The 72,089-nt window shown below is 45.4% G+C and overlaps 3 protein-coding genes across 3 annotated transcripts; all 3 read right to left on the reverse strand.

Moving 5' to 3' along the window:
• Positions 1–32,060: 32,060 nt before the first annotated feature.
• LOC119367975 lies at positions 32,061–33,946 on the reverse strand. The gene is made up of 4 exons (XM_037633345.1): positions 33,614–33,946; positions 32,840–33,515; positions 32,699–32,751; positions 32,061–32,221 (listed from the first exon to the last, which is right to left on the reverse strand). The coding sequence occupies exons 1-3, from the start codon at positions 33,923–33,925 to the stop codon at positions 32,705–32,707; spliced, it is 1,035 nt and encodes a 344-aa protein (XP_037489242.1). The 5' UTR covers positions 33,926–33,946; the 3' UTR covers positions 32,061–32,221; positions 32,699–32,704.
• Positions 33,947–34,145: 199 nt separating this feature from the next.
• Positions 34,146–35,412, reverse strand: LOC119367976 (putative nuclease HARBI1). The gene is made up of 2 exons (XM_037633346.1): positions 35,063–35,412; positions 34,146–34,975 (listed from the first exon to the last, which is right to left on the reverse strand). The coding sequence occupies exons 1-2, from the start codon at positions 35,357–35,359 to the stop codon at positions 34,247–34,249; spliced, it is 1,026 nt and encodes a 341-aa protein (XP_037489243.1). The 5' UTR covers positions 35,360–35,412; the 3' UTR covers positions 34,146–34,246.
• Positions 35,413–37,914: 2,502 nt separating this feature from the next.
• LOC119364743 (probable E3 ubiquitin-protein ligase ARI8) lies at positions 37,915–47,823 on the reverse strand. Its single transcript, XM_037630257.1, has 15 exons — positions 47,426–47,823; positions 45,446–45,570; positions 44,409–44,511; positions 43,768–43,858; positions 41,813–41,985; positions 41,394–41,498; positions 41,232–41,320; positions 40,498–40,605; positions 40,319–40,409; positions 40,149–40,238; positions 39,472–39,519; positions 39,295–39,366; positions 39,113–39,212; positions 38,908–39,034; positions 37,915–38,616 (listed from the first exon to the last, which is right to left on the reverse strand). The coding sequence occupies exons 1-15, from the start codon at positions 47,588–47,590 to the stop codon at positions 38,334–38,336; spliced, it is 1,770 nt and encodes a 589-aa protein (XP_037486154.1). The 5' UTR covers positions 47,591–47,823; the 3' UTR covers positions 37,915–38,333.
• Between the last annotated feature and the right edge of the window lie 24,266 nt (positions 47,824–72,089).

Genomic DNA, 72,089 nt, shown 5'->3' on the forward strand with positions numbered 1-72,089 from the left:
GCTGTGGAATGGTGCATAAAACAGATTTAATGCTTGTAATGGAGACCACCTGGATATTCGTTGTAGCCTTTCTCCTTCCCTGGCTGTTGCATCGTGAGTTTGGCGGGTCTGTTGCCGGACAGGGCCTCTGACGAACGGAGTCCTGTGGGTAAAAATAAAAAGGAAAAAGAAAAAAAGAACGACACACTTGAGAGCCCTTGGTGTGGTTGAGCCGCAGTCTGGGCCTATCGTTGTCGTGCCCCTCTCCCCATGCCCATGGTATCTTCAGAGCATAATGGTGTACGCGAAGGACCTGTCTTGACGTTTTACAGGGGCTGGGGTTGGGGACGCACTACTACGCATGCTCGGAACGTGCCAGGTGGTCTTGTTGTAGGTTACTCCGGGCGCGTTTAGCCGTGTCCGGTCGCTTAACGGCCGGACTCGAGAATTGCCTTAAGAGGCTGCACTGTACTTCTGCCACGAGAGCCGCTGTGTGTTCCTCCGTTCGGAGAGAGCGTTTAGTGTTTCCGTTGACCGTGATGACTCCTCGAGGGCCTGGCATCTTGAGCTTGAGGTATGCGTAGTGCGGCACCGCGTTGAACTTTGCGAACGTGGTACGTCCGAGCAGAGCATGATAGCCGCTGTGGAACGGAACTATGTCGAAGATTAACTCCTCGCTTCGGAAGTTATCCGGGGATCCGAAGACCACTTCCAGTGTAACTGAGCCTATACAATTGGCTTCTACACCTGGTATGACGCCTTTAAAGGTCGTCTTGGTAGGTTTAATCCTTGAGGGGTCTATGCCCATTTTGTGCACTGTATCCTGATAAAGCAGGTTCAGGCTGCTGCCGCCGTCCATCAGGACTCTGGTGAGGTGAAATCCATCGATGATTGGGTCTAAAACCAATGCGGCGAATCCGCCGTGGCGGATGCTGGTGGGGTGGTCCCTTCGGTCAAAAGTGATCGGGCAGGAGGACCATGGATTGAACTCCGGGGCAACTGGCTCCATCGCGTATACATCCCTGAGTGCATGCTTCCGCTCCCTTTTGGGTATGTGCGTTGCGTATATCATGTTCACCGTCCGCACCTGTGGGGGGAAACCCTTCTGTCCTCTATTGTTTGGCGGTCGGGTCTCTTCCTCGTCATCGCTATGCAGCCCCTTGTCATTGTTTTCGGCAATTAACTTGCCTGCCTGCTTGAATACCCAACAGTCCCTGTTGGTGTGGTTGGCTGGCTTTTCGGGGGTGCCATGTATCTGGCACGAGCGGTCGAGTATTCAGTCCAAATTGGACGGACCTGGAGTAGTTCTTTTGAATGGCTTTTTCCGCTGACCGGGTTTAGAGCCTCTGAATCCGGCATTGACTGTCGTATCTTCACTATTATCGCCGTTAATGCGGCGTTTGTTTTTGTTGCGACGCGACCTGCCATTATGGTCCTTGATATCCGGACTGCCAGAATTTTTGCTGAGGTTGTTGCTACGTGCTAGCTAGCTGTCCTCACCCGCGCAGAAGCAGGTCATGAGTGATGTGAGGGCTGCCATGGATTTCGGCTTTTCCTGTCCTAGGTGCCGGGCAAGCCACTCGTCGCGGATGTTATGCTTGAAGGCCGCGAGGGCCTCCGCATCCGGACAGTCGACGATTTGGTTTTTCTTGGTTAAGAACCGTGTCCAGAATTGTCTGGCCAATTCGTCTGGCTGCTGAATTATGTGGCTTAGGTCATCAGCGTCTGGTGGTTGCACATACGTGCCTTGGAAGTTATCGAGGAATGCGGCTTCCAGGTCTTCCCAACTCCCGATTGACTCTGCTGGCAAGCTGTTAAGCCAATGCCGGGCTGGTCCTTTAAGTTTGAGTGGGAGATATTTGATGGTGTGAAGATCGTCACCGCGGGCCATGTGGATGTGGAGGAGATAGTCTTCGATCCAAACCGTGGGGTCTGTTGTGCCATCGTAAGATTCAATATTCAAGGGTTTAAACCCTTCAGGGATTTGATGATCCATTACTTCATCTGTGAAGCATAGTGGGTGTGCGGCGCCTCTGTACTGGGCGATATCACGACGGAGCTCAAAAGAGCTTTGTCTATTTTGTTCGGCCCGGCCGGACTTACTGTGTCCGGCGCGACAGTTGTCGTCACGTGTCACGAGGCGCCCACGCGATCCATAGATCTATATTGATTGTCTTGCCTTATCCTCCAATATATCTCGCAAGTCCGGAGCGTTCCCCTGTGGCCTTGTGATTTTCGAGCGATGCCGGGGTACGGTTCTAGTGAAGGGCCTAGGGGCCTCTCTGTCGCGACCACGGGGTGGTCGGTCAGCCGTATTGTCTGCTGGTGATGCAGGTTCATATGCCTCCTCCTCTAATCGGGGGAGCAGCTTGCGTTTAGGTCAGCTTTTGGAGGGGCGTTCGAGCTCATGCTCTTCGGCCGCGAGGACTTCAGTCCATCTAGCGGCTAGCAGATCTTGATCAGCTCTAAGCTGTTGCTGCTTTTCATTAAGGCTGTTTGCCATGGCCATAAGCCTGCGTTTAAAACGCTCTTGCTCGACGGGATCCTCAAGCACGACGAATTCGTCATCGTCGAGGCTTGCCTCGTCTCCGGAGGGAGGCATATAATCCTCTACCTCTTCTTCTGCCGCTCTCTCATGAGGGCTGGCGTCTCCGTCCTCCTGCACTGAATCTTGCTGGAGTGGGTTTTCTTCGGCACTGTCTGGTGCGTTATTATCTCCGGTGCCGGAATCTTCATTCTTGCTGTGGCGGGATTTAGAGCGGCGCCGCTGACGCCGGTGCTTGGGCTGTTTCTTGGAGGGGTCATCCTCCGCTGTTCCTTCGTCATTCCCATCCTTTGGGATATCCACCATGTATATGTCATATGATGAGGTGGCTTTCCAGTGCCCGGTAGGTGCTGGTTCTTGGTCGTCTCCGGCATCGTCGTCCATACCGTCGATGTCTTCGGAGTCGTAGTCTAGCATGTCGGTTAGATCGTCGACAGTGGCTACTAAGTGGGTGGTGGGTGGGCGTTGAATTTCTTCGTCGTCCGCATCCCAACCGTCCTGACCGCAGTCCGGTCGGGGCTCTCCTGATAACGAGAGACACTTTAGTGAACTCAAGATGTCGCCGAAAGGTGAGTGTTGAAAGATGTCCGCTGCGATGAACAGCAAGGAGTCCGGCAAGGAGTCCGGCACCTCGGAGTCATGAGCTTCATGAGGGACAAGGTCGGTGTTCGGCTCTATCGTCGTAGAGGTTGCAGCCACCGAGGCGGTGTCTAGCCATCCGTCCTCGATCTGCGCAGCTAACTCCGAATTGAAGATCGGAGCGGGCTCGAGTGCGGCCTACAGGGTACTATCCGGCTGCAGAGCTAGATCATGCCCGTCGTGACAGTGCGGCGCGCTTGGCTGTGGCTCGAATCCATCGAAGATCAAGTCCCCGCGGATGTCAGCCGTGAAGTTCAAACTTCCAAATCTGACCTGACGGCCAGGGGCGTAGCTTTCGATCTGCTCCAGATGGCCAAGCAAATTGGCCCGCAGTGCAAAGCCGCCGAATACGAAGATCTGTCCGGGGAGGAAGGTCTCACCCTGGACTGCATCATTGATGATGATCGAAGAAGCCATCGAGCCTATCGGTGACGACACAGAGGAACTCTCAATGAAAGCACCAATGTCGGTGTCAAAACCGGCCGATCTCGGGTAGGGGGTCCCGAACTGTGCGTCTAGGCGGATGGTAACAGGAGACAAGGGACACGATGTTTTACCCAGGTTCGGGCCCTCTTGATAGAGGTAAAACCCTATGTCCTGCTTGATTAATATTGATGATGTGTGTTACAAGAGTAGATCTACCACGAGATCAAGGAGGCTAAACCCTAGAAGCTAGCCTATGGTATGATTGTTGTTCGTCCTATGGACTAAAGCCATCCGGTTTATATAGATACCGGAGAGGGCTAGGGTTACACAGAGTCGGTTACAATGGTAGGAGATCTACATATCCGTATCGCCAAGCTTGCCTTCCACGCCAAGGAAAGTCCCATCCGGACACGGGACGAAGTCTTCAATCTTGTATCTTCATAGTCTTGGAGTCCGGCCAATGATGATAGTTCGGCTATCCGGACACCCCCTAGTCCAAGACTCCCTCACCCACAATTCACCGGATCTCGACAAACACATCGCAAAAAGAGATTACATCAAATAGATCTTCGCAAGAGAGGGGGAGAACATTGTATTGAGATCCAAAAAGAGAGAAGAAGCCATCTAGATAATAAGTATGGACCCTAGGTCTGTGGTAAACTACTCGCAACTCATCGGAAGGGCTATGGTGTTGATGTAGAAGCCCTCCATGGTCGATTCCCCCTCCGGCAGAGTGTCGGCAAAGGCTCCAAGATGGGATCTCGCGGATACAGAAGGTTACGGCGGTGGAAATTGTGTTTCATGGTGCTCCTGGATGTTTTCGGGGTACGTAGGTATATATAGGAGGAAGAAGTACGTCGGTGGCCGCCAGAGGGGCCCACGAGACAAGGGGCGTGCCCTACAAGGGGGGCGCGCCCTCCTATCTCGTGGCCGCCTCGGCTGCTTCTTGGCTTGCACTCCAAGTCCTCCGGATCACGTTCGTTCCAAAAATCACGCTCTCGAAGGTTTCATTCTGTTTGGACTCCGTTTGATATTCCTTTTCTTTGAAATACTGAAATAGGCAAAAAAACAGCAATACGGGCTGGGCCTTCGGTTAGTAGGTTAGTCCCAAAAATGATATAAATGTGTGAAATAAAGCCCATAAACATCCAAAAGGGGTAATATAGTAGCATGGAACAATCAAAAATTATAGATACGTTGGAGACGTGTCAGCGGGCAGTCGTTGCACCGTTCCACTACTCTTGGGCGGTCATCGGGGTCGCACTCGATCGAGATGTGCGTGCGACAACTGTGGCTTGCAGCCGGCTCCGGGTTGCCTCGGCCGCCTGTCGGGGACCGAGAGGTCACGCCGTCCTCTCGGCGATGAAGGCGGGTCTCATCCGGCACGCCGAGTTCCACCGCGCGGCAGGCGGTTTCCTGCTGGAAGGCGGCCTCATCGAGGAGCCGCTGAAGGCGCTCCTTCATGTGGCATCTCTCGTCGCCCTCTAGGTTGTCCAACTCTTCTCCTGCTGCCTGGGCGGCGCACAGGTTCTCGATGGGGGTGGCGTAGACGGGGCGGTCAGCCCCGAAGATGCTGGCGACGGTGGCACCGCGTTGCCGGACCGCGCCCAGCCGGCTAGGCTCTCTAGCAGCCGGAGTGCCGCCTATGGTGCAGTCGACCTCGTGCTGGTAGGCGTCAGCGAGGCGCGCCGCATCGGCCAGCTGCTTGGCGCTGTCGAGGAGCGAAAGGCGGTGTGCGTCCAGGGTTGCGTTGTCCGTGACGTCCTCGACGGGAGTGGCGAGGGCTCGCAGGGTCGAACGGGTCGGATCCTGGTCTGCTCCGGCCGAAGCTCCGTCCTGACTGATGACCAGCACCTCCGTGATGGTGCTGGCACTGGTGATGCTATCCGTGCGAGGGAGCGGGTTGTCCATGATCTCTACATGGTCGGGGTAGGCATCAACATCAATCGATTCGGAGTCGATGACCATCTCCACAGGCGGATCGGTTGAGCCAATGGACTCCAGGTAGGAGGCGGGCTCCTCGGCAAGGTGAAGCTTGCCGAGGAGGTCGATGAGGCAGCTCTTGGAGCTGGCCAAACCCACGTCGGGGGCAGGCTCGTCCATGAGGTGCACGCCGCCGAGGAGATCGGCGAGGGAGCTCGCAGCGCAGGCGGCCTCCACGCTGCGCAGATCATTGGTGCAAGCGCCGTCGGGCGAGCTGGGTTGGCTGTGCTCTCAAGGAAGAAAACGGGTTCCTGTCCAGAACGTGTCTCTGAACAACGGTGCGCCTTGCCCCAAGGTGGGCGCCAAATGTCGTGGTATTTCCTCGACATATGCCAACGGGTGGCTAATCATGTAGGGGGTCAATAGAATGTTGTCGGGCTCTAGAAGCAGGAGTAGGCAAGACCTCAAACGACATCGAGTCTTACCCAGGTTCGGGGCTCTCCGAGGAGATAACACCCCTAATCCTGCTCTGCGGGGTCTCCGCATCACTATGATCAATAGCAAATACAAGGTTGCTCCTTGAGCTGTTCGGGCTAGAGGAGGAAGAAGGAAGCTAGCTCTACTTCTCCTTACTATGGGTGTGTGTGATCTAAATGGGCTGAACCCTTTGCATGGGGGTCCCTGGGGGGTTTATATAGGCCTACCCCCCCCCAGGGGTACAATGGTAATCCGGCAGGTCCTGGGACCCGGCCGTCAGTGCCTCTAAGCTCTGGCTTCTCTGCCGACAGCTAGGGCCTGACGCCTGGTGGGTCCCGCCGACTGTTGTGAACTCGAACGACATGTAGGGCCCACCGCCTGCGGGCCAAGGGGATCAGGCTGCACTATAGCCTTGCCCCTAATGACGATGGCTTGGTCGGGGGGCGCATGGCTACAGTGTCGCCGCCTGGTGGGCGATCACTATAGCCACACCCCGTCACCTCTAGTTAATTGTGCATAGACTCCTAGGGGAGGGGCGGTCGCTTGCTAGGAGTCGGTCTCCTCTTGAGGCCGCATGCTCAGGCCCTGCCATCTTCTGGGATACACAGGCTAGTGGGGCCCGCCGCCTACGGGCCATACTAACCGCCCGTCGTGGGGGCATAGTCCCGCCTGACGTAGGCATCATCATGGGTTGCGTGGCTACAGTGACGTGCCAAGCGAGGGGTGTCTGCCTGGTACGTCCGCACTATGGCCACGTTTCTTCCGGGATTCGGGGGTGGCAGGTGGTATTATTGCCACGCTCTGTCTTGTCATAGCAGGTGGGTGCAGACTTTGAGGTGGCGATGGGCCGCCTGCCAGGAGTCGGCCCAAACCCTCACCGTCTTCTGAGGCGCGTCGCCTTCTAGGAGGTAGCCTGTTGGCTCCAGCCGGCCATGGAGGCCGGCCTTGCGACCAGTCGGACTGAGGGGCTAGGCTAGCCCCGATTTCTTGAAATCTTGATAAGGTATGGATGAGGCTACCCAGGGTCTATCCCCCATCACAATACTACTCTAGCATCAACAAACATTAAGCATGCGACCCTGCGGGTTCGGGAATCATGTAGTGATAACCCACAAGTGTAGGGGATCAATTGTAGCCTCTTTTGATAAGTAAGAGTGTCGAACCCAACGAGGAGCTAAAGGTAGAACAAATATTCCCTCAAGTTCTATCAACCACTGATACAACTCTACGCACGCTTAGCGTTCGCTTTACCTAGAACAAGTATGAAACTAGAAGTAATTTGTAGGTGTTGTTGGATAGGTTTGAAAGATAACAAAAAAACATGTAAAAAATTAGGGGCTGTTTAGATAGGTTTGCAAGTTTTAATAGAGAGATTTTTGTCACGAGAAAGTTATTTGTCCCTAGGCAATCGATAACTAAACTGTATTGCAATTTTATTTGAGGGAGAGGCATAAGCTAACATACTTTATATTCTTGGATCATATGCACTTATGATTGGAACTCTATCAAGCATCCGCAACTACTAAATATCATTAAGGTAAAACCCAACCATAGCATTAAAGCATCAAGTCCCCTTAATCCCATACGCCACAACCCCCTTACTCGGGTTTATGCTTATGTCACTCAAGCTACCCATTATAAGCGAATCATGAACATATTGCTACACCCTACAGCGGCAATCCCTCACGCTTGCGCGACACGGAGGGCACAATAGGACAGCACCAATAATAAAACATGCAACTCAAACCAATCACGATCATCAATTAACCCATAGGACAAAACGAATCTACTCAAACATCATAAGATAGCCATACATCATTGGGAAATAATATATAGTGTTGAGCACCATGTTTAAGTAGAGATTACAATGGGTAAAAGAGAGGTTACACCGCTGCATAGTGGAGAGAAGAGTTGGTGATGAAGGCGATGAAATTGTTGGTGTAGATCCCGGTGATGATGAAGGCCCCGCCGGCGTTCCGGCGCCACCAGAAGCGAGGGGGAGAGGCCCCCCCTTCTTCTTCTTCTTCCTTGACCTTCTCCCTAGATGGGAGAAGGGTTTCCCCTCTGGTGCTTGGCTCCCATGGCATGGGAGGGGCGAGAGCCCCTCCGAGATTGGATCTGTTTCTCTGTCTCTCTCTATTTATGTGCTCTCAGATTCTGCCCTTTCACCGTTTCTTATATATCCGGAGATCCATAACATCGATTGGATTGAAACTTTTGCCTAGATTTTTCTCCGAAAATTAGCTTTCTTGCAAAAAAGAAGAGCGTCAATCGCCTTACGGGGTGCCCACGAGGATCAGGGGCACGCCCCCTGCCTCGTGGCCCCCTCGGGCACCGTCTCGCGTTGGTTTTTCTTCCCAAAAATCATAAATATTCTAAAAAATGATCTCCGTCCATTTTTATCCCGTTTGGACTCCATTTGATATTGGGTTTCTGCGAAACATAAAACATGCAGCAAATAGGAACTGGCACTGGGCACTGGATCAATATGTTAGTCCCAAAAATAGTATAAAAAGTTGCCAAAAGTATATGAAAGTTGAATAATATTGGCATGGAACAATCAGAAATTATAGATACAAGGAGACGTATCAGCATCCCCAAGCTTAATTCCTGCTCATCCTCGAGTAGGTAAATGATAAAAAGATAATTTTTGATGTGGAATGCTACCTAGCATAATCTTGATCATATGTCTAATCATGGCATGAATATTAAGACACGGGTGATTCAAAGCAATAGTCTATCATTTGACATAAAAACGATAATACTTCGAGCATACTAATAAAGCAATCATGTCTTTTCAAAACAACATGGCCAAAGAAAGTTATCCCTACAAAATCATATAGTCTGGCTATGCTCCATCTTCATCACACAAAATATTCAAATCATGCACAACCCCGATGACAAGCCAAGCAATTGTTTCATACTTTTGATGTTCTCAAACCTTTTCAACTTTCACGCAATACATGAGCGTGAGCCATGGATATAGCACTATAGGTGGAATAGAATATGATGGTGGAGGTTATGTGGAGAAGACAAAAAGGGAGAAAGTCTCACATCGACGCGGCTAATCAACGGGCTATGGAGATGCCCATCAATTGATGTCAATGTGAGGAGTAGGGATTGCCATGCAACGGATGCACTAGAGCTATAAGTGTATGAAAGATCAAACTGAAACTAAGTGGGTGTGCATCCAACTTGCTTGCTCATGAAGACCTCGGGCATTTGAGGAAGCCCATCATCGGAATATACAAGCCAAGTTCTATAATGAAAATTCCCACTAGTATATGAAAGTGATAACTCAATAGACTCTCTATATGAAGAACATGCTGCTACTTTGAAGCACAAGTGTGGTAAAAGGATAGTAACATTGACCCTTTTTTTCTTTCTTTTTTCTTTTTCTTTTTTTGCGGGCTTCTTTGGCCCCTTTTTTTATTTAGGCTTCTTTGGCCTCTCTTTTTTTTTATGGGGCAATGCTCTATAAGGATGATCATCACACTTTTTATTTACTTACAATTCGGTATTACAACTCGATACTAGAACAAATATATGACCCTATATGAATGCCTCCGGTGGTGTACCGGGATGTGCAAGGATCTAGCATATCAAAGATATCAAAAAACGGACAAGCCATGAAAACATCATGCTAGCTATCTTACGATCATGCAAGGCAATATGACAATGAATGCTCAAGTCATGTATATGATGATGGTGGTTGCATGGCAATATATCTCGGAATGGCTATGGAAATGCCATGATAGGTAGGTATGGTGGCTGTTTTGAGGAAGATATAAGGAGGCTTATGTGTGATAGAGTGTATCGTATCACGGGGTTTGGATGCACCGGCGATGTCGTGGAATTAACACGTCAGATGTCCTCAGGAAAGGACTTAGTCGTGGAGCCATCGCTACGGGTTAGCTTGAAGGGGTTAAACCGGACAAGGGACATGGGAGTTTTATACTAGTTCGGCCCCTTCGATGAAGGTAAAAGCCTACGTCTAGTTGTGATGGGATTGATTGGGTTTCGATGACCAGGAAGCAAATATGCTTTGCCTGAGTCTCGAGTTGTTGTCTGTTGTCCCTGAACCGCCGTCGGGTCGTCCCTTTATATACACAGGTTGATGCCCGGCCGGTCTACAGAGTGCCAAGGCCGACTTATACAAGAGTCCGGCTCGGTCTCTCCTGTCCTAACTTACAACACAAGTTTACATAACCATGGCGGTTTGCTATTATGGGCCCTAATCCGCCACTGGGCTCCGGGCCTCTAAGCTTCATAGTAAAGCGCCATCTTCTGAGTCTTCATGGGCTTCAATACGGTTGAGTGTAAACCGGCCCCTCCTAGGCGGTTTGTACTCAATAGTTATATCCCCAACATTAGTCCCCAGAGTGATTTGAATTTATTCATGTCAATCTTCAGTACTTAGAAAAATCATGTGAACATCTTCCTTTGCTTCTCGTAAACCGCCATGATGCCTTATTTCATAAACTTTGTTTAAACCGCCGTGAAGTCATCCTCTAGATACAGCAACATATCATCGTGACGTCATTTCTATAAAAAAACAAATAAAAATATTCCCTTCATTAATGTCATCCCGGAAATCGAGGCGACAGCTGCGCCATTTACCGCTTTAGGCTCCTCGATTTTCGCGCCGGTCTTTATCTCCTTTTATAAATACACCCGGGGGGGCTTTCTTTCCTTCCCCTTCCGCACTTCTTCTTCTTCCTCGCAACGCCCTAGCTTCGAAGCTCCGTCGTAGCCCTCGACCTTCGAACGCTACGTCAACAAAGGTCGCTGCATCAACCTGGTTGTACCAGATATCTTCGGTGTTCCTCCGCTGTCCTGCGCATCCGGTAAGTTTCTCCCTCATAACCCTAGATCTGCAATTTAGGGCTCCTGTTTTCATCTGCGTTCGTAGGTGTTCATCCCTAGTTCTTTGTATTCACCTCTGCCCTAGCTTCTTTGATTCAACTGTAGCATGAATCTTGTGCGGTAGTTGCTCCGCATCTAGTCTAGCACTTAGTAGGTTTTCCTTCTTGTACAGAATCCCTTGATAGAATGCATGAACTTCTCTACTCTGTTTAACGCCTTTATAGATCGCAGAAAAATTTTCTTACTGAAGCTTTGGTAGATCCATATTAATTTCGTCGTTGTGTAAAACCTGTTTCTGTCAACACTTAGCAAATTTTGAACCCAGACCCTTCTGCCTGCAGGCGGTTTAACCTTAGATAACCAATCCGCCATATACCATTAGCCCTCTCTTAAACCGCCAACTAACTTTGAACAGCAACTCGCCGGTTTAACACTGAATAATACACTTAAACCGTTTAATTTGCAAACCGGCTTTTATTTTTCCTTTCAGTTTTCCTTTCTGAGATGACGAAACAATTCTCTGCATGCAATTGGGTTCCGTCCCGGATTACGAAGACATAAATCAACGGTTATGTCACCACTGGCGCTTTAGCCTCAAAGAGGGTACTTCACTGGCGAGTTCCGGGCTCTGAATGCCCACCTACACCTCAGGAGGGAGAAGTGATTGTCTTTATGCAACACTTGGACCGGGGATTCAGCCCGCCCGGATCAAAAAAATTCCAGGATGTCCTCGCAAGCTTCCATCTCCATCCACAAGACATTGGACCGAACTCTGTGTCCAATATATGCAACTTTCAAGTCTTCTGCGAAGTTTACCTCCAAGAAGAGCCATCTGTGGAGTTGTTCCGGGATTTTTTCCACTTGAACCATCGCACAGAGTTCTCTGATGGTCCCAACACAGAGCTTGGTGGCGTTTCAATTTAGAAGAGGAAAGAAGTTGACTTCCCACATGCCAAACATCATAGCCATCCTAAAGATTGGAACCAGACTAGGTTTTACTGCCGGAACACTGCCCCTGATGGAGAAAATCCTCTGCCGGGTTACCGTCCCCACCGGCTCAGCAACGGTCACCCATTACCTTTACGCTTGTCTGCCGTGGAATGGAAAAACTTTTCACCTCAAATCGCCAAGCTCCGGGCTCTCATGGCCAACGGTTTGATGGGCATTGACCTTGTCCGCTGTTGGGTTTCTTGGGGTATTTTGCCTTTAAGCCGCCGCCCCGGATTGATGCATGAATACACTGGCAACGTCAATGACCCTCAACGCTATCATGAAGTAGTAATGACGGATCTTGAAGTTACTGAATCGGTGAAGAAGATGCTCGATGAAACAATCACTGTATGCAGTCAAACCGGGTTGCCGCCTTTCTGCGTCTCCAATCCACCGCCAGCGGTAAAGTTTATCTTAATATTTATTGATCCGCCTCCGCTTTAACTTATGTGCTAACATTCTTTGCCTTAATGTCACAGGACAACAGCTCCTTCTGGAAGCGGACTAAACCGGCCAGAGCTCCTCGTGCAAAGACTAAGGCCACCAAGAAGATTTCCAAGAAGAAAACCGCCAAGTCTTCTGATCCGCCAGAAGATGAGGAATCAGACGCAGAGGTAGAACTTGACTCGCTTCGTTCCTTATTCGTACATCTTATTGACAATGATTATTCTCAGGATGACACTGAGGCCAGCCACGCAGATCCTGTTGAGGTAATCACTCTTTCTTCCGATTCAGATCTTGTGCCGGTTCAAAGAGTTTGCCGCACGGTTCGAAAAGTAAAACAATCTCACCCCCTTGCTCATTTGGATCCAAAATTTTCTTTGAAGACACAGCAAGCTGCAGAACATCACACAACCCGGCACAGTGGCCAGCAGATCACTTCGTCTGGTTTACCAGATACACCAAACAGGAAACGTCGTCCAGAGGTGACTTGTTCTCCTGAAAAACTTTATCCTTTGAAGGGTTTCTACCGATGCCCACTCAATCCGTCTGATTCGAATTATCAGACATCTTCCAACTCATATGGCGGTTCATCAACCACTCAGCTGCCTCCCCTCAAGACCGTCACTGGGTAAGTACACTATTCTTTAAATTGTTTCTTCATGCATCGGTTTATCCTATTCTAACTTTGGATGTTGTAGCACCAAGGCTTGATTAAGTAAGAAAGCCAAGACCAGCGGCCATACTGATGATGTTGATCCGGAGAAGACCCCAGAGAATGAGGGCGACAATCCTGAGATTGCCACAGATCGCTCTGCTCCGGAAAACCCAGGCGCTGATGCTAATCCGCCAGAAGCTGAACCGGAGACACAGGTTGATACCTCAACTCCTGATGCCACCCCTCCAAGTCCAACTGTTGATCCACCAAGCCCTGTTACCAAACCGCCGAGCCCTGCTGCCAAAGCGCCAAGCCCTGCTAAGGAGAATGTCAATCCATCAAGCCTAGCCAAGGATGATGATGTTGTCATTACTGGCACTGCATATACCACCCCGGGTAATCCAATTGCTTTGTCTAAACATTCCGCCAAGGAGGAATTTGCTTTTATGAACAAGGGGAAAAGCAAGACCGATTTATCAGACTATGCTGACTTATCTGCCCAAGACCTTCATTCCGGTTTCTTAAACCGTCTCTTCACCAGCCGGGACTATGAAGTCGGTTTGGTAAATTTGATGAAGGAGAGCTATGAGGTAAACCATTTGATCCTTTACTCTATACCTTCATTGCAGTGTAGTCCCCAAGGGCCGGTTTGTCTTTATAAAGTCAAACCGGGACTTTGTATATTCCATATTGTACTTTGTTGATTTTCCTTGTGTATTTTTGATCAAACACACATTAGCCCCCAAGTGCCATGATTAAAACTTGTCTTAATCCGTGGGACTTGAATAATCAGTAGAAAAAGTTATCTGCATTAGCCCCCAAGTGCCAAGTGTATAACTGGTTATATGCTTGGGACTTTCAAAAAAGGTATTGACATGCTCTTCTTACTGTTGCACAGTAAAATAAATCAACAAGTCTCTCAGATTGCTGATCTTCAAGAAAATCTGAAATCCCAACAAGCAGAAACCACCAAGGCCAGGGATGAATTGAAAACCACCTTAACCACCATGGAGCAGCTCAAAGAGTGGTTCAAGTCTGAGTGGGCCAACTGGGATACCGAGAAGGCCGGATTGCTGAAGCGGGCGGAAGACGCTGAACCGGCTCTTAAACCGGTGACAGAAGAGCTTACTGGATTAAAGCGCCAAGTCAATGCCATGACTTCCGCAATATTTGGTAAGTACTGTTTGTCAAAGCTTCTGTGAATGTTCCGCTTTGAAATTTTGCCGGTTTAACATGAAATCCTTAAACCGTTGTAGGTAGCCGCATTGCTCATCTGGGCTCTGATATACGGATGAAGCTCAAGGCCGCTTATACGCTGATTGAACAGTTGTATACCGGTGCCCAACGGGTTATTAGTGCAACTTCTTATGACAATGCGGCCCCAACTCTGATCAAGGACACGCTGGCCAGGTTATCTATGACGCCAGCTCAGATAGAAGAGGTGAAGCGATCCGCCGCCAGGGCTGGCGCTTTGTTAGCACTCACCCGAGCCAAGGCATGGATAGCTGACCTTGATCCAGTCGATATTGCGAAGGGTTTCCCCAGTGAACAAGAAAATGGGGCAGTGTTTGATAACGACGCCCTCAAACGTGTGACAAGGGAAATGCGTCCTCTGGCGAGTCAGTTGGCAGATGAAGCAAACTTGATGGTTCACCGGTCCTTCTATGACGCTCACAACAAACGGGTTGAGGCTGTCATTTCGAAAGTGCAAAATCTTATTCTGCCAACCCGTAAGCACACTTACGCTCCTGACGTTGATCCGACTGATCTTATAAGTGAAGAGGCTGTCTTTCAGGCCTTAACTCGGATTGACTGGACCACCACTGACTTCCAGCCACTAGATGGGGAGGAGGAGGTTGAACCGACGCCAGATGACCCATCCACTTCACGTCAACATGGCGATGACGCTTGATCCCGCAATCCAGTTCATTTGTAGAAGTTATCCGGTTTAAAATAATTCCTTATTTTGGGCCGCGAAGCGCCTTGTAATAGGGTAGCAAAAATACTTTGATCTGCTGCCATCATGCAGTGGGAAATACTTTTTATGTGATATGTCCTAGAAACTTCAATGTTGGCTTATATCATAGTATGAAATCCTTATTTATGCATAAAAAGAATTGTCCTGGCGGTTTACCGTCGGACGGGTCACAATGCCCAAGACAAAGCCTGATTTATAATCAAACCTTATGAAATATGAAATAACTCATACCTGTGATGTGATATCACGTTAGTCGGTTGACCAACTTTAAATGCAACAAGGGTGAAAAACCCAAGTCTGGAATTTTGAATAACTCCATCATGTACCGATGGTGTATAATAAGTCATGTCGGGTTACAATGAACCTCAGATGATCAAAACTGGCGACAAGTAGTCAAAGCCAGGCTGGGTTATGAAACTCCGGTTTGATAATAAGGTCTGGCGACAATTAGTCAAAGCCAAGCCGGTTTAAGAAACACCGGTAAATAAGATGACTGAAAAGCCATACCGGGTCATAGACACCGGTTTAACATAGAATTTGATCAAAAAACTTTGCAAAAAACAAAAGCAAATAAAACTTGTATTCGAGGCTTTTCGAGGGCTGCCAGGCCCAAATTTGAGGCTTTTCATGGGCTGCCAGGCCACTGAGTTAAACCATTTGACAAAGCCTTTTAAGATGGGCCTCCAACTAACCAATCACCGTTTTAACTTTGACAAGTTCAGGGTCTCAATGAGAGTAACTGTCAAACGTTCGGAGGGTCATGCTAGGATTACCTGGATAGGAGTGGCTTACTTGATGAAGGCAGGTTAACCCGGGGTTTTAGGTAAATATACCAGGCTTCCAAGCCATGGGTCGATACCCAGCTACAAGGGTCCTTTCAAACTCCTTGGTATTTGACACAAGGAGCCCCAAAGTAACATGATGAGTTGTGCTCATTGGGTGCCTATGTTTGAGTTGTGCATAGCATCCAAACTCTCTTTGGCCCCTTGGGTGTGAAGCTCCCAAGCTGTATTGTGGCATGATAGCCGGTTTAACAGGTAGTACTCCGCTTTGTCAGCTGAAGCCCCCATGTAACTCAAAGGATATTTGAGAAAAAATAGCAGAGGCCCTGCTTATAGCAAGGATGCTAGTTTACTTTATTGATCATAATATATACATTGTAAAAATATGTACATAAGAAAAGCCTAGGGCTCAAGTGTAGTAAGGCCGTAGGAGAGCTATGTTCCATGGCCGCCGGGTCTCCTCCTCAGAGTTGTGTGAGTTGTCTCGAACGTCAATGAGGTAGTATGATCCGTTGTGCAGATTTTTGCTGACCACAAAGGGCCCTTCCCAAGGTGGGGATAACTTGTGCATGTCGGTCTAATCCTGGATGAGCCGAAGCACCAAGTCGCCTTCTTGAAAGGTTCTTGTCCTAACCCGGCGGCTGTGGTAACGCCGCAGGTCTTGTTGATAAATCGTCGATCGAGCTAAAGCCATGTCCCGTTTCTCATCTAACAGGTCCAGCGCCTCTCGGCGTGCTTGCTCGTTGTCCGCTTCAATATAATTAGCAACCCGGGGCGAGTCATGACGAATATCACTTGGAAGGACCGCCTCTGCCCCGTACACCATGAAGAAAGGTGTGTATCCAGTTGATCGATTGGGGGTGGTGTTGATGCTCCATAAGACAGAAGGCAACTCTTCCACCCAACAACCCAGCGTCTGCTTCAAGGGAATCATGAGCCGGGGTTTGGTACCCTTTAAAATTTCTTGGTTGGCTCTTTCTGCTTGACCGTTGGACTGAGGGTGCGCCACAGATGCTAAGTCAAGCCGGATGTGCTCTCTTTGACAGAAAACTTCCATCTCACCTTTAGAAAGGTTTGTGCCATTATCCGTGATGATGCTGTGTGGAAAGCCAAAGCGGAAGATAATCTTTTTGAGAAACTGAACCGCCGTAGCCGTATCACAATTACTGACAGGCTCCACTTCAACCCACTTGGTGAATTTATCAACCGCCACCAATAGGTGGGTCTTCTTATCCTTGGAACGCTTAAAGGGTCCCACCATATCAAGCCCCCAAGTGGAAAACGGCCAAGTGATTGGAATCATCCGTAGTTCTTGAGCCGGAACATGAGCTCTGCGTGAAAACTTTTGACAAGCATCACATCGCTTTACCAGATCATCCGCATCAGCATGAGCTGTCAGCCAGTAGAACCCATGTCGAAAAGCTTTTGCAACCAGGGACTTTGAACCGGCATGATGACCACAATCCCCTTCGTGAATTTCCCGTAGGATCTCTTGGCCTTCTTCCGGAGAAACACAACGCTGAAATACGCCTGAGACGCTGCAGCGGTGTAACTCGCCATTGTGAATAACCATGGACTTGGATCACCGGACTATCTACCGAGCCAGGACTTCATCATATGGTAACTCGCCCTGGTTCATATACGCCAAGTATGGAACCGTCCAACCCGGCACAACGTGTAAAGCGGCCACCAATTGAGCCTCCAGATCAGGAACAGCCAAATCCTCTTCTGTAGGCAACTTAACAGACGGGTTATGCAAGATATTTAAAAAGGTATTGGGAGGTACCGGTTTACGCTGAGATCCAAGCCGGCTTAAAGCGTCTGCTGCTTCATTTTTGCGCCGATCGATATGCTCAACCTGATACCCTTTGAAGTGACCCGCCACAATATCCACCTCACGTCTGTAAGCCGCCATGAGCGGATCCTTAGAATCCCAAGTACCAGAAACTTGTTGAGCCACCAGATCAGAATCTCCAAAACAACGAACTCGACTTAAGTTCATCTCTTTAGCCACCCGGAGACCATGGAGTAAAGCTTCATACTCAGCTCCATTGTTAGTACAGGGAAACATCAAGCGGAGAACATAGCAAATTTTATCACCTCGAGGGGAAGTAAGGACAACTCCAGCCCCCGAGCCCTCCAATTGCCTGGATCCATCGAAGTGAATAGTCCAGTATGTATTATCCGGTTTGTCCTCTGGTGCTTGCAACTCGGTCCAATCATTGATGAAATCCACAAGTGCCTGGGACTTGATGGTTGTTCGAGGCACATACTTCAAGCCATGTGGACCAAGCTCAATTGCCCACTTTGCAACCCAGCCAGTTGCTTCCCTGTTTTGAATTATATCACCCAAAGGAGCAGAACTAACCACTGTGATGGGATGGCCTTGGAAGTATTGTTTGAGCTTTCAACTTGCCATAAAAACCCCATATACCAACTTCTGCCAATGCGGATAGTGTTGTTTCGACTCAATCAGGACTTCACTTATGTAATACACGGGTCGTTGAACCGGATACTCCTTTCCAGCCTCCTTACGTTCAACCACAATTGCCACACTGACCGCTCGGGCATTGGCAGCCACATATAATAGCAAGGGTTCATTATCAACTGGAGCTGCAAGAACCGGCCGTTCAACCAATTGCCTCTTTAACTCTTCAAAAGCCGCATTAGTTGTGTCACTCCAGACGAAATCGTCTATCTTCCTCAACATCTGATACAAAGGAATTGCTTTCTCTCCCAAACAGCTGATAAACCGACTAAGGGCTGCAATTCGACCCGCCAGATGCTGAACATCATTGATAAACTTCGGTTTAGCCAGGGATGTCATTGCTTTGATTTTCTCTGGATTAGCCTCAATGCCTCTGTTGGATACCAGAAAGCCCAAGAGCTTGCCTGCCGGAACACCAAAAACACATTTATCCGGATTGAGCATCATTTTGTAAACCCGAAGATTGTCAAACGTCTCCTTGAGGTCATCTATTAGTGTTTCCTTCTTCCTGGATTTGACCACAATATCATCCACATAGGCATGAACATTACGCCCAATCTGCGTGTGGAGACAATTCTGCATGCAACGTTGATAAGTTGCCTGGGCACTCTTGAGCCCAAAGGGCATAGAAACATAGCAAAAGGCTCCAAAGGGAGTGATGAAGGTTGTCTTCTCCTGGTCCTTAACTGCCATCTTGATCTGATGATAACCGGAATAAGCATCCAGGAAACTCAGGCGCTCACAACCCGTCGTCGCATCAATAATCTGATCAATACATGGGAGAGCAAAGGGATCGGCCAGACAAGCTTTATTCAAATCAGTGTAGTCCACACACATACGCCAAGTGCTGTTTTTCTTGAGAAAAAGCACCGGATTAGCCAACCATTCAGGGTGAAATACTTCAACGATAAACCCAGCAGCCAACAGCCGGGCTACCTCTTCACCAATTGCCTTGCGTCTTTCCTCATTAAAGCGATGAAGAAATTGCTTGACCGGTTTGAACTTGGGATCAATATTAAGAGTGTGCTCAACGAGTTCCCTCGGTACACCTGGCATTTCAGAAGGCTTCCATGCAAAAATGTCTCGGTTCTCATGGATGAACTCGATGAGCACGCTTTCCTATTTTGGATCCAGATTTGTGCTGATGCTGAACTGCTAGGATGAATCGCCAGCAACAAAGTCAACAAGTTTAGTCTCATCGGCCGGTTTGAAATGCAGGGTTGGGTCATGCTCAGTGGTGGGCTTCTTCAGAGGGGTCATGTCGGCCGGATCAACATTTTCCTTATAAAACTTCAGCTCCTCTGTGGCACAAACCGACTCAGCATAGGCCGCATCACCTTCCTCGCAATCCAAAGCAATTTTACGACTTCCGTGAACCATAATGGTCCCTTTATGACCCGGCATCTTGAGCTGTAAGTAAATATAACATGGCCTTGACATGAACTTTGCATAAGCCGGTCACCCAAACAGTGTGTGGTACGGGCTCTGGATCCTCACCACTTCAAAGGTCAATGTCTCAGACCGGGAATCATGCTCATCACCAAACACAACTTCCAAAGTGATCTTACCAACAGGATATGCCGATTTACCTGATACTACACCATGAAAAACAGTGTTGGACGGTTTAAGACTCTTGTCTGTCAACCCCATGCGACGGAAGGTCTCATAATACAGAATGTTGATACTGCTTCCTCCATCCATGAGTACCTTGGTGAACTTATAACCTCCCACCTGAGGTGCCACCACCAAAGCCAGGTGACCCGGATTGTCAACCCGGGGCGGATGATCCTCCCTACTCCACACAATAGGTTGTTCGGACCACCGCAGATAACATGGTACTGCCGGTTCAACAGCATTAACTGCCCTCTTGTGAAGCTTCTGATCACGCTTGCACAAACTAGTAGTGAACACATGATACTGCCCACCATTCAACTGCTTTGGGTGACTCTGGTAACCCGACTGCTGCTGATTTCCTTGATTATTCTGCTGGTTATTACCACCTTGATTGTTCTGGTTGCCCTGATTATTCTGAAATCCAGAGCTTGAACCGCCGCCACCATGAAAACCTGGACCTGAACCGCCTAATGGCCCCTGATCATATCGGAAAAGATCAGAGTTCTTGAACTCCTTCATAATGTGACAATCCTTCCAGAGATGCGTTGCAGGAACCTCCTTGGTCCCATGCTTTGGGCAGGGCTGATTCATCAGACGCTCTAGATTCATTCCGCCGCCGCGCTGGGGCGGTTTACCCTTACGACGCTGCACATTAGCGTTAGCTACGAAATCTGAATCCACTTTACGCTTACCGTTGTTCCCATGGCCTCCTTGGTTGTGCTGCTGACCCTTGGCACCGCCGTTCTTCTTTCCCTTCTCCGGTTTCTCCTCATCAGAATTGGGATCCTTGGTATTATCAGAATCGGCATATTTGACCAAGGCGGCCATGAGGGTGCCCAAGTCATCGCAGTGGCGCTTGAGCCGTCCCAACTTCATCTTTAGCGACTTAAACCGGCAATTGTGTTCCAGAGTGATGATTGCCTAACCAGCGTTAATCCGGTCTGAAGAATGCAAAACTTCTGAAACTCGGCGCACCCAATGAGTGGTTGACTCGTTCTCCCATTGAACACGGGCATCCAGATCCACAATAGACATGGGTTGTTTGCAGGTGTCTTTGAAATTGGCTATAAACCGGGCCTTCAACTGATCCCACGATTCGATGGAGTTAGCTGGTAAATTTTTCAACCAAGTATGGGCTGTCCCTTCCAACATCATCGTGAAATACTTAGCACAAGCCGCTTCATCCACGTCCAGCATCTCCATTGCCATCTCATAACTTTCAATCCATGCTTCTGGTGGTTGATCCGCTGTGTAATTCGGCACCTTGCGTGGACCCTTGAAATCCTTAGGCAGTCGCACATTGCATAGAGCCGGAATGAGACAAGGCACTCCCCAGGAGCTAAAGGCTAACCCGATACCACGGTCTACTCACGCCGTAGGTTGAACCGGGGTGGGTTGATAACAACCCGTATGCTGTGCTGCCAAAGCGGCCTCCCTTCGTGCCCTGCCGCTATCCACCACATCATGAGCATTTACTTCACCACGTGCCAGATTGGGCCTCTGGGGAACATTCCGGTGTTGTGCACTGCTAGACACTTCTGGTTCATCCATGTGCCTGCTGTAACTTTTGCTCGGACAAGGAGTGGAATGAATTCTATCCCGACTGTAAGAATAAGCCTGCTGCTGCACCACGGCGGTTTGAAGAAGATCTATGGCCCGCCATGTCTCAATCGCTGCCAGTGAATTGCCCTCCATCGGAATAGCTGCCAAGCGAGATGCTGCAGCAATCATATTATCCAAAGGACTTGAGAAGTGACCCGATGGAGTAGGCACATATTGCGGCAGGTTATCTGTTCGTCAAGGTGGTTCCATCGTCCATGGTTGATCCGGTGCTGCCCTTGGCGCGTCAGTCCGGTTTGTGGCTACCGGATTACTGGGCCCAACCCCTGGTGTGTTGAAAAGATTCATCCCCTCATAGACTGATGGCAAACATGACCGATACTTTCTCCGCATTACGTCATGTGTTGCATTCTGATCCAACAGGAGTCGGTAGTTCCGCGCATGTATTTGTTGTGACCGAGCATCCAAAGCGGCCCGTTCTTCAGCCAACCTAGCGTCCTCCATTGCTAGATCCTCCTTGGCTTGTGTTATCTGGTCCTTTAGCTTCGCAATATTCACATTATGTTGATCCTGCGTCTCCGGGGTAACTGCCGTGGTCAACAAGGTAGCCCAGGCATCCATCAAATCGGAGAGGACTTGAGCCGGTCGGCGCGCCGAGCCTCCTGCCACGGCTGCTGATCCGGTATTCATTGCTGCATTGGATGAAGACTGCAGAGTGGGCTGCATTTCGGCCATGAAAACAGCAACCCGACTCGGCGGTTCAAGGAGGTCCGGAATACTGTTGCCATCGGAATATCCTTCGAACACACCATCCTGAACTTGGTACAGGGACTCGGTTTCACCAGTGGACGATTCGTCATCGGAATAAATAACTGTCTCACCTTCAGACATCGGTTCAGATCCGATCCCATGGACACATCCCACGAACGCACGCTTCATGGCGAGTTTCACCTGGGCAGGGCTTGCATGTTAAGCCGTCTCGACGAGGTCGATGCAGATGTCCGGCTCAAGGCCCGGTTCACCGATCTTGCCAATGAAGACGTGAATTCCGCCAAAGGGGGCCCGGTATCCATACTCGATTGAGCCGGCCTCGGGGCCCCATCCTTCATCGTCGATGTAGAGTTTGCCGCGATGACTTTTGGTCATCTGGCCGATCACGTACCCCTTAAGTCCTTCAGAGCAGCCCTTCAAGAACTCGACACCATCGTGTGATAGCCCCATGGTGGGCGCCAACTGTCGTGGAATTAACATGTCAGATGTCCTCAGGAAAGGACTTAGTCATGGAGCCATCGCTACGGGTTAGCTTGAAGGGGTTAAACCGGACAAGGGACACGGGAGTTTTATACTAGTTCGGCCCCTTCGATGAAGGTAAAAGCCTACGTCTAGTTGTGATGGGATTGATTGGGTTTCGATGACCAGGATGCAAATATGCTTTGCCTGAGTCTCGAGTTGTTATCTGTTGTCCCTGAACCGCTGCCGGGTCGTCCCTTTATATACACAGCTTGACGCCCGGCCGGTCTACAGAGTCCCGAGGCCAACTTATACAAGAGTCCGGCTCGGTCTCTCCTTTCCTAACTTACAACACAAGTTTACATAACCATGGCGGTTTGCTATTATGGGCCCTAATCCGCCACTAGGCTCCGGGCCTCTAAGCTTCATAGTAAAGCGCCATCTTCTGAGTCTTCATGGGCTTCAATACGGTTGAGTGTAAACCGGCCCCTCCTGGGCGGTTTGTACTCAATAGTTTATCCCCAAGAGGCGAAGTTTGCACCAACTCTCAAGGTGAGAAATGGCAATGCGCGGTACCGAAGAGGCTAGCAATGATGGAAGGGTGAGAGTGCGTATAATCCATGGACTCAGCATTAGTCATAAAGAACTCACATACTTATTGCAAAAATCTATTAGTCATTGAAACAAAGTACTACACGCATGCTCCTAGGGGGATAGATTGGTAGGAAAAGACCATCGCTCGTCCCCGACCGCCACTCATAAGGAAGACAATCAATAAATACCTCATGCTCCAACTTCGTTACATAACGGTTCACCATATGTGCATGCTACGGGAATCACAAACTTCAACACAAGTATTTATACAATCCACAACTACCCAGTAGCATGACTCTAATATCACCATCTTTATATTGCAAAACTATTGCAAGGAATCAAACATATCATATTCAGCGATCTACAAGTTTAAGTAGGATTTTATGACTAACCATGTGAATGGCCAATTCCTGTCATCTCTCTAAATAGATATAAGTGAAGCAAGAGAGTTTAATTCTTTTTGCAAAAGATATGCCCACGCTCTAACAAATATAAGTGAAGCAAAAGAGCATTCTACAAATGGCGGTTTTCTATGTGAAGAGAAACAGGCAATCCAAACTTCAAATGATATAAGTGAAGCACGTGAAGCATTCTATAAAGCCATACTCAAAAGATTTAAGTGAAGTGCAATGAGCATTCTATAAATCAACCAAGGACTATCTCATACCAGCATGGTGCATAAAAGAAAATTGAAAACTAAATGCAAAAGATGCTCCAAGACTTGCACATATCGCATGAACGAAATGAATCCGAAAACATCCTGATACTTGTTGAAGAAAGAGGATGCCTTCCGGGGCATCCCCAAGCTTAGACGCTTGAGTCTCCTTGAATATTTACTTGGGGTGCCTTGGACATCCACAAGCTTAGACGCTTGAGTCTCCTTGAATATTTACTTGGGGTGCCTTGGGCATCCCCAAGCTTGAGCTCTTGCCTCTCTTTCCTTTCCTCATATTGAGACCTCCTCGATCAAACACTTCATCCACACAAAACTTCAACAGAAAACTCGGTAAGATCCGTTAGTATAATAAAGCAAATCACTACTCTAAGTACTGTTGCAAACCAATTAATATTTTGTTTTTGCATTGTGTCTACTGTAACATAACTTTTTCATGGCTTAATCCACTAATAGGAATTGATAGTTTCATCAAAACAAGTAAACTATGCATCAAAAACAGAATCTGTCAAAAACAGAACAGTCTGTAGAAATCTGAACATTCACCATACTTCTAGTACCCCAAAATTTACCAAAATTAGGAAAAATAAACAATTTGTATAGCAAGACAGTGCAAAAAGTTTCAGAACCGTTTGACGTTCCAGTAGAAAATGTAAAATGTGCGCACTACAGCCAAAGTTTCTATCCTGCACCATACAAACCAACAAGCATTGTAAACATCCTAAAGGCAAACCCGCATATTATTTTTATAATACAATGGAATTGTACGAGGGGATGATTATTTTTGATAAAAAGTTTCTGTAATTAATATTCACAAAGTTTCTGTGAGCATGAACAAAGTTCAAGGAGCTCCCCCACTTCAACAATGCTTGTCTTTCTCACTTTCACTTTCCTTTTTTGAAAAGTTTTGGGTTCCCCTCTTTATTTATTTATTTTTGTTTTTTAAACTATATAAAAGCACTCAACAGAAATAAATGACTCTCTAAAACTTCCGGGTTGTCTCCATGGCAGCGCTTTCTTTAAAGCCATTAAGCTAGGCATATAGTGCTCAAGTAATGGATCCATCCGGATCCCAAGGTATATCAAAGCCAATTTTAATTAACAATGATTTGTAATTTAGTAGTGAGCACAAAGTAACATATATCATGCAACAACGAAGTCTAACTCTTTTCCTATGCATCGGCATGTCGTAAAAGAACAATTCATGCACACATAGTAAAGTCCAATGCATAGTATAAGCAATTTCTTGTAATTTTATCATATTGGAAACATAGAGAGGTGGAGATATAGTTCCTCTCTCATAATAATTGCAAGTAGGGGCAGCAAGCACATGCATATTATATCTACCAAAATCATCAAAATTATCATGTGCAATGGTAAAAGGCAACCCATCAATATAATCCTTAATAAGGGCAAACTTCTCCGATATAGTGCAGTCGGGAGAATTCAAAAGGATAATAGGACTATCATGTGTGGGTGCAATAGCAACAATTTCATGTTTAACATAAGGAACTATAGCAAGTTCATCTCCATAAGCATAATTCATATTGGCATCTTAGCCACAAGCATAGCAAGCATCATCAAAAGGGGGTATTTCAAGACAATCAATGGGGTCATAACAATCATCATAGCAATCATCCTTCGGTAAGCACGAAGGGGAATTAAACAATGTATGAGTTGAAGAGTTACTCTCATTAGAAGGTGGGCACGGGTAGCTAATCCGCTCTTCCTCCGTTTGTTCTTCGCTCTCCTCATCATCCTTTTCATCCAATGAGCTCATAGTTTCATCAATTTCTTCTTCCATATACTCCTGCAAAATATTAATCTCTTCCCGGACAGCGGAGGAGTCCTCAATATATAGTTTAACATAGGCATTAGAAGCATAATTATCATAACAGTATCTAAGTATGGCAAAAGTTTCGGATTTGTAGAGAGTAGCATCATACTTTTCAATCAAAGAAGCAATTTCACAAGCACCCTTAAAAGCAACAAATTCTTCAATTTGTTGAACATTATAGTAATTATAAACACCCTTATCATACAAAGATACGATTATTATCACTAAACTCACATTGGTAGGGAAGGTGTTTCTTAGGGTTTTCAGAACAACAAGTAAGATCATATATTTCACATAAATTCCAAGCATAGCATTGCAAACGATGAATTTGATCCAGTAAAAGTTTCCCTTTTTCAGATATACGGTGTCGCACATAACAAGCATGCTCATCTAAAGATTTGCCCTCAACTAAGCTAGTTGGGGTTTCAGCATGAGCACAAAGGGATCGAAGATGATCCAAGTAAAAAGCTTCAGGAGTGTGATAGATTTTGAGTGGTTCTTCAACCATTTGTGTAGTAGGTACAACTAATTTTTTTGGTATTTTGCGTTTCCTACCCATAAATAAAGATAGAAAACAATTTAGAACAGCAAATAAAAAATTACTTGTGATAAAGCAAACAAGCACACACGAGAATATTCACCCCACGCTATGACTCCCCGGCAACGGCGCCAAAAAAAGGTCTTGATAACCCACAAGTGTAGGGGATCAATTGTAGCCTCTTTCGATAAGTAAGAGTGTCGAACCCAAGGAGGAGCTAAAGGCAGAACAAATATTCCCTCAAGTTCTATCGACCACTGATACAACTCTACGCACGCTTAGCGTTCACTTTAGCTAGAACAAGTATGAAACTAGAAGTACTTTGTAGGTGTTGTTGGATAGGTTTGCAAGATAATAAAAAGCACGTAAATAAAAAGTAGGAGCTGTTTAGATGAAGACACAACTGAGTTAGTTTTAATAGAGAGCTTTTTGTCATGAGAAAGTTATTTGTCCCTACACAATCGATAACTAAACTGGTAATCACTATTGCAATTTTATTTGAGAGAGAGGCATAAGCTAACATACTTTCTCTTCTTGGATCATATGTACTTATGATTTGAACTCTAGCAAGCATCCGCGACTACTAAAGATCATTAAGGTAAAACCCAACCATAGCATTAAAGCATCAAGTCCCCTTAATCCCATACACCACAACCCCCTTACTCGGGTTTATGCTTCTTTCACTCAAGCAACCCACTATAAGCGAATCATGAACATATTGCTACACCCTACAGTGGCAATCCCTCAAGCTTGCGCGACACAGAGGACACAATAGGACAGCACCAATAATAAAACAGGCAACTCAAACCAATCACGATCATCAATTAACCCATAGGACAAAACGGATCTACTCAAACATCATAAGATATCCATACATCATTGCGAAATAATATATAGCGTTGAGCACCATGTTTAAGTAGAGATTACAGCGGGTAAAAGAGAGGTTACACCGCTGCATAGAGGAGGGAAGAGTTGGTGATGAAGGCGGTGAAGTTGTTGGTGTAGATTGCGGTGATGATGATGGCCCCGGCGGTGTTCCGGCGCCACCAGAAGCGAGGGGGAGAGAGCCCCCCTTCTTCTTCTTCTTCCTTGACCTTCTTCCTAGATGGGAGAAGGGTTTCCCCTCTGGTCCTTGGCTCCCATGGCATGGGAGGGGCGAGAGCCCCTCCGAGATTGGATCTGTCTCTCTGTCTCTCTCTGTTTCTGCGCTCTCACATTCTGCCCTTTCACTGTTTCTTATATATCCGGAGATCCGTAACTCCGATTGGATTGAAACTTTCGCCCACATTTTTTCCGAAAATTAGCTTTCTTGCGGCAAAAGAAGAGCGTCAACCGCCTTACGGGGTGCCCACGAGGGTTAGGGGCGCGCCTGCCCCCCTGGGGCGCGCCCACTGCCTCGTGGCCCCCTCGGGCACCGTCTCGCGTTGGTTTTTATTCCCAAAAATCATAAATATTCCAAAAATGATCTCCGTCCATTTTTATCCCGCTTGGACTCTGTTTGATATTGGGTTTCTGCAAAACATAAAACATGGAACAAACAGGAACTAGCACTGGGCACTGGATCAATATGCTAGTCCAAAAAATAGTATAAAAAGTTGCCAAAAGTATATGAAAGTTGAATAATGTTGGCATGGAACAATAAAAAATTATAGATACGACGGAGACGTATCATGTAGTCATGACCGAGACACCTTTCCGGTCAATAAGCAATAGCGAGACCTAGATGCCCATATTGATTCCTACATATTCCACGAAGATCTTTTATCGGTTGAACCACGATGTCAAGGATTCGGTTAATCCCGTATGCAATTCCCTTTGTCCGGCGATATGTTACTTGCCTGAGGTTCGATCGTCGGTATCCCCATACCTAGTTCAATCTCGTTACCGGCAAGTCTCTTTACTCGTCCGTAATACAAGATCCCATGACTAACTCATTAGACACATTTCTTGCAAGCTCTTTAAGATGTTGTATTACCAAGAGGGCCCAAAGATATCTCTTCGTCATACGGAGTGACAAATCCCAGTCTCGATCCATGCTGACCCAACAGACACCTTCAGAGATATTTGTAGAGCACCTTTATGATCACCCAGTTATGAAATGGCATTTTGATACATCCTAAGTATTCCTCCGGTGTCAGGAAGTTACACGATCTCATGGTCTAAGGAACAGATACTTGACATGAAGAAAGCTATAGAAAATAAACTAAACGATCTGATGCTAAGCTTACGATTGGGTCTTGTCCATCACATCATTCTCCTGATGATGTGATCCTGTTATCAAATGACAAGTCATGTCTATGGTTAGGAAGTCTTAACCATCTTTGATCAACGAGCTGGTCTAGTAGAGGCTCACTACGGACATTGTGTTGTCTATGTATTCACGCATGTATTTAAGTTTCCGGTCAATACAATTCTAGCATGAATAATAAACCTTTATCATGAACAAGGAAATATGATAATAACCAAATTATTATTGCCTCTAGGGAATATTTCCAACACCCCCGTGGGCGGGAGCAGGCGTCGACGTCAGCTCATGATGGTGATGATGGCTTCGCGGCGGGGCAAGGTGGCCATGATGGTGAGCGGAGCTCAGCGGTTGAGCTGGCTCGTGCTGGTGCTCCTCGTGCGAGACCAGCATGGCCAGCAACAGAGGCATCACCCCGGCTGTTTGCGAGAGAGGAGTCACCATGGCAAGAAGATTTGAGAGTGGTTGTGGTGGTATTGTTGTTGTGGTTGTGACAGTCAGGGAGTGCGTCTATATATAGGGACGACCATGCGTATCTAGAAGAGGGGAGACGGTCGTCGTCTTTACTATGGCAAGTATTCAATCTTCTGCATTAATGCTTACTATAAAAATGCAATTTCGATTGATTTGTTTCGTTCGTCGAATTCACTACAAAGGAAGGAAATAAATCGGTGCCATTTATTTGTATCACTGGCAGCATTACAGTACGAAGATATAGATATATGATTGTGACCTATCGAATATCATTTGAGTCGTTGAATATATATACGATATTTATATTGTTGCATGCAAAAAATGTCGAGTATTTATTAGAAAATCGTAATTGCCACATGATTAATATTATACACATCAACCTAAAAAATGAGAGGAAAAAAATCTAGGATGCTTACAATAGACTGGAGGCATCATAGGCAACTGCCTAGAGCCCGAGGCCCAAGGGGCCATATGATTCGTCAAGGTGTTGGCTGGAGCCAACCCAAATGTGATGCGCGCTGGATCAACCGATGGCTCTAGGGATGCCGTGCGATGAGCCCAAAATGACTTTTTTGGTGAAGCAAGGGTCACAAAAGATTGTAAATTGTGCCCCTTCGATTTTAATTGAAAACAATTCTTGGGTATGCTCCTAAGCACCTGTATCCAATTAATAATGGAGCACCTAAAATTTAATTGGAACAAGCAACGGTAATAGAAGTTCTATCGATGAAACTCTTAAAACCATTAGAACTGCTCAAAATGAGCTAGAAAAAACATTTACTGAAATCTTAAAGAACCGCGATGGCTTACTCGGTCAAATGGCTGGTAAGATTACGGACTCACTAAGATGTGCATGCTGGAGAATAAACAACTTGTAGCATGGAACACGCCACTAAAATGGCAGAGAGCCAAACAGTGATTCTAGCCAAGTTTCCTGGAAAGTCGGAACCTAATCTAGTTGAGAGTCTCAAGATGATGAAAAATAGCGAAGAATCTTCATAGGAGCTTGGCAAGTGCCATATATCAGAAGCTTCATATTTTGGAGCAGACTTCGTGAAGATATTGACTCTCAAGCATCTGCTCCCCAAGGTATCAAATGACGAGGCGTAAAAACACTTTGTTGATCAAGTTGCATATAAGGTAGATGAATTGGATGTTGGAAATAAAATCTATATGGTAAGCATCTACCCGAACAAGAGGATATATTTGAGCCAAGAAAGGATCTAGGTTCAATTATTTATGTGATCTAGGTGTTAGTGTTTCTACTATCCCAAAATCCATTTATGATAATCTCAATCTAGGTTCGTTTTTACTAGTGAAATTAAGTTGAACATGGCCAATTCTACCTTACACAAGTGTAAGGATTAAGCATGGTGTAGTCATTAAAATTAATTATTGCCCTCTCATTATTGATATGCCTGAACATCCCTTTGCACCAACCACACTAGGTAGACTGCTCTTCAGAACCATTAAAGGTACCATTAAAGTTTTTGAAGGAAATGTGAGATTTGATCTTCCGTAAAATGATTTTATTAAACAATTCCCTGGGGAAAATAAGATGAAGATACAAATAGGAGATGGTATAACTCTAAGTGTCCAACTCCTTGGCGTCGAGGTGGACCGGGGATGGCGCTGGAGCATGGTGACGATGGTGGTGGACCGGCGATGGTGTCGGAGCATGGTGATGATGGTGATGGACCGGCGACGGTGCGGGACTGTGGTGATGATGGTGGTGGATCGGTGATGGAGCCGGAGCTTGGTGGTGATGGTGGTGGCCCGGTGAGTGGGCCGGAGCATGGTGATGATGGTGGTGGACCGGCGAGTGGGCCGGAGCATGGTGATGATGGTGGTGTCCCCCGTGGACGGGAGCAGGCGCCGACGCCGGCCCGTGATGGCGATGATGGCTTGGTGCCGGGGCAAGATGGCCATGATGGTGAGTGGGGCTCGGCGCTTGAGTCGGCGCGTGTTGGTGCTCCTTGTGCGCTAAGGAGAGTGCGACCAGCATGGCCAGCAACAGAGCCATCACCATGGCGGTTGGCGAGAGAGAAGTCGCCATGGCAAGAAGATTTGAGAGTGGTGGTGGTGGTGGTATTGTTGTTGTGGCAGTCGGGGGGCGCGTCTATATATAGCGATGAGCATGCGTATTTGGAAGAGGGGAGTGGGTCGTCGTATTTACTATAGTAAGTATTCGATCTTCCGCATTAATGCTTACTATAAAAATCTGATTTTGATTTATTCATTTCTGATTGTCGAATTCGCTACAAAGGAAGGAAATAAATTGGTGCCATTTATTCTGGCAGCATTACAGTATGAAGATATGGACATATGACTGTGACCTGTCGAATATCGTGTGAGCCGTTGAGTATCTAAACAATATTTATATTGCTGATGGCGGAATATCTCGACCATTTATTAGAAAAATCATAATTATGACATGATTAATATTATACACATCAACCTGAAAAATGAGAGGAAAAGATCTACGGTGCTTACAGCAGACTGGAGGCATCACATGCAACTGCCGATGCCCAAGGGGTTGTATGATTCGTCAAGGTGCTGGCTGGAGCCAACCCAAATGTATTGCACGCTGGATCAACCGATGGCTCTGGGCATGCCGTGCAACGAGCCCAAAAAACTCCTTTAGGCCCCGTTTGGAATGTTGTTTTTCTGCCACCCCTGTAACATTTTACACCTGTATTATACTAGTCTCAAACCAAATACATGCCACAGGGTTGTATTTCCATTCCGCTTCTAGCCTCCGCTTGGAATGTTGTTTTTCTGCCACCCCTGTAAGTTGGCTCCAGTTTCAATTCGGTTGTAAAATATACATGGCGCCCAAGTTGCAGCACTATATATATGTTCAAATATGCATGGCACCCAAATGTATAGCTTTTCAACAGCACAGACTTTCTAATACACACGTACAGAATTTTCAATAGCACAGACTGCACTTCCACACAAATTGCACATGTATAAAATGAGCTAAATTTTTTATTTATATAACAGTACAACCACATCAAAAAAAGGATAATATTTTTGCAATCATCCATTTGAACATAGTTCCGATAACTCATAGTGCTCAAAGTCAGTAATTTAAATTACAAATTTATCGAGGCATACTTGTCTCGTCTCGTCCGCATGCTACATAACCAAATTTATTGAGGCAATTGTTCAACCATTGTGCGCTTAGACATAAAGTATTTCAGGAATATTATTGATTGCTTCATGGACTCGGGTAATCATAGAATCATGTGAAAGGACATCCTGAAAAGAAAAAAATTGAAAAACATTAGCTATGTAAGAACACTTTGTGCTCTATGAAGGATACCAGCCACACATGTCAAGAACAACCATGTATGTCAAAAAGATTAGCACAAAATCCTGAATTACCAAGGGGAGCCAGATGGTACAAGGTAGCCATAGCATGTCACTAAATTTAAAGAAACCATATTATTTTTCAAAAAACACCGATATGAAGAAACAACATGGCAGCAATATAAACAACATCTTAAGTAAGAAAAGATGTTCTAGACAGCAGCAGGTCTATATGATTTTGAATGCAAAAATGATAACTCCAAGAATTGCAAGTTCCCAAAACAGGTCTATTGTGGATAATAACAAACATGTCCAGAATATTATGTTACTCCCTCCCACTAGCGGAGCCTCGTTGAGGCCAAAGGGACTCCAGGAGCAAGCAAGGTATGCTTCACCTAATGGAAATAAAAGGAGCACAAACAATACCTTTGATCAGAGCACCAGATTGATTGAAGGAATATCGCCAGATGAAAACCGAGTTGCAAAGGAATACTCGCTCAACTAAGCCTTACAAACTTATCTTTAGTGGGGAGAAGAAATGCAGAAAACCAACATAATGGTACTTACAAGGAGGAGGCTGAGGACTAATCTTGTCGACTTCCTTCTTTAGCCACATACCCCGCAATCTTGAGTTGTAACCCAGGAAAATCTCACGATTTGCTGCATCCTTGAAAACATCAGAGGCAAAGATTTTGACCTCGTCGGGAACATCATCCATGTCATTCAAGACCTGCAAGCATTCTGTAATTGAGGGTTGTTTTCCTTGCTGTGACACTTTTTCCTTCTTGGAAGCTTGATCTTTCTTGAAATTCACATAAGCCATCATGGAATCTTCAAGCCGCTGTACAGATGTGGCACCTTTTTGTTTCTTAGTTTTTTTCCCTTTTGCACTTGATTCACTTATTTGTGGTTGATCGCCATCAGCATCTTCACTGCCTAATTCTTCCTCGTCATTGACAGTGTTCTCTCTTTCATCCACATCATCTAATGTAGGAGTATCATTGATGTCAATTATTGAAGAAGTCCTTACGTTGTCATCTCTTCCATGTCTTGTATTTTTCTTGCTAGTGCTTGCAACCATCTTATCCTTCGCTCCAAAGTTGCTACCTGTTTTTGTGCCAATCGGAGGCTTCCTTGATGTGAGGCAGTGTCTTCCTTGCGCAATGTGTCCTTCATAGAGCACACCCAATGCCTCGTACAATGGAAAGCTCTTTCCTTCATACATTTTGAGCTTTGGGTCCTCCTACATAATTAATAGAAAGGTGTGAGCAGATCATGCATAGGCATGAAAAGTTCATGCACATATAAGGAAATCAAAAGTTAGAAGGAATAAAAACTTACTGCAATGATCTCTTCCCATTTTTCAGGCGTGGTGTTGATCACACATGCAATATCATTCCATGATATTCCAGAGCGGTTGACTATCAACTTGATATTTTTGTAGTGCTTTTTCAACTGAGCTTCCTTATCTTGAACCTGATCCTTGGTAAACCTTGCCTCTGGATATAAATTGTTCAGTTCCTTGACAACTTGATTCCATCCTTCGGTAGTCCACCCATTTTGGCCACGGTAATGAGATAGATTGTACTCTGTAAGTACCTCCACGAGACCTTTCTCATACCTTGCTGTCCACTTAGCCCTATTTTGCGTCATATTGAACCTATGACAATGTAACTTTAGCAATAAATCAATACAAGAATCTGATCACATTAAGCAACATAAGAATATGAAAATCCAACATCACAATTAAGAAATATAAGAATCTGAAAATGCAAAATCACATCAAGTAATATGAAATGAAACATTAACATAACTCAAATGTTGCTAATATATAGGATCGATCCTAATAACATAACTCAAATGTCATCCTTACATAACTCAAATGAAACATTAACATAACTCAAATGTCATCTTTATATCTCAAATTCCACATCATTACAATAAATTACTTTGACAGAATAAAAACTTAAATTATTAGCTAGTAGATCTCCGTGACGATCTTTCACTTCGAATTCTTTGATAGTCCGCCCACATCCTGTTGGCAATTTCATCTCTCATAGAATTACCAAGGTCCCTTTGATTGCTTGAGGATGTAGGAACATGTCGAGGTATGTCATCTCCATCAGGAAGAGTGACAAATAGAAGAGGGTCAATTTGCATTTGTTGCGTATCTAGCCATTGTTCATCACCTCTGTGACTCCGGATTATATTGTGAAATACAGCTGCCGCCATAGGAATTTTGACTTGAGTGTCAATTGGGTAATGTGTGCCAACTTTTAAAATAGGAAATCGCATTTTCCATACACCAATTGTACGCTCTATATGGTTCCGTAGACGGGCATGCCTTAGATTGAAGAGTTCTTTGGGGTTCTTTGGACGAGGGCCACCTCTACCGAAATCTTTTAGATGGTAACGAACTCCACGGTACGGAGCTAGAAACTGTGGTGTGTTTGCATAGCCTCCGTCAACCAAATAATACTTGCCCGGAGGTACATGGAAGCCTGATTGAATAGCAGATTTCAATACTCCAGCATCTGAGGCAGACCCCTCCCAACCAGCTGACACATAAACAAAGTTGAGATCGAAGTCGCAGGCGACCATCACATTTTGGGAGAGGGTCCCCTTTCTATTCCTGTATGGAGCAGCCTCGTTGGATGTAATGGTCATGGGAACATGAGTCCCATCTATTGCCCCTAGGCAGTTCTGCATTAAACAAGCTATGGTTACTATATGTGTTATACTAAGGGAGGATATAAATTCCTAAAGTACATAGCAAGGGATGGCGTGTACCTCAAAGAAAGGCCAAAACTGGGGATTTGTTGATATTTTCCAATGAGTATCTAGCGAACTATGCTTGATAAGGTCAAATGCCAATGATCTCATAGCGTTGAAGCATCCATTGATATGCCTATGCACCGTTTCAGGACTGTGCTGAAACCTATCAGTCAACGTACGATAACTCGCATTCCTGGATAGCATGTACATAAACATCCCTAGTTGCTCTTCAACACTGACTCCTTTTGAATTTTTTAGAAGATTTTTGGATCTAAGATGGTCACATAGAAGTTGGAAGATATGGGATTCCATCCTAAGAATATCAAGGCACCGTTGAGGGTGGCCATCCAATATTTCTCGGATATACTTAGCTCCTGTAAGAATGGATGTGTTCACTGGAATCTTTTCCCTCCTAGAAACTAGCTTACACATCAGGGCATGGATTGTTAGCAAGCTTCTGTTGTTATTCCATGCATCAGTCATGTTATTTAAACGAAGCAGGCCCATAGTATATGAACAACGACAAACTAGCTTAACATGACCAAACGCATTATCTATTGCAAGGAACTTTGGGCACTATCTTCAACCGATCAAAAACATCTTGGACAGACAAAAGCAACTCATTGGATCACTGTTCATCTGTTTGTTTATCAGTATTTCTAGATTTACATCAAACTGAACTTTGACAGCAGCTAACTACCAGATCATTTGGCTTATTCCCCGATCAATCTGAACTTTGACAGCAGCTTAAACTGCACTGTAACAACTAAATGAAGCTTGGCTTATTTCCCTGATCAAACTGAACTTTAACTGACAGAACTAACTACCCTACGCCTGACGAAACTGAATTCTTGTGAAACTTTGGCAGCAGCTGTTAACTGATAGGAGGGTTCGGTCTAATCATCACGAAGCAGGATGGCCACGTCGCCAAGGAGTACTCCGCCGCCGGATGACTGGGGAAGGGATAGGAAGGGGGCAGAGGAGGAGGGAGGATACCTTGGCGGAGCGGAGGAGGATGAGCGGTTCGCCGTCACGGTCAGGTCACGACTGCCGGCCAGCGTCGCCGTCGCGGCCAGGAGCGAGTCGCCGTCACCGTCGTGGCCAGGAACGAGTCGCCGTCACCGTCGTGGCCAGGAACGAGTCGCCGTCGTCGGCGCGTCTAAACCCCGTCGTGGCCACCGTCTTCTGCGCCTCACCACGTCGCCGTCGCGAACGCCGTCGCTTGACCTCCTCGTGGACACCAGCGCCGGCGCCTCCCGGCGGCGCAACTCGATCTAGGTCTCGAGCGAGAGGCGAGGTGGGGGAAAAACGACGGCCTCTGGTCTGTATCGGATACCGGCCCGATACGGGTGTAAACGAGAAAACCAGTGTAAAACTTACAGCCCAAAAACGACATGCCAAGCACCAACGACAGGCCCATCCGTTTTTATTTTACAGGGGTATATTTTACAGGTGTATTGGGCCCTAAAACGAGGAACCAAGCGGGGCCTTAGGGTGACCGGTAAGATTGTCGGACTAACAACGGTGTGCATGCTTTAGAATAAAGAACGCATAGCATGGAGGCACATTTTGCAAAAATTGCAAACATTGATTCTAGCCAAGTTTGCTGGAAAGCCGGAACCTAATCCGGTTGAGAGTGTCCAGACAATGGATGTGAGTCATTGGACCTTTTTTTTTTGCAAACATCCCCACTGCAAGAAATGACACATCCATGATATTATGGCCCGAACGAAAATATTTTCTATCATAGAAATGACACTTCCATGATGATAATTGAGAAAAAAAATATGTGTCATCATGGATGTGGTGGACACCTAGTTCTATGACAAAAAATAGGCTTTATGTCCTAGGCAGGTCAGAGGCGCATCTGCATGGCGTTCTTTGAACAGAACCCGAGTGAGTCCGTCGCTTACTAAACATGATTGATGGATCTCTCGTCTTACTGAACCCGAGCGATCCCTGCTGCTCTGGCGACACGGGGCGAGTGATGCGTCTCAAACGTATGTATAATTTTTTTATTGTTTCATACTATTATATTGTTCATGAAATTTTAGGGAATTTTGAAGAAAAAAAATGTTAGTTCTCTGGAACCACAACCCCAAATCCCAAATGTGATATTTTTATGCAAGTGCTCTGCACACGATTGCTAACGCACAATTTGTGCCCGACGGGATTACAAGTCACACATATTAAACAAACTAGGTAATCCAATGGTGTACGAACGTTGTCGTGCGTGGAATCATCATGTGCATATCAGTGCTCATATTTTTATGTTATTTAGTCCACTCAATCTTTCTTCATACAACTTTTCTAATCCTCATGTATCAATGAAACGTTGTAGGCATTTCAAAACAGGAAGACATAACCCATCCATGCTACCCTATTTTTAGTACACTACACAATTGCCGGTGCATTGCAGCAGGAGTATAATCATTCTATTAGATTAACCCGTGAGTGCATGTTCATTATTATATTATTACACTGAAATCTTAGCAAGTTCTTGAATGCAATCATCATGATTTACCTGCCATTTTATTGTTCAAAACTTATTTGGTAAGAATTTGATGACTTACCAAACAAATATGTTTTTTATTTTGCTAAGTTAATAAAACTTGAGACAATTGATTCTAATTTAGGGAAAATGGATGAAAAAAATCAGACTCGAGAGTAAAAATTCAAAGAGAAGGAAAGAGTGAAACATATATAAGGAAGGTTGAACGAAAGAAGATGAAATTGAAACCTTACATTCTTTTTAAGTATACTACTAGTATAAAGATCATTTCAATGATTTGCAGGAATATAATTTAGTACTTTTACTACATTTGCCGGGTCAAGTCAATCCTTCCACATAAGTCCCTTCGATGTCAAAAACTTCCGCACACTGATGCCACTTAGCCGTTCAGTCCAAGAAACTCCACCTCCTTAAAATTATCAATGCATTATTGAAAGATTACAACAGCATTACAACAGAAAAAACTTGTTCTCTTGGTGGAGCACACCCCTAGTACACCCTACATCAACGAAACAAAACAGAGTTACAGATATAGTTTATGTACACAACGAACTGGATGGTGCCGCGAGGCGGTGCAGTCAGTCAGTGGGCAAACAATGCAGATTCAAATCTCGTCCCTTTGTATGCAGCACTCTACTGATGCCTCCTCACTCCAGTAGCCCCATATATCCTTAGAACTGCAATTTTTGCATATGTTGGGTACCACAGCTGTATGACCTGAGAGGATTCTTCTCGATCGACGGAGCTAAGATGTTAAACAAGGACTGACTACTGCTATCGGTGTTGGTGGTCACAAGCCTGGCAGGCCTTGGCCGATCTGGGGTTTACATATGTACACTGATCACACGTCCAAATGTTGCTATCGTCCACGCCACGGCTGGAGCTGCCTGATTTGGAGCCGGCAGCGGATGCCCTGTTCTTACCACTCTTGCTCTTACCACCAAGGCTCTTAGAAGTAGTGTTCTTGATGCCCGTGCTTTGGCTAGTAGAAGGTCCAACGTCATTTAATCCAGTCTCCAGCGCCCGGACAAGATTCTCAAAATAATTGCGAGTCACGCTGTAAAATACCCCACAGGAAAATGTCAGAGGAAACGCAGCAAAATGGTTATGGATGACCAAATCGTCGGTAGAAAATGAATGAGCAGTTCTGCTAATTCTAAAGTCGACTGAGATTTTCTCAAGCACTTTTCACTAAACTGAAGATGTACTTTTCTAGATCAATTGAGACTGAAGAAAATCTCAATCGGCTTAGACAGAGACATAAATGAATGAAGCAAAAAAAACACTTCATAGGTATGCATAGCATCACAGCAAAGGATAGAACATATGTAAAGGTGATCCAAATTACCTAGTTAATCCAGCCAACTTTGTACGGAAGTCATTGAAATCTTTTGAGGGGGACTCGGCTTCAAGGTATATTTGAAGTTCTTTCTCTGCACACTGATGCAGCCGCTCCAAACCTGATTCAGCCTCACCTATATGCATACACACAAAGCAGAAATCAGATGAGCAGCATATGCTTATGTATTATCGATGATAGTAAAACTACAAACCTTGCAGATATTCGAAAAACTGTCTTTTGGCATGTTCGTGCTCTGGGAGGTAATAACCATAAGCATATGTCCACTTCAATACCCTCCTACACTCAACAATCTACATTTCAAAATTACCCAGTCGTGAGAGGAAGAAGACTTGAGACCTAAATTTGGGAATAATAACACCCGTGAAGTAATACCTGTAGCCATGCCTCTATGATGAACTTGAGCTGTGACTCAGGTTGACTTTGTATATCACTTAACTTTTCAAGCTGAGAAATATTTGCAGAAGTCAGTCTTAGGAGTCCTGGACAGGCTGAGGTAAGCTATAATAAAAGCAGTGAAATGAACAGTGAGTGCCACATATATTCATATACCTTGTCATTCTGCAGACTCTGAAGGTCTCCTAATGCCTTTTGCCTTGACTACATCAGGAAGACAAAAAGTGTCAAAGCAACAAGAGTTACGAGATTACATGTTCTAACAGGTAAAGATATAACATGAATATTCCTGTCACCCTGTCTACACGAAACAGCACCTAAACCAGCATTGACTTGATATCGACATCTGAACACAAGGAGAAAAATTGCTTTATACAAGAAACTGCATTATTGTCAGCATTTCAACAATTGATTATAAATTATTAACAGGTTTAACATTGGACAAATAGGTGAACTTAAGAAGAACGATGCAGCACAATGCCACTTCCATGATATTTGGTGCGAAACAAGTTCGCTATCTCTCCTCTTTTTTAAAGAAAAAAAAACATAGATTGATCCTCTCAAGCTAGCCAATCAACCAAGAACTCTATCATCTCAGGTAGTTCAAAACTAACACTTCAACAAATTCTAAACAATTATTCTGCACGCTCAACAGAAGTGCCTTATATTTATTTGTCCGCCAAAAATGATGCAAGGATAGCAAAGCAAAAGACAAAAATGGTGAACCCTAGCTAAGCTAACAGAATAATTGTCTACTTCAAAAGGTACAAATCGTCACTATGAATCCTAGTAATGTTCTGTACATGCTGCTTTTTTCATAACGAATAACTTACTGACTGATTAGCTGCCCATCGTTCATAATAATGTGTATATCTCTCAAGGGAGTTCTTCGCCATTTCTCTTCTCCTTTCAGATTCATCATACTGTAACCACAACGAAACAGATAGAACATGTCATTATATCTTTAGGTAATGAAGTAAACATCTAGGATCAGAATCACTACCGCTCCTTCCTGTCTTGCTGCCTCATAACGGTTACAAGCATAAAATCCACCGGTCCTCTCTCCATGCTCCGACCATGAACCAAGACACAGCCTACATTATAATAGCGCAAATATCATTTCAGCTATAGGAGATTTCGAGTGCAAAAAACAGAACACAGAAAAGAAGACTGATTGTATACCAGCAAAACTCAAATTTACATGGAGGTGTGCATGTGATATGCATGCATCCCTGGTTTTTCTCAATAGGCCGCTTGCACTTAGGGCAAGGCTTTGAGTTAGCCAGTATCCTGAAACCATACCCAGCAGTTAGGAAGATAACAGTACAGTCCACACCTGAAAAAAAGAGACTAAAAGATACTCCCTCTGTTCCATAATAGGTGTCGTGGTTTTAGTTCAAATTTAAACTAAAACTACGACACTTATTATGGAACTGAGGGAGTATAATTTATCAGATCCATCATACAACTGGCCAAATACTTCAAATTTTTACAACTCCAAACATTAGTGGTTTTAGAAGATCATCATGTTATTACAATAATAATGACATCCAAGCTAAAAAAACTCTCCTCGACCCTATCTCTCTCTTCACCTACCTGGTTGGCTAACATGATCACCACAGCAGGATGCAGTGCGTCCCACCAGGAGATCAAGGACGATTGTCCAACTACCATAAAAATAGCAATCCACGTTATCTAGCTAAAGCTTACAATATCCGCAACACACCCCATCTCATAATAATAATCATAAGACTCTGCACATGCACAATATTGAAGTGATCAAAATGGATGGAAGGTGATATAGTGGTACAACTTGGGTGCGGGGGTAGACTTTATCATTGATTAACATGTCAAGTGTCGAAAATAATATTCTAGTTCCAGATTGAGAATAAGCAAAGTAAGTCATCCTACAATACCAATTCATATTCTCAGACTCTGCGCTGTTCTTGAGGATCCACTTTGAAACAGTGGCACAGTCTACTGGACGATGAGCTTCCTCAGTGCACTGCAAGATTTATTTCAGATAGTTTATATTCTGCCTATTATGAGATAAACGAATTAATCGGTCAAATACTCACATTCCAACAGAACCCATATGAACAATTGCAATTAACATCATAGCTGCCACTGCCCACGACAAATTCTACTGCATATTCACATCCAGGAGCAGGACACCACTTTGTCTGTTACACATAGAAATGCCTTTAATCAACAATATTGTAAAATAAAACATTTATATTATTAGTTCAAGAGTTGGCTAAATATGGCAGTTGATCATTCTGTTGTGTCATTCATTACAATTACCAATTAACTACACCCTTTCAAAATGCGAAAACAGTTGCACATAAGAATAATGGTTGTTGAAAAATAAAAACACTACCAAAGTTCAATATTCACACTGTCAACAAATAAATATCTTCATAAATCGGAATATCAGCTCCACATCATTTCATTGTTCATGGTTACAACACCTCTATATCAAGCTATAGCAACTTACCTTTCGATTATCCTCGATGTAAGATCTGCGAAGATATCGCCCATACTTTTCTTTATCCTCTTCATTAGCCAGCGAATTAATCATATCCTGTCCAACTGCGGCAGCACAGGACGGATCAGGACATCTCAACATCAGACATCCTGGACCATCATTTATAGCAGTGCTAATGTAACCTGTCGATACACATGAAACTTTAAGCAGTGACATCATAATATCATAGGTCGATTATATAGCTATTAATGCAAAAGGGTAAAACAGGGTACAGAGAAACACCACCAATCAATCGCACTGAATTTTTTATACGATGAGTCTCTAGTGTAAGTGATCAGCTTCTCCATTTAGGACTAGATTGTTACATCCACAAGTAATGTGGACCTTTCCACGGATAAGTATAGCAAATCTCACAAGGATGCAACTCATTTACAGCATAACAAAGATGTAACTGATGCTAATCACTTCGAAGACCTTAAGCATAGCGAACATTTGTTTAAGCAAGCTTTTTAGGTAGCCATAACATCTGTGAAAAGAACATCCAAGAAATTGAATGCACAAAAGAGCATGCCATGCCAGCAAGTAAAGTGGTTGCAGAAGAATGTAATTACGAGGTATTGTATCATTGACTATCACCACCCCAGTATACGGCAACAGAGAAATGACAGTTCATGGTTTGTTACAATATGAGCATGAAAACAGAAAGCATGATTCCACAACAACAAAGAATTTAGGGTGTGTTTGGTTTCAGTCATGAACTGGAATGACATGGATCGGACCCGTGCCTGGGCCTTGTTCTGCCATTTGGTATACAACTGGAATGGAACCCACCCGTTCCCACCAAACGAATATTCGGCCCAGATCCGGAACGCAGCGATACCTCCAAATCAGAGGAATCACGCGGAACCGGTCGCGCACTCCTCTCCCTCTCTCATGCGATGCCTCTCCTCGTCTCTCTTCCTCCCTCGATCTGCGCCGCCAGGCCTCCTCCTTCAATCTGCGTCGCCGGCCACTCCCACCGCATCCTCGCGCTGGCGCTGCTCGCCATTGCGCTCGCAGCCGCCCTGGCCACGTCCCAGTCGAGCACACCTGAGGCGTCCCATTCGACGTCCTTATCCTCAAGGCATCCCCTCCAACAACGGCAGACGGGATGGCATGGATCCGGCCTTCACCAGGGCAACGACGGCGGTACGACGACAACAGCGAGCAGGAAATATGCGTCCCCTATCTGTCTTTCGGGTGGAGTACAGGCAGCAGCAGATCGCGTGGCCGTTGGCTTGTCTGCCTTCTGTCTTTCGATGGTGGCGGAAGGGGCAGTAGCCAGCTTGTCGGTGGTGGCCACACCTGGGCAGCAGCAGCAACGAGGAAGGAGCGGCCGGGGCAGCAAGCAGCGCAAGTAGCAGAGAGGAAACGGCAGCGTTGGCAAGCATCAGCGGCGGCAAGCACAAAAGCTGGAACAAGTGAAGCAACTGGTTTTTTCTAGCTTGTCATTCCTTGATTAATGCTTCATCTATGTGCTCTGTGTTGAGATTCTGACAAATTTTGATGCCATTGGTACCAGTGTAATCTAGATTTTGGGACTTAATTAATATTTTCTGTCTATTCTTGGAAAATAAGTTAGTGATGATAAATTTTGTAGACATCAGATTATATGTGGATGATAAATCATTGTGCAATTGAAATGTATTTCGCATAATTTTTGTTAAACATAAAAAGGCTGTAACTGTTCATATTGTACATTTGCATGTTAGAGATAATCTCCAAATCCATTCCATTCCAATTCTGCAAACTAAACGCTGAAATATAACCATTACATTCCACATTTTATCCCCAACCAAACACAGGAACAGAACCAACCCATTCCGGTGGAATTGGACCATGACACTCCATCCCACTTCTTCTTAAACCAAACACACCCTTAAGGTCCATATGCAGAGGAGTATTTAAAGAACAGATTGACCAACCTCTCCAGCATACACTACAGAAAGGATGTCCACATGCGGCAGCACTCATTGATGCATGGGGGCAATTTTCAAAACAAATTCCACATGCCAGCTGTTATAAAGTGAACAAACTGTATAAGTTGAATATTTAAGAGCATCAAATGTTTTACATAAGCTTATGTAGAAATTAGAAACCACTGAAAACAGGCAAGAGAAATGGCATAAAAATGGCACATGCGCATGACGCTCACAATGCATAGCAAGTGCAAAGCTACTATGTTCTAATACGTGTACACTGCAAACCTGCAACGATAAAAGCATGTTAGCCGATACCTTTTTCAAACAATCTGAGCTGGTGGCCATGCATACTGATACAAGTAGGTGCTAAGATATTGGGAAGTGGCAAATATGAAAGCCTGTACCAAATAATTGACTGACTACAGTAAGTGTGTTTGTATTTTATATGCTTTATGTACACCTTTTTCAGCATCCACAACTCATTCTACAAATGGTAATGGGGGGAATAGAAATATTGGGAACACTAGGTAGCTCAGAAATGCTTGTACCACAGCAATTCCCAACAACTACTATATGACTCGAAAAAATGAAATGTACTTAGTGAAATGAAAAAACAAGTTCAACTAATTGAGGTAGTGATGTACTTCTCTGTCATTTGGCATTTCAATGCGCTTCTCCGGAAAACCAACCACCTTGCGAACACGTTCTTCATCAACGAACCATTCATCATGCACCTTACTAACACTCCTGTGGGGAAAACATTAAATGAGAAAGTGGAATTAACAACCAACATAAGATAAAAAAAGGGCAGCCCGGTTGCATGTAGCTCCCGCTTGCGCAGGGTCCGGGGAAGGGTCCGACCACTTTGGGTCTATAGTACGCGACCTTTCCCTACATTTCTGTAAGAGGCTGTTTCCAGGACTTGAACCCGTGACCTCATGGTCACAAGGCAGCAGCTTTACCACTGCGCCAAGGCTCCCCTTCACTAACAACCGACATAAGATCACAAGGAGAAATGAAGTACATATATATGGGCAAGTAGCATTTGATGTATACAGCTATGACCACTTCAGCTAATAGGCTAAAAACTAAAAGCAGTGAAAATAAACTTCCATGGATGAATTATCCATGTGCCAGAACCATGAGTTGGTCTTGAGGTCTTATTGGTTTCACCTCTAGCCTACCCCAACTTGTTTGGGACTAAAGGCTTTTGTTGTTGTTGTTGTGGATGAACTGTTGCAAACATAACTTGGTTTGGAAAAATGACACAGATTCCTAAGTACCATGGTTTTTACCATAATATGCTGTCCTAACTCACAAACCTAAATTTTATGGAAATGTATTTCGTGACGAATCTAATTATGGAGTCAATCCAGACATTTTTATATATAGGACAGTCAAACTTAAGTGTTGACAATCATGGATTCCAGGACATCTTATATTTGCAATATGGGTGAGATAACGATAAATAGCAACTCGATAACCCAGCTTTGCAACACATCTACACCTTAATAACCTGCTGCACGCATATACCTTTTGTGTCCGAATCGGTCAAACATAACTATAGCAATACAGAAATGTAACTTGGGTCTCAGAGTACAAAAATCTAAAAGCCACGGCGATATCCAAGTATCTAACAACCCCAAAAGGAGCAGATCACTATAGGGCAAGGTGATGTTACCAGTTATAGCTGCGAAGAAGAACACATGCTTCCGACTTTGAAATTGAGAGAACAGTTGAAACCCTATTTATGTCATCCTCTTGCCGCTGCTTTATACCAGCTTCACTCAATATGCAGTAATTTTGCTGGTGCACAAAACAAGTGAATGGCGATAAGAATAGCAGGGCATGAAGGTAGAATAAGCAATGAGAAACATTGAGCTGAGAGCGATTAATTTCACAAGTCAATATAAATAGTATCAAATGCAACCACTTAAGCAACACATTATGATTACTAAATAAATTAAAACTATTGATGACCAGAAAAATCTAACGCATTATTTGAAGGTAGAACAGTGCTATTCTGACTTGGCAAACAACCTAACCTACTTCTCTAATGCAACTTTGAAGATTGTTGTCCAAGTTTGGCCTAGATGTAGCTTCTCTGGGAGACCAGTTTATTTAATTTACAGGCTTATGTTGGAATAGCCAATGCTTTTTTTAGGAAGCCAAAAGCTAGAATTTGGCTTTCAGAGCACATTATTTAGTTTGTTTCATGTTTGTGAAGCTGGAAGCACCACAGAACAGTACACTTAAGGAACAAATAGTAACTTATCAGGTTATCCTTCCTTAAAACATTCCTTATACCTCCAACACATATACCAATCAAAGCAGAGACTGATATCAGAAAGCAACTGAAACTTCTTCACAAGAATTTGGTTGAGTGCACGAGGCAGGGTTGGGCCGGCCTAGTGACAGGAATTCTCGATGGTCAGACAGTTGATGGATCAGCAGACAGCAATGCCACTCATCTATGACTATGTACACATGTAGAGTAAAGACAGCAACTAGTGGTGAAAATGGCCAGGGCAATGGATTACCTCAATGGCTGGAAGCTTGGAAAGGAGGCAGATAAAGGTTTCAGGGGAGGGGATAATGACAACTGAAAAGCGAGGTCTGTGTTGCTGACTTGCTGGGTCAATAAGGAAGGTAGTGGTATGGAGAGAAGTGGAACAACAAGAAACCACGTAAGCTACTCAAGTTTGCCAGATAATGAAGCTACCCAAGTTAGGAAGTTCGTCGACTAAAACAAGAGGGAAACCCAGGGAAAAGAAGTAACTAACAGATGAACCACTATATCCTAATGCCATCATCTCTGTTGATGTCCGCCCATAAAAACTTTGCTTTGGAACTGGGAGGAGCTCCGCTAGATTTTGGCAACGTGGTGTGGTACAGCAGGTCAGCAATACTTTTTGCCATTGTCAAGTTCTAAGTGCCCCATACATCAATAGGTTTTGTACATGGATATGTGGAATAAAAAATGACTAGCATTGTGTAGACATCCAAAATTTAGACATATTGAAGAATTGCATGGCAGCTCATATACTCTGTGATTTGGCATTTAATTAGTAGGGTACATGCATACCACCTAGAGCCTTACCTTGTTTTGGTCCATCATGACTTTTTTTTTCTTATAACATCATGACTTACCATTTGCTAGTAATTAAACTTTTATGTGTAAAGTTATAAATTACATCCCAAACAAAGTTGTCATCGTAATTCACAATATTGCATCATCTCATTATTTACTGTATGTATACTTTTATGAATTTAGTATTTGCTTGTCTAGGACAAAGTATCGGCAGTCAGGTGGCCAAAATGTATATTATTCGTCAACAATGTTGACTGCGTTATTTATAATCCTGGATCCACCACTGCTCTCACACACAAAATAAATATTCCCCGGAGGCCCTAGCTTGCACCAACACATATTTATTGAGGATGACGGGCAATGCAAGGGCAAGGCCATTCGCCCGAGCCACAGCCCAGTCTACTAGAGAAGGAAGGCCGTAGCAGTAGCATATGAATAGCAAGCCCATCGATCGTCTAGATTCACGAAACTACAGTACCCGCACATTCCCACATCAAAAGATGGAAACACGAGCTACGTGATTGCGCCACTCCAAGCACACACCCATCCTGGACGGGAAACCGAGATCACCTGCTGCCGGTGAGAGAGGAGCTCGGGGGAGTCGTCGGAGTCGTGGTCGGCGAAGTCGTAGTCGGCGTCGCCGTCATCACTGGCGGCGAGCCCAGCCTCCCCGCCGCTGTAGAAGTCGTCGTCCGCTGAGTCGTTGGCGTCGTGCATGTCGTCCTCGGAGTCCATCACCGCCCCGCCGCCGCCAGCGCTCGCCTCCGCTCGCCGCCGGAGCCTCAGGAGCAGCGCGGATCGGGCGGATCGGAGCGGCGCCCACCACGAGGAGGGAGCAATCGGGCCCGGGGCGCGGGGGCGCGGCGGCGCCCACGCGGGTTCGGGGCAGAGGCGGGGAGGGAGAGGAGGATGCGCCGGTGTCGGGGGGATGGGGGGAGTGGGGCGGAATGGGGAGGACGGATTGGTGGGAATGGTGGGTCGGGTGGATTCACTCGCTCGGCTGCTGCAGGAGAATAGCAAGCTTTCTCCTCTCGTTTTCTTACTCCTTTCTCCCCCACTTTGCTTTTAGTTATCCCTTGTCACTCGTTCTTGTGCGCGTAGTGTTTTTCTTACAGTACTTTTTTTTTTTGAAATTCTCTTACAGTACTTTCTGTCCGTGTTTTCAGCTGTCCGTGGGATTTTCTATTGACTTCAGATTCAAAGCTCTTTGGATAACCCAATAAGGGCATTTTCCGGACCCGTCTGTGTATAAACCGGAAATAAAGTTGGGGCTTTGTGGACGTCTAGATCACTGTCACGTCCAAATCACTATCACGCCCCGCGTCTGACTGCCCTTGGCTCATCCCAAACATCCACCCACGCCAGCGCGCGGTCTCGCCTGACGTCAGCTGCCCACGTTCATGTCGCTGGAGAGCGGCTGCTCCGGCATTGACGCCTGCACAAGACGGGTGCAACCTCTTACTGTCGGCATTGAAGCGGCACGACTGCCGAGTAATGCTTGGTATTAAGTAAGCAGTGCTATCCAGCATGCATCGCAAGATATTAAGCTCATAACAAATAAAATAATGTTTGAAGCATGGTGATATAATTTGAACAAAGTAAGATTAAATAATATGGTTGAACCTCATCGTTTTAACCTTAGTAGCAACAATACAAATATGTGTCTTGCAACTCCTACGGTCACAAAGTAAGTACACCGCAAGATTGAAAATACTATCACGCACCTCTCCCGCTGAAGATAAATCAATCTAATTGACCAAAAGAGATAGATATATCGGAGAAATACAATGCTATAAAATTACACATATATAAATTTCAAAAAATACTTAAATACTTTTAATGAATAATATCATAAACTCACAATTCGTCGGATCCCGACAAACACACATCAAAAGTTACATCGAATAGATCTCCGAAGAGATCAGTGTATTGAAAATCAAAAGGAGATAGAGAAAGTCTATGACAGCCTGGTTTTTGCCCTCCTTTCTTTTCTGGTTTTCAGTTGGGTTTTGATTTGAATTTTTGAGTTTGAATCATTTCAGTTGGACTTAAAACACTTGGGCATCACCTTGGCTTTCACCCAAGTGGCTCACTCCTCCTCCAAGCCCTCATTTCCTCTCTGATCTACCTCAAAATAATGTCATGGATATTTTTATTTAATGAAAAATATTCATTTTCCTCTCAAAAACCCTAAACAGAAACTTGTGCTCCAAAGCAACCCCTATTTTTCTTGCCCACAAAAATCTGAGAAAATTCACAAAAATCCTTTGAACCCTAGGTCACCTCCCTGAGCAAAAATATCACACCACTTTTTGGAATAGCTACAGAAATTATTTTCTATTCTGGACAGAAATGGTAGTTTCTACAGCAACTACCATTTTACTTACTCCATTGGTGCTGCATTTTCTTGTGCATCACTACCCTCCTAGATCATTGCTAACCACCAAAGCACAGCTCCCAACTCCCAGCCGTTTAACCACAGCAAGCTCTCAAAGTTACTGTCCAGTAACTCGCAGTGAAGTAAAATTCATGTTACTGCGTCTCAGCTCAAACCAAAGTGTGGTAACCTCTAAATCTACCACGGACAACACGCCAGACATGAAGTTTAGGCTTAGCTCAGCTAGAGGTCAGAGTTCACGCGGTGACCGCGTTCGACCAAGCGTGCTGGCATGCAACCGACGCGCTCTGCGTCGCACCCTCGCTTATGTTGCTCGCGTGATCGCTTCCCCGCCTGCCAAACCTTGCCAAACCCCGCCACCATCACCGTCCCGACGCCATTAACTTCACCCTAGCGCTCGCCGACGCCGGAGCTCGCCGCAGCGAGCACGGGCGCGGTCCGGCCAACCCAACAGTGCGCTGCGCACTGTGTTCGTCGCCATCCCCTCGCACCTGTGCTCGTTTTCGCACGCCCACAGTTCCCGCGTGAGTTGCGTCGCCTTCCCCCTCTCTCACTGAAGCCGCTCGTCGCCGGGCGCAGCGTCCAGGTGTCCACCAACGGAGCCCGAGCACCTCTCGCCGCTCGGCTATACATAGAGCTCTTCCCAGCCTCCTCGAGCATCATCCACTCCTCGCACACACTCCACAAACCTGTAGAAAGCCGTGCCCGGCCAGGCAGGCCTCGGGCCGCCGTCCCCAAGCTCGAGCTCGCCGATGATCCCCTCTGTCCGACCGCACCACTCCAGCCCCTCCCAAGCTCGGGCGACCCTTCCAGGGCCTCAGTCGTGCCTCGGTGGTGCCGTTCCGCCCGGTTGGAGCCCCTGGTGCTGCCTCTAGTCATCGTCGTCTTCAACTCCGGTGACCTCTGCCTTCTGTCGCCGCTGGAGAGGCCATTTCCAACGCTGTCCGACCACCCCTAGCTAACCTACGGGTACGGGCAGGTGCGCCTCCATCCCCTCTTTCGATCCCTCCCTCCAGTTCTGGCCAAGGCGCCCTCCTCGCTGACGTGTGCTCCGACGGAGCCCCGTCGCCCTCTGTCTCTCTCTCCCCTCCCTCTCACCTGACTAGCAGGGCACGCTAGTCAGCCACTCTATACGTGCCCGAAGCGGTACGAGTGGAGGCGCCCCGCGGGGTTTACGCCTTCGACGTCACCCCTCCCCCAGTTCTGTTTATTTAAATTCAAAATTTAAACTCCAGAACACTTCAAACAGCCACAACTTTTTAACCTTAAATCCAAATGAATTGATTCTTTTTGCATTGGGTTCTGTATGAAAATCTCCGGCAACACACCAAATATGGGATTTTTCCCTGCTGCCTAGATTTTCTGGTAAATTTCATAAGGGTTCTTGATTTTTCTTTTTGTGTTTATAATTGTTTTCAGAAGGTGGAGCGTGTCTTGAGGATCACCAGGGAGAGTGCGACCCTCATCTGCACTAAGGCAAGCCATAGCAACATTTTCATGGTGTTACTGCAATATGTGTGATTTATTTTTCAACTTGAATGGTTAAATTAGTTCATGCATTTAAATCACCTAGATAAATAATTATTTTCATCCTGTTGCAACCTTATTCATGTGGGTATGTTGATTTACAGAAAGTTAAGAGTTAACTAAGTTAGATTTAAGTTATTATAAGTGATGATAGGCTATGGAGAAATAATTTGCTTATAAGGAGGACTAGTTTGAAGAATATTTTCTTGAGTAAGAAAATGATTATGCTAAGTTTTTGCCATGATTAGTTGTTGCATAAACATGACCAGAAAAGTGCCATGAGGTTCTGAACTGTTTGATTAGTGCTGGATATAAGTTGACCCGGTATGGTTCTGATGAGTAGTGGAGCATGTTATATGAGTGCATTTGCATGGCATGTCATGACACCGGTCATTTTTATTTTGATTTGAACCTGATAATAAATCAACTTGAACATATCGTTGATCGGGTCATGGTGCCACTGAATCGAGTTTTTCCAGCGCAACCACATTTGCCTTTATGGGAAGGCCTTTAGTCGGTCCGTTGTCATGCCTCTGGTCGGTACCTCCAACGAGGGAAGGTTATGGGCGTGCGGTACCCTGGCCCGGTAAGCAGACATAACCTTGTGTGCCCGTTGATGTTGTTATGGTACCTTGTCCCCGTTTGGGACCGTTTTGCCACGACGGTGGCCGTTGGTGTCTGGGGTAGACGTGGGGCCACCCATGACTTAGCCCAGTGGGGAGTTAGTCGGAGTGGCCGGGAGAGTGTCGTGGCAATGGAAGGGTTTTGTTGGAATACCGTTGGTCCACCCGAATGGGAGTGCGAGGCCATGGGTTCCTTGGTGTGGGTACAGTGCGCTACCTCTACAGAGTGTATTAAATCTATCGATAGCCGAGTCCACGGTTACGAGCACGCTCGAAAGTAGGTCACACCATGGGTCAACATTTTAAATAAATCTTGCACACTAATACCATGGCACTATTGGAAAGAGGATGATGTTGATGTCGATGACCAAGTTGTTGGTCCGTTTGTGGTCCAAGAAAGATCACGTTTGGTTGCGAGGCAACCCGTTTGATGACCAAGTTGTTGGTTCGTTTGTGATCCGAGAAAGATCACCGTTTGGTTGCGTGGCAACCCGTTTGATGACCAAGTTGTTGGTCCATTTGTGATCCGAGAAAGATCACCGTTTGGTTACGTGGTAACCCGTTGGTAAGCAAGTCCGTGGGACTTGAGGCACGAGATTTGATTCACCACATCCATAGTATGATTTTGCATTGATGATTAAATTGGTTAATATCATGATATTGTTTGTCATTATGTTTATGCTTGTTGTGAGCTTGCGAGTACATTCAATGTACTGACCTAGCGTGTCATGCCAGATTTCAGGAAAGGTTCGATGGAACGGAGTGCTGTTCGAGTCTAGATCGTGTTCACATTGGTGTCCATGTGCTATGGAGTCCCGCTTCATCGTCGTTCCGCTGCCATGTAGTCGTCATGATCGAGGCCCCCTTATGTTCATTAAATAATGTACATATTGTTCAGCCGCACCGTGTGTGCCGCTTGTCCTTCTAACTCGTTGTAATATGAACTATGTTCCGCTAGCATGAATAAAGCGGTTGTATTCTGTACCAAGATGTTGTATGTTGCCAGAAGACATGGTCTATGGGTTGGCAATGCAAGGTAAATCGGTTGCTCTGAGCCGGAGTGCCACAACACTTGGTATCAGAGTTGCGCTGACTGTAGGACATGCTAGACTCCCGCCGCGTTACTGGACGTTAGTAGCATAAAAGTTGAGTGACGACAATATTTTTAGTTGGTTGTTGCTTTGCATGCACTTGGTTATTTTATTTCTAACCTACTAATGGCTGTGAGTGTAGATGGCTCCGGTGCTGTATCCGTGCTAGTTGCAGCTGATGTCGTACACGTCGCCGCATCTCCTTCACAACGTGTGGTGTCGACTGTATCCTCACGGTGACGACCCAGTCTATCGGGTGTACCGGGAGCGCCTGTCAGATTCAGTGTATGAGTACCACGCTGTGGTTACTCTGCGCACCAGTTCTTCCTCCAGTTCTTACACTCGCACTTCCAGGAGCGGTTACGCTTCTACCGCTTCTCAGGCTGTCCAGTTTGCTGCATTTGAGGTCCTCGTTGAGCTACGCTATAACGAGGTCCAGATGCAGAACCATCCAGGTTTCTACTACTATACCTCCCTGCACGACAATGGTCGTGTCCGTTTTCGTACCATTGATCCGGAGTCTGATAGTACTGCTAGCCACCTTTCTCGATACATTACTGCTAGCTACCTGCTGATCCACGAGCTGGCTCGAGAGCTGACTCATGCCTGTGTTGCTGTAGCCGCTACTAGAGTTGTCACTACTCCATCGTCTATGGGATTTACTCCTTATCTTCCATCCAGTTCTAGCTCATCAGTTTCACCAGTTGCTCCTCTGAGTAGCTCGGGCACCTCGACCGTGAACCCTCTTAGTGCTCCTCCTAAGTGGGTTTCTCTTCTCGCCACCCCTGTAGCCCCGATGCTTCAGCCTCATCCTGCACCTGCTCCTGAGGGAGAGCCCTCGAGGCAGCGTCGTCGTGTTACATTTAACCTAGAGGTCATGGTTAATGCAGTCAGTTCAGGATCCGAGTCCGCTTCAGGAGAGGACACCGCAGCACCAGCAGAGCATTAGAGCACTCGAGTATTCGTAGTTGTCAGGATGATGTACGGATGTAGTCGTACGAGTCATGATGTTGCGTTCGATGTATGAGAGTAGTTGAACTTATTATGTCATTTATCCTTTATGTACGGGTCTATGTATAATTATGTTGGACTTTCTTCTTTTTGATGGATTTTCTTCGGTTGTTCGCCTTCTTTCGGGTTTTGTCGCTGGATTTTCCCCACTGATTCCTTCTTGGATGTTGCTCATCTCGATCGTGTTGTCTTGGGAAAAACAATAGGATGATGCGGGGAGGCAGCAATAGCGACTCTTGTGAGGATACTCCTGTTCGTCGTTCCGCACGACAGGCAGGACACTCCCCCCGAGCCGTACGTTCCACCATCGCCTCCACCGCCAAATCCACCATCCACCGAGCAAATTCTTTGCATGTTTTAAGAAAAGCGAACTAATGATCTGCTTGAAATGTTGAGAAGTGTGCAAGCTATGGTTGGACAGAATGGAAACCAGAACGGTCATCACTCCAAAATGTCAGACTTTCAGAGAACCAACCCTCCATGTTTCAGCCAGGTTATTAATCCATTGGATGTGGATGACTGGTTGCGAACTATTGAGAATAAACTTGAGATTGCTCATACTAATACAAATGACAAAGTCCCATTTGCAACTCATTATCTGGAGGGCGCTACCGCAATATGGTGGGAAAATGAAAAAGCCATGTGGCCTGCCGATGAAGAAATCACCTGGGTAAAATTCAAGGATCGATTCCATAAATATCATATTCCTGCTGGAGTTATGAACGTCAAGCAGCGTGAATTCCTTGCACTCCTCCAAGGAAGTCAGTGAGTGAGTGAATATTTAAATAAGTTCAATCATTTGGCCCACTACTCTCTTCATGATGTGGCCACCGAAGAAAGGAAGATTGACCGTTTTCTTGGAGGATTAAATCAACATCTCCGGTGCACTCTCAGTATGTTTGATTTCACCGACTTCCAAACTCTGGTTAACAAGGCACTCATTGCTGAGAGGGAGCACAAACTGATACACAACAACAAGACTTAAAATAATGATCACAAGCGCAAGATTGAACCAAGGAAGGAGGTTTAGCCTATGCAGAAGGCTCGTACCTGGCAGCAAACACAAGTAGAGTACAAGCCCAATTGGCAGCAGAATGTCAATAAGGCCCCTACACAAGTCAAGAATGTCATAACCAACCCGGTGCGAGAAGAATGCCAGCACAACAATTCCTATTTCAGTTGTGGGCAAACCGGACATTACGCCCGACAGTGTCCCAAGGGCGGCAGGAATAACCCTCCATTCAGGCCACAAGTTAACTTTATTGGGGCATACCCTGACCAGAAAAACATCACCGACCAAGTCCACGCCCTCTCCGCAGACGAAGCCCAAGAGAACCCCAAAGTCGTCATTGGTAGGTTTTCAGTTAATAGCATACCTGCCGTAATTTTATTTGACTCTGGGGCTTCCCACTCTTTTATTTCACGGAGTTTTGTTACCCAAAACAAATTCCCTTGTTCGATTTTGAGCAAGAATATGCTGCTACAATCCCCGGGGATCTTTGCTCAGAAGCAATCTGGTCTGCTGTAATCTGGAAATAAATATCAACGGAGTCCACTTTCCAGCTTCCTTGATAGTCATTGAGTCTGTTAAGTTGGACATTATTTTGGGAATGAACTGGTTGACACAATACCAAGTCTGTATTAATTGTGCAACCCGAGAAGTCACCTTGACCAGTCCAGAAGGGCAAGCTACAAAATTCCATGCCCGCAGGAGCATACCCCAGAATGAAATGGTTTTTACCTTTGTGGGTGAGTTGGAATTAATTCCTGTAGTCAGTGAGTTTCCTAACGTGTTCCCGGAAGAGCTGTCAGGCATGCCACTAGACCGAGAGCTCGAGTGTGCTATCGATCTTGTGCCCGGAACCTCACCGTTATACAAGAAATATTATCGAATGCCATCATCAGAATTAGTGGAGCTAAAGAAACATCTTGATGAGATGCTCCAAAAGGGTTATATCTGTCCCAGTTCCTCACCATGGGGATCACCTGCTATATTTGTGGATAAGAAAGATGGAAGTCTCCGTATGTGTGTAGATTACCGTCAGCTAAATGATGTCACCATCAAAAACAAATACCCACTGCCCAGGATTGATGACTTATTTGATCAACTTAGTGGGGCCAAAGTGTTCTCCAGGATTGATTTGAGGACCGGATACCACCAACTCAAGATTAAAAAGGAAGATATTCCTAAGACCGCATTCACTACTCGGTATGGTCTTTATGAACACAGTCCTTTGGCCTCGCCAATGCCCCTGCTTTCTTCATGCACATGATGAATAAAGTATTCATGGATTTCCTCGATAAATTTGTGGTGGTTTTTATCGATGATATTCTCATATACTCAAAAAGCAAAGACGAGCACAAAGGACACCTCCGAGCGGTCTTACAAAGACTCCGTGACCATCAACTGTACGCCAAGTTCAGTAAATGTGAGTTTTGGCTCAAGCAAGTTGGATTCATTGGGCATATACTATCCGCAGAAGGTATAGTCGTGGACCCAAGCAAAGTAAAAGACGTGCTTGATTGGTTGGCACCCATAACAGTGTCTCAAATCCGGAGTTTCCTTGGATTAGCCGAATACTATCGCCGGTTTATTGAAGGTTTCTCTAAAATTGCCAAGCCAATGACAGAGCTTCTCAAAAAGGATAAGAAATTTGAATGGACTGAGGATTGTGAGAAAAGTTTCAACGAGTTAAAAATCAGATTGACCTCAGCCCCTGTGTTGACACTTCCAGACATCTACCGCAACTTTGATGTATACTGTGATGCTTCCCGATAGGGTCTTGGATGCGTACTTATGCAAGATGGCAAGGTAGTAGCTTATGCCTCTCGTCAGCTGCGACCCCACGAAGGGAACTATCCTACTCATGATCTGGAATTGGCCGCTGTGGTTCATGCTCTAAAGTTATGGATGCACTATCTCATTGGAAAAAGATGCCAAATATTTACCAACCACAAAAGCCTCAAGTATATATTCACTCAGCCAGATTTGAATCTCCACCAACGCAGATGGTTGGAGTTAGTCAAGGACTATGACCTTGGAATTAATTACCACCCGGGTAAGGCCAACGTGGTGGCCGATGCACTCAGCAGAAACCCTGTCAGTTTAAATGCCATGATGGAAACCATGTCTTCCGAACTCCAAGAAGAATTCGCTCAGCTCAATCTGGTCATAGTTGAAGCTGGTCTTGCTAGTATTATGGAAATTACTCCTACCCTCGAGGATGAAATCCGTATGGCCTAGCCAAATGACACAATCTTACAAAAGTATGTCAAGCAAATGCTAGCAGGACAGACCTCGGATTTCTCCAAAGATCATCTAGGTACACTACGGTTCCGCGGGAGGATTTGTGTACCAAGTCAAGAAGGTTTAAGGAAGAAAAACTATCTGAAGCACACAAATCCTCGTATTCTATCCACCCCGAAAGTACTAAAATGTACGAAGACCTTCGCCAAATATTCTGGTGGGATGGAATGAAGAAAGACATAGCATATTTTGTGGCCTTCTGCGACATATGCAATAAAGTAAAGGCAGAACACCTGAAATCAGCCGGACTCCTCCAACCGTTGTCCATTCCGCAATGGAAGTGGGACGACATCTGCATGGATTTTATCACCGGGCTACCAAAAACTTAGCGAGGCAATGATGCAGTATGGGTCATAGTGGATATGTTAACCAAGGTAGCACATTTCATTCCCATCAGAACCACATACCGTGCTGATCAGCTCGCACAACTATATGTGTCCAGAATAGTTAGTTTACATGGAGTTCCTCGAACAATCACTTCTGACCAGGGGTCCCTATTTACCTCTGCTTTCTGGTCCCGTCTCCATCAAGCTTTGGGGACAGCACTGAAATATAGTACCGCTTACCATCCTCAGACCGATGGGCAGACTGAACGGGTAAACCAAATACTTGAAGATATGCTACGGCCATGTGCCTTGGCCCAAGGGCCTAAGTGGGAAGACTGCCTACCGTATGCTGAGTTCTCCTACAACAACAGTTTCCAGGCCAGTTTAAAAATGTCACCATATGAGGCTTTCTATGGCTGTAAGTGCCACACCCCGTTGAATTGGTCTCAAATCGGGGATAGCCATCTCTTCGGAACAGACCTCATGATGGAAGCTGAAAAGCAAGTACAAGAAATCAAAGACCGTCTGTGGCTGGCCAAAACCTGACAAAAGAGCTATTATGATGGGAAGCACCGACAGGTCAGTTTTGAGCCCAGAGAACAAGTGTACCTCAGAGTCACTCCTATGAAGGGAATAAAAAGGTTTCAGACTCGCGGAAAATTGGCACCCAGTTGAGACAATGCATATCACCGCCAGAGAAAAGGACTGCTATGACAGAAATAGAGTTGGCTATGGATTTAACATATGAGGAGAGACCGTTAAATTTTTTGGATGAGATGGAAAGGGTCACTCGAAGCAAGACGAGAAAATTTTACAAGGTCCAGTGGGAGCATCATACGGAGACAAAAGCAACCTGGGAGCAAGAAGAATTTCTTAAGGCAAATTATCCAGAATCTTTTTCCTGAGCAACCGAATCTCGAGGACGAGATTCATCCCAAGTGGGGGAGGTTTGTGACAGCCTGGTTTTTGCCCTCCTTTCTCTTCTGGTTTTCAGTTGGGTTTGGATTTGAATTTTTGAGTTTGAATCATTTCAGTTGGACTTAAAACACTTGGGCATCACCTAGGCTTTCACCCAAGTGGCTCATTCCTCCTCCAAACCCTCATTTCCTCTCTCGTCTACCTCAAAATAATGTCATGGATATTTTTCTTTAATGAAAATATTCATTTTCCTCTCAAAAACCCTAAACAGAAACTTGTGCTCCAAAGCAACCCCTATTTTTCTTGCCCACAAAAATCTAAGGAAATTCACAAAAATCCTTTGAACCCTAGGTCACCTCCCTGAGCAAAAATATCACACCACTTTTTGGAATATTTTTGCTACAAAAATTATTTTCTGTTCTGGACAGAAATGGTAGTTTCTACAGCAACTACCATTTTACTTGCTCCATTGGTGCTGAATTTTCTTGTGCATCACTACCCTCCTAGATCATTGCTAACCACCAAAGCACAGCTCCCAACTCCCAGCCGTTTAACCACAGCAAGCTCTCAAAGTTACTGTCCAGTAACTTGCAGTGAAGTAAAAAATCATGTTTACTGCGCCTGAGCTCAAACCAAAGTGTGGTAACCTCTAAATCTACCACGGACAACACGCCAGACATGAAGTTTAGGCTTAGCTCGGCTTGAGGTCAGAATTCACGCGGTGACCGCGTTCGACCAAGCGTGCTGGCATGCAACCGATGTGCTCTGTGTCGTGCCCTCGCTTCTGTTGCTCGCGTGATCGCTTCCCCGCCTGCCAAACCTTGCCAAACCCCGCCACCATCACCGTCCCGACGCCACTAACTTCACCCTAGCACTCGCCGACGCCGGAGCTCATCGCAGCGAGCACGGGTGCGGTCCGGCCAACCCAACAGTGCGTTGCGCACTATGTTCGTCGCCATCCCCTCGCTCCTGTGCTCGTCTCCGCATGCCCACAGTTCCCGTGTGAGTTGTGTCACCTTTCCCCTCTCTCACGGACGCCGCTCGTCGCCGGGCGCAGCGTCTAGGTGTCCTCTGGTGGAGCCCGAGCACCTCTCGCCACTCGGTTATAAATATAGCTCTTCCCAGCCTCCTCTAGCATCATACACTCCTCGCACAATCTCCACAAATCTGTAGAAAGCCGTGCCCCGGCCGGGCAGGCCTCGGGCCGCCGTCCCCAAACTCGAGCTCGCCGGCAATCCCCTCTGTCTGATCGCACCACTCCAGCCCCTCCCAAGCTCAGACGACCCTTCCAGGGCCTCCACCATGCCTCGATGGTGCCGTTCCGCCCGGTTGGAGCCCCTGGTGCTGCCTCTAGTCACCGTCGTCTTTAACTCCGGCGACCTCTGCCTTCTGTCGCTGCTGGAGAGGTCATTTCCGACGTCATGTGACCACCCCTAGCTAACCTACGGGTACGGGCAGGTGCGCTCCGTCCCCTCTTTTGATCCCTCCCTCCAGTTCTGGAAAAGGCGCCCTCCCTCGCCGGCGTGTGCTCTGGTGGAGCCCCGTCGCCCTCTATCTCTCTCTCCCCTTTCTCTCACCTGACTAGCGGGGCCCGCTAGTCAGCCACTCTGTACGCGCCCAAAGCGGTACGAGTGGAGGCGCCCCGCGGGGTTTACGCCTTCAACGTCACCCCCTAGTTATGTTTATTTAAATTCAAAATTTAAATTCCAAAACACTTCAAACAGCCACAACTTTTTAACCTTAAGTCCAAATGAATTGATCTTTTTGCATTGGGTTCTGTATGAAAATCTCTAGCAGCACATCAAAGATGGGATTTTCCCTGCTGCCTAGATTTTCTGGTAAATTTCAGAAGGGTTCTTGATGTTTCCTTTTTGTGTTTATAATTGTTTTCATAAGGTGGAGCTTGTCTTGAGGATCACCAGGGAGAGTGTGACCCTCATCTGCAATAAGGCAAGGCACTACAACATTTTCATGGTGTCACTGCAATATGTGTGATTTATTTATCAACTTGAATGGTTAAATTAGTTCATGCATTTAAATCACCTAGATAAATAATTATTTCCATCCTGTTGCAACCTTATTCATGTGGGTATGTTGATTTACAGAAAATTAAGAGTTAACTAAGTTAGATTTAAGTTATTATAAGTGATGATAGGCTACAGAGAAATAGTTTGCTTATAAGGAGGACTAGTTTGAAGAATATTTTCTTGAGTAAGAAAATGATTATACTAAGTTTTGCCATGATTAGTTGTTGCATAAACATAACCAAAAAAGTGCCATGAGGTTCTGAACTGTTTGATTAGTGCTGGATATAAGTTGACCCGGTATAGTTCTGATGAGTAGTGGGGCATGTTATATGAGTGCATTTGCATGGCATGTCATGACACCGGTCATTTTTATTTTGAGTTGAACCTGATAATAAATCAACTTGAACATATCGTTGATCGGGTCATGGTGCCACTGAATCGAGTTTTTCTAGCACAACCACATTTGCCTTTATGGGAAGGCCTTTATTCGGTCTGTTGTCATGCCTCTGGTCGGTACCTCCAACGAGGGAAGGTTATGGGCGTGCAATACCCTGGCCCGGTAAGCACACATAACCTTGTGTGCCCGTTGATGTTGTTATGGTACCTTGTCCCCGTTTGGGACCATTTTGCCACGATGTGGCCGTTTTACCACGACGGTGGTCGTTGGTGTCTGGGGTAGATACGGGGCCACCCATGACTTAGCCCAGTGGGGAGTTAGTCAAAGTGGTCGGTGTTGGAAATATGCCCTAGAGGCAATAATAAATTAGTTATTATTATATTTCCTTGTTCATGATAATTGTCTATTATCCATGCTACAATTGTATTGATAGGAAACTCAGATACATGTGTGGGTACATAGACAACACCATGTCCCTAGTAAGCCTCTAGTTGACTAGCTCGTTGATCAATAGATGGTTACGGTTTCCTGACCATGGACATTGGATGTCGTTGATAACGGGATCACATCATTAGGAGAATGATGTGATGGACAAGACCCAATCCTAAGCCTAGCACAAAGATCGTAGTTCATATGCTAAAGCTTTTCTAATGTCAAGTATCATTTCCTTAGACCATGAGATTGTGCAACTCCCGGATACTGTAGGAATGCTTTGGGTGTACCAAACGTCACAACGTAACTGGGTGGCTATAAAGGTGCACTACAGGTATCTCTGAAAGTGTCTGTTGGGTTGGCACGAATCGAGACTGGGATTTGTCACTCCGTGTAAATGGAGAGGTATCTCTGGGCCCACTCGGTAGGACATCATCATAATGTGCACAATGTGATCAAAGGGTTGATCACGGGATGATGTGTTACGGAACGAGTAAAGAGACTTGCCAGTAACGAAATTGAACTAGGTATCGGCATACCGACGATCGAATCTCGGGCAAGTACAATACCGCTAGACAAAGGGAATTGCATACGGGATCAATGGAGTCCTTGACATCGTGGTTCATCCGATGAGATCATCGTGGAACATGTGGGAGCCAACATGGGTATCCAGATCCCGCTGTTGGTTATTGACCAGAGAACGTCTCGGTCATGTCTGCATGGTTCCCGAACCCGTAGGGTCTACACACTTAAGGTTCAATGATGCTAGGCTTATAAAGGAAGTTTGTATGTGGTTACCGAATGTTGTTCGGAGTCCCAGATGAGATCCCGGATGTCACTAGGAGTTCCAGAATGGTCCAGAGGTAAAGATTTATATATGGAAAGTCCTGTTTTGGTCACCGGAAAAGTTTCGGGTTTTATGTAACGTACCGGGACCACCGGGAGGGGCCTGGGGGTCCACCAAGTGGGTCCACCATCCCCGTAGGGCAGCATGGGCCAAGTGTGGGAGGGGACCAGCCCCGGATGGGCTGGTGCGCCCCCACAGGGCCCAAGGTGCAGGGAAGGGTGGGAGGGGGCAAACCCTAGGGCAGATGGGCCCTAAGGCCCACCCCAGGTGCGCCTCCCCTCTCCCCCCTTCTGGCCACCACCAGATGGCATCTGGGGGCTGCCGCCACCCCTGGGGAGGGAACCCTAGAGGGGGCGCAGCCCCCTCCCCCCCTATAAATAGTGGGGGTTTTGGGGCTGCCAGAGACGCGAGAACCTCTCCCTCTTGGCGCAGCCCTAACTCTCTTACTCCTCCTCTCTCGCGGTGCTTGGCGAAGCCCTGCTGGACTACCATGCTCCTCCATCACCACCACGCCATTGTGCTGCTGCCTGATGGAGTCTTCCTCAACCTCTCCCTCTCTCCTTGCTGGATCAAGGCATGGGAGACGTCACCAGGCTGTACGTGTGTTGAACGCAGAGGTGCCGTCCGTTCGGCACTAGGATCTCCGGTGATTTGGATCATGACGAGTACGACTCCTTCAACCCCGTTCTCTTGAACGCTTCCGCTTAGCGATCTACAAGGGTATGTAGATGCACTCTCCTTCCCCTCGTTGCTGGTTTCTCTATAGATAGATCTTGGTGACACGTAGGAAAATTTTGAATTTCTGCTACGTTCCCCAACAGTGGCATCATGAGCTAGGTCTATTGCGTAGATTCTTTGCACGAGTAGAACACAAAGTAGTTGTGGGAATTGATTTTGTTCAATATGCTTACCGTTACTAGTCCAATCTTGTTTCGACGGTATTGTGGGATGAAGCGGCCCGGACCGACCTTACATGTACACTTACGTGAGACAGGTTCCACCGACTGACATGCACTTGGTGCATAAGGTGGCTAGCAGGTGCCAGTCTCTCCCACTTTAGTCGGAACGGATTCGATGAAAAGGGTCCTTATGAAGGGTAAATAGCAATTGGCATATCACGTTGTGGTTTTGCGTAGGTAAGAAATGTTCTTGCTAGAAACCCATAGCAGCCATGTAAAACATGCAAACAACAATTAGAGGACGTCTAACTTGTTTTTGCAGGGTATGCTATGTGATGTGATATGGCCAAGAAGAATGTGATGAATGATATGTGATGTATGAGATTGATCATGTTCTTGTAATAGGAATCATGACTTGCATGTCGATGAGTATGACAACCGGGAGGAGCCATAGGAGTTGTCTTAATTTATTGTATGACATGCGTGTCATTAAACAACGCCATGTAATTACTTTACTTTATTGCTAACCGGTAGCCATAGTAGTAGAAGTAATAGTTGGCGAGACAACTTCATGAAGACACAATGATGGAGATCATGATGATGGAGATCATGGTGTCATGCCGGTGACGATGATGATCATGGAGCCCCGAAGATGGAGATCAAAAGGAGCAAAATGATATTGGCCATATCATGTCACTATTTGATTGCATGTGATGTTTATCATGTTTATGCATCTTATTTGCTTAGAACGACGGTAGTAAATAAGATGATCCCTCATTAAAATTTCAAGAAAGTGTTCCCCCTAACTGTGCACCGTTATGAAAGTTCGTCGTTTCGAAGCACCATGTGATGATCGGGTGTGATAGATTCTTACGTTCACATACAACGGGTGTAATCCAGATTTACACACGCGAAACACTTAGGTTAACTTGATGAGCCTAGCATGTACAGACATGGCCTCGGAACACAAGAGACCAAAAGGTCGAGCATGAGTCGTATAGTAGATACGATCAACATGAAGATGTTCACCGATGATGACTAGTCCGTCTCACGTGATGATCGGACACGGCCTAGTTGACTCGGATCATGTAATCACTTAGATGACTAGAGGGATGTCTATTTGAGTGGGAGTTCATGAGATGAACTTAATTATCCTGAACATAGTCAAAAGATCTTTGCAAATTATGTCGTAAGCTCGCGCTTTAGTTCCATTGTTTAGATATGTTCCTAGAGAAAATATAGTTGAAAGTTGACAGTAGCGATTATGCGATCAGTAGAAAGCTTATGTCCTTAATGCACCGCTCAGTGTGCTGAACCCCAAACATCGTCTGTGGATGTTGCGAACATCGGACATACACGTTTGGATAACTACGTGATAGTTCAGCTAAACGGTTTAGAGTTGAGGCACCAGAGACTTTTTTGAAACGTCACGGAACATATGAGATGTTTCGAGGGCTGAAATTGGGATTTCAGGCTCGTGCCCACGTCAAGAGGTATAAGACCTCCTACGATTTTCTTAGCCTGCAAACTAAGGAAGAAAAGCTCAATCGTTGAGCTTGTGCTCAGATTGTCTGAGTGCAACAATCACTTGAATCGAGTGGGAGTTGATCTTCCAGATGAGATAGTGATGTTTCTCCAAAGTCATTGCCACCAAGCTGCTAGAGCTTCGTGATGAACTATAACATATCAGGGATAGATATGATGATCCTTGAAGTATTCGTGATGTTTGACACCGCGAAAGTAGAAATCAAGAAGGAGCATCAATTGTTGATGGTTAGTGAAACCACTAGTTTCAAGAAGGGCAAGGGCAAGAAGGGTACTTCATGAAACGGCAAATCAGCTGCTGCTCTAGTGAAGAAACCCAAGGTTGAACCCAAACCCGAGACTCAGTGCTTCTGTAATAAAGGGAACATCCACTGGAGCAGAATTACCCTAGATACTTGGTAGATGAGAAGGCTGGCAAGGTCGATAGAAGTATATTGGATATACATTATGTTAATGTGTACTTTACTAGTACTCCTAGTAGCACTAGGGTATTAAGATACCGGTTCGGTTGCTAAGTGTTAGTAACTCAAAATAAAAGAGCTACGGAATAAACGGAGACTAGCTAAAGGTGAGCTGACGATATGTGTTGGAAGTGTTTCCAAGTTTGATGTGATCAAACATCGCACGCTCCCTCTACCATCAAGATTAGTATTAAACTTGAATAATTGTCATTTGGTGTTTGCGTTGAGCATAGAAATGATTGGATTATGTCTATCGCAATACGGTTATTCATTTAAGGAGAATAATGGTTACTCTATTATTTGAATAATACCTTCAATGGTCTTGCACCTAAAGGAATGGTTTATTGAATCTCGATCATAGTAATACACATTTTCATGCCAAAAGATATAAGATAGTAATGATGGTACCACTTACTTGTGGCACTGCCATGTAAGTCATATTGGTATAAACGCATGAAGAAGCTCCATGTTGATGGATCTTTGGACTCACTCGTTTTTGAAAAGTTTGAGACATGCGAACCATGTCTATTGGTGTATATGCATGAAGAAACTCCATGCAGATGGATCGTTTGGACTCACTTGATTTTGAATCACTTGAGATATGCAAATCATACCACATGGGCAAAATGACTGAAAAGCCTCGGTTTCAGTAAGATGGAACAAGATAGCAACTTGTTGGAAGTAACACATTTTGATGTGTGCAGTCCAATGAGTGCTGAGGCATGCAGTGAATATCGTTATGTTCTTACTTCACAGATGATTCAAGTAGATGTTGAGTATATTTACTTGATGAAACACAAGTCTGAATTATTGAATGGTTCAAGTAATTTCAGAGTGAAGTTGAAGATCTGTGACAAGAGGATAAAATGTCTATGATATGATCATAGAGATGAGTATCTGAGTTACGAGCTTTGGCACGTAATTAAGACATTGTGGAAATTGTTTCACAATTAATACCGCCTAGAACACCATAGTGTGATGGTGTGTCCGAACATCATAACTGCACCCTATTGGATATGGTGCATACCATGATGTCTCTTATAGAATTACCACTATCGTTCATGGGTTAGGCATTAGAGACAACCACACTCACTTTAAATAGGGCACCACGTAATTCCGCTGAGATGACACCTTATGAACTATGGTTTAGAGAAACCTAAGCTGTCATTTCTTAAAAAGTTTGGGGATGCGACGCTTATGTGAAAAAGTTTCAGGTTGATAAGCTCGAACCCAAAGCGGATAAAATGCATTTTCATAGGACACCCAAAATAGTTGGGTATACCTCCTAATTCAGATCCGAAAGCAATAGGGATTGTTTCTTGAATCGGGTCCTTTCTCGAGGAAAGGTTTCTCTCGAAAGAATTGAGTGGGAGGATGGTGGAGACTTGATGAGGTTATTGAACTGTCACTTCAACAAGTGTGTAGCAGGGCACAAGAAGTTGTTCCTGTGGCACCTACACCAATTGAAGTGGAAGCTTATGATAGTGATCATGAAGCTTCGGATCAAGTCACTACCGAACCTCGTAGGACGACAAGGACGCGTACTGCTTCGGAGTGGTACGGTGATCCTGTCTTGAAGGACATGTTGCTAGACAACAATGAACCTACGAGCTATGGTGAAGCGATGGTGGGCCCAAATTCTGACAAATGGTTAGAAGCCATGAAATCCGAGATAGGATCCATGTATCATAACAAAGCATGGACATTGGTGGACTTGCCCGATGATCGGCAAGCCATTGAGATAAATGGATCTTTAAGAAGAAGACGAACGTGGACGTTAATGTCACCGTCTATGAAGCTCGACTTGTGGCGAAGAATTTTTCACAAGTTCAAGGAGTTGACTACAATGATATTTTCTCATCCGTAGCGAAGCTTAAGTCCGTCGGAATCATGTTAGCATTAGTTGCATTTATGAAATCTGGCAGATGGATGTCAAAAACGAGTTTCCTTACCAGTTTTTGTAAGGAAAGGTTGTATGTGATACAATCAGAAAGGTTTTGTCGATCCTAAGGATGCTAAAAGGTATGCTAGCTCCAGCGATCCTTCCATGGACTGGAGTACGCATCTCGGAGTTGGAATGTACACTTTGATAAGATGATCAAAGATTTTGGGTTTATACAAAGTTTATGAGAAACTTGTATATCCAAAGAAGTGAGTGGGAGCACTATAGAATTTTTGATGAGTATATGTTGTTGACATATTGTTGATCAGAAATGATGTAGAATTTCTGGAATGCATATAGGGTTATTTGAAAAGTGTTTTTCAAGTGAAAACCTGGATTAAGCTACTTGAACATTTAGCATCAAGATCTATGAGGATGGATCAAAACGCTTAATGGTACTTTCAAATGAGCATATACCTTGACATGATCTTGAAGGTGTTCAAGATGGATCAGTCAATGAAGGAGTTCTTGCCTGAGTCGTAAGGCATGAAGTTAAGACTTAAAGCTCGACCACGGCAGAAAAGAGAGAAAGGACGAAGGTCGTCCCCTATGCTTTAGACGTAGGCTCTATAGTATGCTATGCTGTGTACCGCACCGGAAGTGTGCCTTGCCATGAGTCAGTCAAGGGGTACAAGAATGATCCAGGAATGGATCATTGGACAGCGGTCAAAATTGTCCTTGGAGTAAATAAGGACATGTTTCTCGATTATGGAGGTGATAAAGAGTTCGGCGTAAAGGGTTACGTCGATGCAAGCTTTAACACCTATCCGAGTGACTCTGAGTAGCAAACCGGATACGTATAGTGGAGTAACCATTTGGAATAACTTCAAGTGGAGCGTAGAAGCAGCATTTACAATATGACTTAGAGATTTGCGAAGTACATACGGATCTGAATATTGCAGACCCGTTGACTAAAACTTCTCTTACAAGCAAAACATGATCAAACCCAAGAACTCATTGAGACTTAATCACATGGTGATGTGAACTAGTTTAAGACACTAGTAAACTCTTTGGATGTTGGTCACATGGCGATGTGACCTATCAGTGTTGATCACATGGCGATGTGAACTAGATTATTGACTCTAGTGCAAGTGGGAGACTGTTGGAAATATGCCCTAGAGGCAATAATAAATTAGTTATTATTATATTTCCTTGTTCATGATAATCATTTATTATCCATGCTACAATTGTATTGATAGGAAACTCAGATACATGTGTGGGTACATAGACAACACCATGTCCCTAGTAAGCCTCTAGTTGACTAGCTCGTTGATCAATAGATGGTTACAGTTTCCTGACCATGGACATTGGATGTCGTTGATAACGGGATCACATCATTAGGAGAATGATGTGATGGACAAGACCCAATCCTAAGCCTAGCACAAAGATCGTAGTTCATATGCTAAAGCTTTTCTAATGTCAAGTATCATTTCCTTAGACCATGAGATTGTGCAACTCCTGGATACCGTAGGAATGCTTTGGGTGTACCAAACGTCACAACGTAACTGGGTGGCTATAAAGGCACACTACAGGTATCTCTGAAAGTGTCTGTTGGGTTGGCACGAATCGAGACTGGGATTTGTCACTCCGTGTAAACGGAGAGGTATCTCTGAGCCCACTCGGTAGGACATCATCATAATGTGCACAATGTGATCAAAGGGTTGATCACGGGATGATGTGTTACGGAACGAGTAAAGAGACTTGCCAGTAACGAGATTGAACTAGGTATCGGCATACCGACGATCGAATCTCGGGCAAGTACAATACCGCTAGACAAAGGGAATTGTATACGAGATCAATGGAGTCCTTGACATCGTGGTTCATCCGATGAGATCATCGTGGAACATGTGGGAGCCAACATGGATATCTAGATCCCGCTGTTGGTTATTGACCAGAGAACGTCTCGGTCATGTCTGCATGGTTCCCGAACCCGTAGGGTCTACACACTTAAGGTTCGATGACGCTAGGGTTATAAAGGAAGTTTGTATGTGGTTACCGAATGTTTTTCGGAGTCCCGGATGAGATCCCGGACGTCACGAGGAGTTCCGGAATGGTCCGGAGGTAAAGATTTATATATGGGAAGTCCTATTTTGGTCACCGGAAAAGTTTCGGGTTTTATCGGTAACATACCGGGACCACCGGGAGGGTCCCGGGGGTCCACCAAGTGGGTCCACCATCCACGGAAGGCAGCATGGGCCAAGTGTGGGAGGGGACCAGCCCCAGATGGGCTGGTGCGCCCCCCCACTAATATCAAGCTTGGGTTTCTCTTTTCTTTTTGCCTATTTCTTAGTTTTCGTTTTTTTCCTTTCTTTCTGTGGGCTTACCTCAAGCCTGCAAGACTACTTGTTTCTTTGATATATAATATAAAAATTGCAGTGGGGTTTTACCCTACTGTTTATAGTCAAAAAAAAGCTTGGGTGGCAAAAATTTAGATTTGAGATTTTTCACAGCAATTCTATCCATGTTCTTTGACTTATCATCAACCTTACTCATTTTTTCCTCTATCATAGTATTAAAAATCTTTTGAGAATTAATAAATTCTTTAATATTACTTTCAAGGTCAGAGGGCATCCTATTATTATTATTATTATTATTATTATTATTATTATTATTATTATTATTATTATTATTATTATTACAAGAATTACCATAGGAATTGCCATAATTATTAGAGGAATTTCCGGGAAACAATCTTGGATTGAAATTACCCCTATAAGTGTTACTATTGAAATTGTTTCTAGAGACAAAATTCACATAAATAGTTTCATTATTTTGCTCAATCAGAGTAGACAACGGCACATCATTAGGATCAACATGAGCACTTTTACTAGCAACCAGTTTCATGAGAGCATCCATCTTATCACTCAAAGTATTAATTTCTTCAACATAATTTATTTTCTTACTAGCGGGAGCCCTTTCGGTATGCCACTGAGAATAACTTGACATGATATTATCAAGCAATTTTGTAGCTTCTCCTTGTGTTATTTGCATAAAAGTACCACCCACGTGGGAATCTAAAAGATTTCTAGAAACAAAATTCAATCCCGCATAAAAAGTTGTATGATCATCCATAAACTTAAACCATGAGTAGGGCAATTTCTTATCATTAATTTCATTCTCTCCAAAGATTGTGAAACATGTTCATGCTCAAGTTACTTACAATTCATAATTTGATTTCTAAGAGAAATAATTTTCGTGGGAGGAAAATACTTGGCAATAAAAGCATCTTTACATTTGTCCCAAGAATCGATAATGTTTCGAGGCAAAGATGAAAAACAAGTTTTGTGCGCTCTCATAGTGAGAACGAAAATAATTTCAATTTGACAATATCATTATACACATCCTTTTTCTTTTGTGTGTCACACAATTCAATGAAATTATTAAGATGGGATGCAACATCTTCATTAGGACTACCAAAAAATTGTTCTTTCATAGCAAGATTTAGCAAAAGTAGCATTAATATCACACGACTACGCACTAGTGGTGGGGGAGCAATTGGAGTGCTAATAAAATCATTATATTAGAATTGGAGATATCACATAGCTTAGTGATTTCTTGAGACATCGCGACAAAGCAAGCAAACAAGCAAAAGGGCAATGGAAAATATTTTTGTGTTTTTGTAAAAACGTTTTAGAAGTGGGGGAGGTGAAAATGAGAGGCAAATGGAAAATAAAGTGAATGAGGAGATGAAAGTTTATGCGTGGTACCCACCAGGTATATCTTCGCACGCAAGGAACAGCTGGAACCCACCCGGTCGAAGCGTACGTAGCATTGTCTGTCTGGTCGCGAATGTGTATGTACATACTAGTCGATCAGTCTCTCTGCAGCGATGAACTGTGGTCGAGTAAGGAGGAGCAGCACATGTCGTAGTAGAGCCGCGGACGTAGCATGTCACGCAGTCCCATTATAACGTGTACACATACGTACAACCACACTGCAAGAAAGTAAATACAGCTGCGTACATACATACGGACGTGGTCTCGAAGGCGTACAACGACTTCATCTTGTTCATCAGCAGCAAACCAGCTGGGTCGGAACAGAGGAAACAACGTCGTGTTCATCAGGAGGCAACCGACTGGGTCAGAATACATCGTGTTCATCGGGAGCCAACCGGCTTGGACGGAATAGCCAAAACAAGGTCTGGTGTACCACAGAACGGAGGAAACGAGCCTTCTGTTCGACCGCATACGGTCGATACAAGGTCATGTTCATCGGGAAGGGTCTGGCGTACCGCAAAACGGAGGTAACGACTTCCGTTTGAGTGCCTACGGTCGAAACAGGGTCCTGTTGATCGGGAGGGGTGTGGCGTACCGCAAAGCGGAGGAAATAGACTTGTGTTGGAGTGCCTACGATCGAAACGGGGCCCTGTTCATCCACTGTCTACTGCCTTGCTCCAGCCTCCACGTGCTACTGTTCATCCAACTTCGACCTCCTCCAGCCTCCACGGGCTACTATTCATCCATGGCCATTGTTCATCCAGCCTCCACCAGCTGCTGTTCATAGAGCCTCCACGGGGTCCTGTTCATCCACCCCCAACCGGCTGGGGTGCGGCAGCCTCCTCGGGGTCCTGTTCATCCAGCGGCAACGACCTACTACCATGGGGTCATGTTCATCCAACCCCCACTGGGAACTGTTCATCTACAGCCAACCAACCGGCTCGACTCACCATGTCTTGACTTGTTCTATGTACCGCACGCACAGTAGCAACGGCCATCGTTCATTGAGAGGCAACCCAACACCGGCTGGACATCTCACACGGGGGCTTGATCGGCTTCAGTAAGCAGCAGTAGTGATCGATCACCCGGGTTCAGTTAGCAAGAGCAGCGAAGGAATCACTCGGGTTCAGTCAGCAGCGAATGAATCGCTCGGGTTCAGTTAACAGCCAAGGGATTGATCGCTCGGGTTTAGTAACATGCGATCGCTCGGGTTCAGTTAGCCAACGCCTCGAACATACGCGCGTACACGAGAGAAACGCGGAAACCTCTATGCATCTCTCGGCCCCAACCACCCACTGTAATCGGGAACTTCCTGATATTTTCCTCGCCCTCGCTTCTACCATGGTTTTTTCCATCATGGACGGCCCAAAGAATGTCAAGCAGCTGCATCTCTGGCCTTCCCAAGACAAAAAGCCCATTTTCTGTCATGATTTTTTGTCATAGAAGTAGGAGCCCACCACATCTATGATGATACCGGGTTTTGTCATAATTATCGTCATAGAAGTGTCATAAGCATGACAGATTTTTTTTGTTTGGCCCAAAATGTCACGGATGTGTCTTTTTTTGTAGTGACAGGCCACTACAAGGCCAGGGAGGACATAAAGACGTTGGCCTTCTTCCATCGGCCGGAATCTTTGGACACCATTGTTGAGAAGCACGTTGACCTGGCCACGAAAGCCGCCACTACTTAGCCACCGTTCGGTGGGTCGGCGCCCTGATTCGAGGAGGAGGAGGTCGTCGATGGATGCACCTTTCTTCTCGCCTCCT

Source organism: Triticum dicoccoides, chromosome 2B (assembly GCF_002162155.2).
Source record: "Triticum dicoccoides isolate Atlit2015 ecotype Zavitan chromosome 2B, WEW_v2.0, whole genome shotgun sequence".
Lineage (NCBI taxonomy): Eukaryota > Viridiplantae > Streptophyta > Magnoliopsida > Poales > Poaceae > Triticum > Triticum dicoccoides.

Excerpts from the sequence above, each read along its gene's own strand:
- LOC119367975 (XM_037633345.1), bottom strand. The coding sequence starts at position 33,925 with ATGACGCAAAATAGGGCTAAGTGGACAGCAAGGTATGAGAAAGGTCTC. Across the intron at positions 33,516-33,613 it reads AATGGGAAGAGATCATTGCA|GAGGACCCAAAGCTCAAAAT; the intron begins GTAAGTTTTTAT and ends TTAATTATGTAG. Across the intron at positions 32,752-32,839 it reads TAGTCCTCAGCCTCCTCCTT|CTCGGTTTTCATCTGGCGAT; the intron begins GTAAGTACCATT and ends ATTCCTTTGCAA.
- LOC119364743 (XM_037630257.1), bottom strand. The coding sequence starts at position 47,590 with ATGGACTCCGAGGACGACATGCACGACGCCAACGACTCAGCGGACGAC. Across the intron at positions 40,606-41,231 it reads GAGTCTGAGAATATGAATTG|GATACTGGCTAACTCAAAGC; the intron begins GTATTGTAGGAT and ends GTATGGTTTCAG. Across the intron at positions 39,035-39,112 it reads GTTTTTCGAATATCTGCAAG|GTGAGGCTGAATCAGGTTTG; the intron begins GTTTGTAGTTTT and ends GTATGCATATAG.
- LOC119367976 (XM_037633346.1), bottom strand. The coding sequence starts at position 35,359 with ATGGAATCCCATATCTTCCAACTTCTATGTGACCATCTTAGATCCAAA. Across the intron at positions 34,976-35,062 it reads AGTTTTGGCCTTTCTTTGAG|AACTGCCTAGGGGCAATAGA; the intron begins GTACACGCCATC and ends TGTTTAATGCAG.